Raw genomic sequence first — 60,948 nt, forward strand, 5'->3', positions numbered from 1 at the left:
TGGTTGGTGTGAACTTGATGGGCTGAATGGCCTACTCCCACAGTGTAGGAATTCTATCAAGTGAATAAAGGACTTTATGTAGACAACAAAATAGAAGGTCTATATGTAGAATACAGAGGTAGAATGAATGGAAATAATACTGAAAGCACTAAAAATTTGTCAGATCGCAGAAACCAAAAAAGGTCACCAAGAAATCAAAAACATGATTAATGTTTCCGGGCTTAGTGGCTAACTTTGCAAAACTTCATGAGAGGACAAAGCTGTGTCAATAGGTTGGAAGATGCAGAAATTGTATGTATCAGTTCCGCAAGTAGATAAAAATAATTGGCAGTTTGCCTATTTGTCAGTGGTAGGAAAATTACTGGACTACCAACTTACATTGTAATTGTCGAAACAACTCAAAGATAGTCAACACAAACTTCTAAAAACCACGCCCCTCTTGTCTACGCTGATAAGAATGCTTTGAATGAATAGCAGAAAGGACATAGTGGGGAGAGATGCAGCTGAAACTAACTTTCAAAAAGCCTATAATATTGTACCATGTTTAAAAAAATTTTTTAAATTCACATTTAGATAATGTTTTAAGACGCCTCAAAATGTTTCTTTTAAGTTAGGCAGACAGACCAATAAAGGTTAAACTCTCTCAATGTCCCCACAAACAGCGAATGGAGTAATTAACCCATTATTTTCCTTGTTTTCTGGAGCATCACTGGACAGAACACCAATGAAAGGTCCCTCCTTTGTGTGGGAACACTGCTATGGGATCTTTTACATGATGCTTTTCCTCTTTTCAAAGTGCTTGAACACTGAATGTTTTCAGAAAGGGGTTCATCGAATCCCCACAGTGTGGAAATAGGCCCAACAAGTCCACATTGACCCACCAAAGAGGAATGCACCCAGGCTCATTCCCCTACCCTATTACTCTACATTTACCCCCTGACTAATGCACCCAACCTACACATCCTTGAACACAACGGACAATTTAGCATGGCCAATTCACCCTAACCTACACACCTTTGGATTGTGGGAGCAAACTAGAGCACCTAGAGGAAACCCACACAGACACAGGGAGTTGCCCGGGGCTGGATTCAAACCAGGGCTCCTGACAATGTGAGGCAGCAGTGCTAACCACTGAGCCACCCATGCTGCTCTACAAGCTAGCTGCGGTTGTTGGGGCTAATGGGTTCAAAGAGTTTAGGGAGAAAGCAGGAATTGGATGGTCAGCCATGATCATGTTGAATGGCGAAGCAAGTTTGAGGTTTGAGTGACCTACACATGCTACGAGTTTCTATTAGTCTATATCATCACCTCCTATGTTATGCTCCAACCTGTTGCAGCTCATGCTTAGACCCTTTTGATCAAAATGCTGTCCCTGCTATTGCACAGAAATAGTCCTTTTATATGTCAGAAGTGAGAAATTTGTTGACTACAACAGCAATAAACAATTCCTTCTCATGTTCCTTAATTACTTTACAGCTTTTGACAAGATTGACAAGTATTGAATCACGTTTGCAAATGGTGATTTCCAGTCCATAGGTATGACTCCTCAAGTGCCAGAGCCTTGACTTGTCCCAAATTCCTTCACAGTAAGTAAAGTAATCATTTCTGATATACAAACAATTAGCATGATGTCAAACACTGCATTTAATATGCACACAATGAACTCCTGAACAGCAAATGAGATGAATGGCCAGTGAACTTGGGGGTCTGAAGAAGGGTCATAATTGACTCAAAATGTTAACTCTGCTTTCTCTCCACACATGCTGCCAGAACTGTTGAGTTTCACCAGCAGTTTCTGTTTTTGTTTCACATTGCCAGTATCTGCAGTATTTTGCTATTATTAGCCAGTTTTCTTTTCTTGCTGATGGTTGTGAGGAGAATAAAATAAAGAACTATGGAGAATGGTCCATTTTAAAAAGTTTCATTTTAAAAAACACAAGGAATAAGTTTGTGAGCAGACCATTCGGCCCCTCGAGTCTGCTTCATCATTTAATATGGTTGATCTGTTGCTTCAGTGCCTCTGTCTCACCCATTCTCCAAATCCCATTAAATAATGGAAAGAAGGATAGATGCTAATCTGCTTATCAAAACCTGAGTCACATTTGAGACCCTCATTTTAATTCGTGATATGAATCTTCTAATTACATTCCTTGTCAACCTGTATTCAAAAATGATACATCTAAAGATATAAAATGGAACAAGTCAAGCACAATTGAATTACTCTTTGACTTCTATTGGTAAGTTTCACTAGATTGGTCCCTGGCCTGCCCTCTGATGTAAGGCTGGGTACATTGGAACTCTCTTCTCCAGAGTTTATAAGGATGAAATGGCATCTCATTGAAGGTTTAAAAAGGGTTTGGTCCCATTGACACTCATTGGTTCCCCTAGACAGGAATCTTAAAGACAGCGCACAGTATTAGGTTAAAGGCACAATCATTTAGGATTGAAATAGGGAGAAATTTCTTCACTCAAAGGGTTGTGAGTCTTTGGAAGTCCCCACAGTAAATATGCTTTTGCTGAATAAATTTCAGGCTGGGGTAAGCAGTTTCTTAGTTTCTTGTTCTCTCAGGGAATCAAGGGATCTGGGAGTAGTCATGAAAGTGGAGTTGAAGCTCACGATCAGCCAAGACTGTTACTGAACAGCACAGCAGACTGAATGGGCTGAATGGTGTACTCCTGTTCCTATACTGTGCACGTGTGTCTCATTCTACCAGATTGTTATTTGTTCAGCAGTTTCTGGGACCTCTGCTGAGCACGTGGGACAAAGTGGCGAGATGGGTCTGTGTAAAGTAACACAGCTACCTGATGAAGGAGCGACGCTCCAGAAGCTAGTGCTTCCCAATAAACCTGTTGTTTGTGTGATTTTTAACTTTGTCCACCCCAGTCCAACACCGGCACCTCCAAATCATGTGTAAAGCAAAACATTCAAGTCACCAGAATCCTACTGGACCATAGAGCAGTGCTCTCACCAGACAGAGAGAGAGAGAGAGAACTGGTGGTGCTTTAACCTGAGGGTTACCACACCTCAGGACAGGGGAGGGAAGGAGTGTGTGGGAATTGTTCTCACGCTGCTGGCATTGCAAACCAGCCTTGCAGCTAATTGCCCTTTTATCTGGGTAAAGCCAACAAATCAAAAGTCAAGAAATGAACCAAGAGTCAATTTTAAAAATATGCAGAAATATATTTTTGAAGACCTAAGATTTGAGTGCATTTCATAACTACAAATAAATTAACAGTATCGTTGTGCTGTTGTATGCCTATAGCAACTTAGTATATGCAATGTCTGTATCACTCATGCAGGGCAATTGTGGCTAGGACAATGTGTACATTGAAGTGACTAAAGGCTTGGTAATGAGGTGCTATGGAAACACGAGTTCGAGACCTTTTCAGTTTTCAATTTGTACTTTTTTGGGGGCGGGGGGGGGGGCAAAAAACATCTCAAAATGTGAATTCATCTTGCTATCAGTCTGGTTCATATAATTGTTCACAGGGGTAATGGTTTGCACTTTGAGGATGTTTCAGTGGAAGTTTTACGTAAGATTATCTTCAATCGTGGGGCTTTGTCCTAGTACTGCAGTAAGCAGATGTAATAAACACGTAGAATTACTGCCCTAATTCCGAACGAATAGGACCAGCACAATTGCCAGGGGATTAAATCTCCTTCAATGAAGCTTTTTTTTGTCAGACCAAGGTCGCAAAATCGGAACCAAATTCCATAAAACCATAAGGACTACAGTTCATCGAAGCGTCTGTCTTCCTATACAATACACTGTCCCAACTGAATAAATTCATTGGCAATACAGTTACATCAAATGTTGGCAGAATCCTTATTGGGTCAGCACCATTTTGTGACGCATTAGCTAATGTAAGTGCACGCTTCTACCACTATATTCAGTTGCCTCAGCTCAGAACCTGCCTCCCCCTTCCCCAGCTCCATTCTGACCAAGAGGCACCTTCGGGGAAATATTGCTTTGTCCTCACTGTCCCTGACCCACTGGGGGGTGGGGGGAAGAGAACGAGAGAGAGAAACACCCTGTTTCCCCCCCCTGAATTTCTTTTTCACCCAACAGTGCACTGTTGTCGTGGTTAATAAGATTAAAGATTAAACAGCTGATTTATTTTTTTTCTGGCCTGTGATAAATTCCTAGAGATTGTTCTTTTACAACTTTGCACGGACTCAGCGGTGTTTAAGACAGCTGACGGAGAGCAGACAGCGTCACAGTGCAGTGCAGCCATGGAGGAGGTGAGACCATCGTGGGACAATCCTTTACAGTTTGTATTTGCCTGCATCTCCTTTGCAGTGGGACTAGGCAATGTGTGGCGCTTTCCTTACTTGTGTCAAATGCATGGAGGAGGTGAGTTGGGAATATTTTATTTTATTTTATCTCCGGATAAAGCTCCAGTTGGATTTGGAAGGAATTAGCCTTCCCAACGCTCATTCATTCCAGACTGTGAGACAACGCCTCACATCTGAAACCGAAATCCTCTTTACCTTTAGTAAAATTCACCCCATCGTGTGACTGTTTATGTCCATCTGTAAAAATATTTGATCCTCAGTCACATTCCAAGTAAAGGGTTTTTTTTCTAAAAAAAAGAGTGCTATTCATTGTCTGATTCATTCGATCAGAGAAAGAAATTTCAAAATAAGCAATAGCGTTTTGTTTAATGTTTGTATATTAAAAATGCGTGGGAGTATTAAAGTATCCAAAATGAAAACCCAAACGCTGGGAATCTGGTTACTGTGTTTTTCTTTTTAAATAACCCCACTGTTTAACTTGCTTTAACTGAATGCTTTGTACTGTACGTGTCTGTCAGACTTGCTTGGCAGCTCGTTTAGTTAAAGATGATATTGACACAGTTCATGGTTTTCAGCAGTATTTTCAGTGAGAGGAATTATTTCATGTTTACAGGAATGTTTGTAACGTTTTTTTTGGGGAGGGGGGGGGGGAGGTGTGTGGGGATGCTGGGTAGGGGAGAAGAATATATGGCCTTTTATATCTAATTCCATCCTGGTTCAGTGGCTTCCACGTGCTGTAATACAATGAATGGAAACTGTGGCCTCAGACATGTACTGCTGATCTCACGGAGCAAGCCGTACACATTCACAACGCGTTTATCTCTTCCAAATGATAGAAAGAGATTGGTGCAAAAATTTCTAGCAGACTCTCAGAAAGACCTAAACCTAATTCCAAAACGTAGTTTGAGATAAAATGGCGAATATTAGGGTTTTCTACAATTTTCCTTATCCCGTGTTAATATTAAAATATATCGTCAAATAGGTATCTTTTTCTTCCTACCCGCCCCCTCACATGTGTTGAAATGCGTATTTTAAATACCTGCAGATTTGGCTGTAATTTTTAAAAAAACATGTTGCTGGTACTCCTCTGACCTTCAGACAAAGGCTGCCTTTTTCCCCTTATATAATCTATCCGTTGTCTGCTAAGCTTTCAATGTGAGACTTGAGTCGAGGGGATGTAGACAGAAGGTCTCACGATCATTCTCGAGATTTAAAAAGGATGTGTCTGCAGGGGGGGGGTTTCCTGCCTCTTGGTATTTCCAGTATTTGACTCGTCTGTAATAAAGGAGCTTCAATATTCTGCATTAATATTTACAAAGCTGGTCTCAGCCTAACCTCCAGTGTAACCTGGTATGGTGGAATAAGCAGCTTGGCTTGCAATCAAAGAAAAAAGTTAACAAAGAGAAAACAAATTATCAATAAGAGCTAGTACACAGGGTTCGGTTCTATTTGGAGATGCTGGCAGCTGGAAAATGAAGGAAAAATGCCCAGATACTGAGTACAACAAAAATGTCCTAATGGACTTGAAACCAGAAAGTCAATGTAACTGCAAGACAGTTATGGCATTTTAGACAAATGGGATCTTACTTTGCATCAATGGTTATATTGCAAAGAAATTTGGAATTCAAATTTGGACATTACTCTTTTTGTCCAGCCCCACATGACCCCTTGCTGGTGGGTGTTAATGGGAGTGGTATGGGTGCATGCGCCCCACCAGTTGTGAGATAATTCCATGTGAACACAGAGGCGGTGGCCCCAGTTTGATCCAGAGGCCCAGGCAATGTTCTGGGGAGCCTGTGTTCCGAATCCTGCCATGGTGGATCCAATAACAGTCTGGAATTAATGAAGGGTGTGGATAGGGCAATTAGACACGGTCTTTCCCCGGGCTGGGGGAGTCCAAAACTAGAGAGCATAGGTTTAGGGTGAGAGGGGAAAGCTATAAAAGGGACCTAAGAAAAAACTTTTTCACACAGAGCATGGTACGTGTATGGAATGAGCTGCCAGAGGAAGCAGTGGAGGGTGCTACAATTACAACATTTAAAAGGCGTCTGGATAGGTAAATGAATAGGAAGGGTTTGGAGGGAAAAGGACCAAGTGCTGGCAAATGGGACTAGATTTATTTAGGATATCTGGTTGGCATGGACGAGTTGGACTGAAGGGCCTGTTTCCGTGCTGTACTATGACTCTGAGAGTCTAATGATGTCCATGAATCAAATGTCAAGGGAAAATCCCACCTGGTTCCCTCGTGTCCCTTTAGAGAAAGAAACCCCTTACCCAGTCTAGTTTACATGTGTTAGAGCAACGTGATTGACTCTTAACTGCGCCCTTGGGCAATTACGGATTGGCAGTAAATGCTGGTTAAAAAAATCACTGTGAATGAATAAAAAAAAACTCAGTTGGGAACAGGTGTGACAATTCCTCAGCAATTTGCCTTGGCTCTGACCTTCAAAGAATAGACCACAGCTTGCCCTGTGCATTGCTTTCTCAGACAGCCCTCTCTGTGTTGCCTCTGAACTTAGTTGGTGATGAGTGACAACTCAGAAACAATAGGTTCTGACTGTTGGTGAATATTTTGATGCCACTAATTTTGCAGTGTACCCCGGCCACCAGAAGCACTGGGCCCAACTTGTGCGACCAAAGGGAAACGACAAGTTAAGAGTTACATAGCAGTTTTTCAACAACACCTTGAAAAGCTGGAAAATGGTAGTCTGTCCAGGAAATGTGGCAGTACCCTTTGCGCACAATGAGCTCCCACAGACAGGAGGACAACAGCGGCCGAGTAATCTGCCACTGCAAGTTTGATTAGGTTAGATTCCCAACGGTGTTGAAGCAGGTCCTACGGCCCAACCAGTCCACACCAACCCTCCGAAGAGTAACCCACCCAGACCCATTTCCCTCTGACTAACACTGTGGGCAATTTATCATGGCCAATTCACCTGACCTGCACATCTTTGGACTCTGGGAGGAAACCAGAGGAAAGACATGGGGAGAATGTCTTTGTGCAGTTTGCACAGTCACCTGAGGCTAGAATCAAACCTGGGACGCCAGTGCTGTGAGGCAGCACTGCTAACCGCTGAGCCACTGTGTGTATTATCAGCCAATACACCAGGTTCTGCTCCTCTTTGAAATAGTGCCATTGGCATTTTTTACACCTACCTTGAAAGAACAGAGAGAGCCTCCATTGACTGCGTCTCAGAAGGCAACACCTTTCTGCGTATTGTCTTGAGGGCACTGGAGTGAGACATGAACTAACAACACCTCGTGACTCAGACTGGCGCGTGACACATAGTAACAGCAATACAGCTTCATAACAAGAGGCTTCCACCCTTTGTTTGGATCTTTGACCTAAAGTCCACTTCCTGAAGTCAGTGCACGCACTGTGGAATGAGCAGATTAGATTTGAGTTAATTGGATTCTAAGAGATATGAACAAGATCAAAGACATTTCTTTGGATTGATAGTTATTGATTGATTGATTTTTATGACAATAAGATTCAGGAGCAGAAGTAGGGCATTTGACCCATCAAATCTGTTCCATCATTAGTTGAGACTATGGCTGATCTCATAATCCTTATCTCCACTTTCCTGCCCTTTCCCATTACCCCTCATTCCCTTACTGATTTAAAAAGCTGAAGAAAGTGAGAACTGCAGGTGCTGGAGTACCAGAGTTTAAAAATGTGGTGCTGGAAAAACACAGCAGGCCAGGCAGCATCCGAGGAGCAGGAGAATCAACGTTTTGGGCTGAAGAAGGGCTTATGCCCAAAACGTCGATCCTCCTGCTCCTCGGATGCTGCCTGACCTGCTGAGTGTTTCCAGCACCACATTTTTCAACTCTGATTTAAAAAGCTGTCTGTCTCCACCTTGAATACATTCAATCATCCAGCCTCTGGAGCCCACTATGGTAAAGGATTCCAAAAATTTTGAGAGAAGAAATGCCTTCATGTCTCTTAAATGGGTGACCCCTTATTCTGAGGTGGTGCCCTCTGGCCCGAGACTCTCTCACAAGGAGAAACCAATCTCTCCACAGATACTCTGTCAAACCCCCTAATGTTACAATAGAGTTACCTCTCATTCTTCCAAGCTCCATTGAGTATGGGCCCAAACTGCAGTTTTGCTATTAAAAGTATCATCTTAAGATTATAGTCCTCATTCAGGCCTTTTTATTAATGTTGGACAACACAAGCAATGCTGGGCCCAGACTGAGAGGTAAGACACTATGACATCGGTATGTTGGCAACTATGTGAATGGTCACATACAGCACTCACATAGAAGGGATTGAGAGCAGAGGGTGTGGCTGTGTGATTGTACAGTTTCAACCAAAGTTGTTAAAACTTGAAATGTGTTTACTGCACAGTCATTTTTCAAAAGCAGTCCATGAGTTGGACTCTTTAAGAGCTGCAGTATAAATGCATCCTTTCAGCTCATGAAGCCTAAATTGAAAATGAGCTCATCAGAAGTGAAAGGTTGACTAAATGTTTAGAATATACAATGTATTACATATTACCAATTTGGCATCTGATTGAGATCCTCTGCCAGTTGATTGAACTGGATACACAAGCTCAAATACCTCTGCAGTAACAAGGGGATTTAAATTCCAATTACATTTCTGGGACTGAATATAGTGGTATTTGTTTTTTTTTTCATTCCCAGAGTGTGGGTATTTCAGGCTAGGTCAGTTTCCTTCCATAAAGGGCATTTGTGAACCAGATGGGCTTTTCTGATAATGATTTTGTGACCAGCTGTTTATTCCAGATTTTATTTAATTCAAATTTTACCGTCTGCCATGGCAGGATTTGATCCCCTGGAGTCTAGAACAATGGTTTTGGATTGTTCATCCCGTGGCATTATCACTGGCTGCCTCAGTATCCGTAATAATGACCACAGAGTTACTGGATTAACCTTTGGTCACTAATGTAATTTAGGGATGACACAGGAGCAGATGTAGGCCATTCAGCCCATCAAGCTTGCTCCATCACTTGCTGAGATAATGGCTGATCTGATAACCCTCAATTCCACTGTCCTGCCTTTTCCTCCCATAACCTTTAATACTCTTACATCTGCCGTCCTCACCTGATCTGGGCTCTGTGTGATTCCCAACCCCACAGCAATGTGGTTGAGTCTTTATTGCCTTCTGAAATGGCCCAGAGAGTCACTTGTTTATGAACGAAGAGGGCAGTTAGGGTTTGGCTATAAATTCTGGCCAGTGACAACCACAACCCAAAATAAATATTTTAAAATACATTCTTGACTGGCCTAACATTTAATCACCTCCCTAAGGCTTTGGAGTTTTTCAGTATTTATACTGCAGAGTATCCTGGGGTATTCTTCTGGTTGAGAATTACTTTATAAATGTAAGTTATTGGTAAGCTGGCAGGTAATATACATTCAGCCTAGGATCGGAGGATTATCTGATGAGGGAAAAGCTGGGCCTATATCCACTGGAGCTTAGATAAGTGAGAGATGATCCTTTGAGACTTAAGCAATTCAGAGGGGGGGCTTGGCAGGGTGGACATTGAGAGGCTGTTTCCCTTATGGAAGAGACTGGACTCCTTTTCAAACAAGTTTCACGTTTGACTTGGAGATAAACAGATGTTTTTTTTGAAAGTCAGAAGTTTGTAGAACACTTGTCTTTTTCAGAGAACAGTAAGGGATAGGTCATTTGGGTGGAGTGAAATTGATTCTTGTGTAACCATTAAGTCAAACAGTTATTGAGAAGAGATAGGAGTGGGGAGTTGAAGTTGCAAACAGATTAGCCAGGGCCAAATAACAGCTGCTTCTTCTAAGCTGACAGGGTCATGTGTATCTTACATTCATGAATCTTCCATGGAAGTTCTCCAATCTGAGCGAAGTCAAACAGTATGTAGCTCGAAACAGAAAGAGATGGTTTTTCTTTTAAAAGGAGAAAGCAAAGTGTGTACAACCAGCCATTCAACACTGTTGCGAGATTTTCACGACAGCTCCAGAGGAATATGGTGAAGACCGGAGAAATATGGGAACATTGTGGGAGTTCACCAAGCAAGCGACAGTTAACGTGCAAAAGAAAAAGTGTGAAATTCCAGCCAACAAACCTTATTTTCCCATTGTCATGACTTCTGGTTCTATTTTTGTCCACAGCATTGTGAATTGCATTGTCAACCTTTCCAATACAGTTTTGTTCTGCTCATTGTCACATTGTAACTGTGCACTTGATTAGATTGCACTATAAAGTGGGATACTTTGTTGTCTTTCCTCCCAATCCCTTGTATTTTATATATTTAAAACTAATCTATTAATCGACTGCCTGTGAGTAACATTATAAATAAGAATGTTTTAAACAGTTCATGGAAAAAGGCTTGAAGAATTGTGGTGTCATCAGGCAAAAGAGGTCGGGGAGAGGAGGGTGGTCACTTTGAATTCTGTAACCGAGATATATAATTGACAGTTCTCAGAACTAGACGGGAGCAGTAATGTGTGGGTCACATCAGGGGTCTGTTATCTTTCCATTATGACAGCACTGCTATTTTAATAGGAATGATATCATACACTGACAGGGCAGTGAAGGACAAAAGTTGGCCCATTATGCCCTCTGCAAGAGAAGCTCTGCGAACCTCCCTCTCCTGCTCTTAAACCTGTACAATCGGCATGTTACTACTTCTCAAAAAAGTATCGTTTTCTTTTGAAAGCCCCAATTGAAGCTGCCCCCACTACTCCCTTAGACACTGCATTTCAAATTACAAGTGTAAACACACGCAACCATTTTCCTTGTAGAAATGCAAACTAGAAACAGGAGTAGGCAGTTCGATCCATCAGCCCTTCTGTGCTATTCAGTGTGATCATGGCTGAACGTCTGTCTCAATGACACATTTCTGCTTTCTGCCATTCACTTTTGATGCCTTTTAAACCTTAAGACTTATCTATCGCTTCTGAAATGTATTAAATAACTTGGCCTCTGCAGCTTTCTGTGGCAGAGAATTTGACTGGTTCACTACTCTGTGATTAAAGAAATCTTGCTTGTCTCCATCCTAAGTGGTCTACCCCATATCCCGGCCTACGTTCTTACGTCTAGGCTGCTGCCCCCAAACTGGAGGGAGCATTCTACATCCTCCCTGCATCTTGTCTGTCCCGATTTGTTTGAAGGTTATGGTTTCAGTCAGATCCCCCCCTCGTCCTTGTCAACTATAGCCCATTGGACAGGCTTGCCATTCCCATTATCAGCTCTGTGTGAATCATCTCATGTCACCTCCAGTCTCGTTCTTTTTAAATCAATCCTCTGTGTTACTCAACCCCTTTGCCAATAGAAACACTTTTTCTTCCTATCCATTCTATACCCGTCACTCCATAATTTTACATTCCTCTATCAAATCTCATCTCAACCTCATGCTTTCTCAGATCAGGAGAAAATGGGGCCCTTCCCTTCTTCAATGTATACTTACAACTGAACACTCTCACCCTGGGGACAACTTTCAAAAGTCTTTTCTGCACTCTGTCCAGTGCCTTTAAATCTTTCCTATAGCCCTGAGGTGGACATAAATAAGGCTGAACTTGTATTATAAAGGTTCCCCATAATATCTTTGCTCGATTTCTGTTTTTATGAAATGCAGGTTCTGTATGTCTTTTTTTAACTATTTTCTAGATCTGCTGTTCCCCTTCAACAAATTCTGCTCACATACTCTTGGCTCCTGCACCTCCTGAGAATCGTATCCTTTTCTCTTCCCTCACCTCATTCTTCTGACTTGCATCTCTGCATGAGATATCATCTGTCATATGTCCGCCCTCTCACCAGACTATGCATGTCCCCTTGAGTCTATTACTGTTGTCCTCACCAACATTATCAGGGTAACCATACAGTTTGTTAATGCCTTTTTATTTAAGATTTGAGAAGAAATGGGTGATGGTTATGAGTTGTCTCAGTACATATATGTAGGGAGCACCTGTAACATGAGGGAAATAGAAGGAGCTGTAAGACTGAGTGGTCAATAAACTCTTTCCAATAAATGAAAGTGTTGGTTTGTGCTTCACTGACTTGCTTCAATCCAGACTGGCACTCGAAGTTCACATTTGTTTTTGCCATTTGCTGATTTTGAAATGTGTCCTGCATACTCAAGTCTAGGACATGAATATCAATAAGTAATGGTTCATGAACTGACCCCTAGGGAACTGTGTACCTTTTCCCAAATGGGAAAGGCAATTCCTCACTACTGTTATTTTCGGTCTCTCCGTCGGCTTTTGGACTTGTGCTGTTCTTTTTATTCCATGAGCTTTAACTTGGCTAACAAATATAGAGCACTTCAGAAGGCGTTTGATAAGGTCCACGGGCACCACATCAACCACAATGCCTTCATCAATTGTCTGAGAACGTAGAACATTACAGCACAGTACAGGCTCTTCAGCCCTCAATGTTGCACCGACCTGTGAAACCAATCTAAGCCCATCTTACCCACACTATTCCATTATTGTCCATATGTTTATCCAATGACCATTTAAATGCCCTTAGAGTTGGCGAGTCTACTACTGTTGCAGGCAGGGCGTTCCACACCCTTACCACTCTGAGTAATGAACCTACCTCTGACATCTGTCCTATATCTATCACCCCTCAGTTTCAAACTATGTCCCCTCATGCTCACCATCACCATCTGAGGAAAAGGGTTCTCAGTGTCCACCCTCTCTAATCATCTGATTATCTTATGTCTCTAGAAGGTGGTTGAGAGGTGACTTAATAATGAAAACAGCCTCAAGTCCCTTAGCCTTTCCTCATAAGACCTTCCCTCCATAACAGGCAACATTCTGGTAACTATAGAACAGAGGTTGTACTGGGCAGAAAATCCGATACATTCTCTCAACTCCACTGATCCATCCTATAGCCCTCAATATACATCATTACAAGTTCTTCAAAAATGCTGATTCATGGGATGTGGGTATCGTTGCCTGGGTCAGCATTTATTGCCCATCCCTAATTGCCCTCGAAGGTGGTAGTGAGCTACCTTCTTGAACAGCTGCAGTCCATTTGGTGTAGGTAGACCCAGAATGGATTTCTGGAGGGAATTTCAGGACATTGACCCAGTGACACTGAAGGAACAGTGATACATTTCCAAGTCAGGCTGGTGAGTGGCTCGGAGGAGAACCTGCAGGGGTGGTGTTCCCATGTATCTGCTACTATTGTCCTTCCAGATGATAGTCATTGTGAGTCTGGAAGGTGTTGTCGAAGGAGCTTTGGTGATGCATTTTGTACATGATGCGCATTACTGCTGTTACTGGAGGGAGTGGAAATTTTTGGATGTGGTGCCAATCAAGCGGGCTGCTTTATCCTGGATGGTGTCAAGCTTCTTGAGTGGTGTTGGAGCTGCACCCATTCAGGCAAGTGGGAAGTATTCCATCACATTCCTGACTTGTAGGTGGTGGACAGGCTTTGGGATTCCGAGCTTCTGACTTGCACTGGAAGCCGCTGTGTTTATATGACTGACCAGAAACTGAACTGGTCTAATAGTAATCCCCAGGATGTTAATGGTGGGGGGAATTCAGCAATGACCATTCCAAGAGGTAACTGTTAAAATGACCATCTCAATGAGAGAGATTGTCTTGCATTTGTATGCTGTGGATGATACTCATCCCAAGCCTGGATGTTGTCCAGATCCTGCTGTATTTGGTCATGAACTGTTTCATTATCTGAGGAATCACAAAGAGTGCTGAACCTCATGCAATCTTCTATAAACGTACTTATTTCTGGCCATAAGATCAAAGGTAGGTCATTGAAATAGCTGACATTGTTTGAGCCTGGGACCCCACCATGAGGAACTCTTGCTGAGATTACTCTCGAGCCCTCTAGAGGTGACTGACCTAGCACTACCACAATCTCCTCCTTCTGTACCAGGTATGACTGCAACCAATTACTAAATATGGTAAAGTCCCAACAATAATTCATTTAAAAATAGGCAGGACATGTCCTTGATTAAATAATGAATGAAGCGTCTAAGAATATGACCACATTGTATGTGCAATCAATTGTGCAGCTCCATTTTAGATGTTCAGCTTATAACAACATGGTGCCTTTTTTACAAGGTTGAATTTACTCTGCTCTTGAACATTATTCCTGTTTATGACTTTCCTTCTGACCACAAACAAATTAGTTCATGCAATTTGTATAAATGGTGTTTTTGGCTCCTTAATTCACAATTTATTGTTGTTGATATTAATTTGTTCATGTGAGATCTTGTACAGTGAATACCTTGAGAGCTCCTTTCCTTGATTGACAGTCCTTAAAAACTAGAGCTTTTTTTGTGTGCTTTATTCAATGGAGCCCCAAAATTAAAATGTTATACCACTTAATAATATATTCCCTATCCCTCCCTCTCTCTGCCCTTTTTTTTTAACTGGAAATGCTCACTGTCACTAACTCAGTTTGCAAGTGATTTGATACAGTTGCTGCTGAGGGAAAGTTGTTATTTAATGTAGGATCACAATCAAAACTTTTTTTTTAATTTTCATTTGACTGTTGCAGCACTATACAAGTCTAATTAGCTGATGAGGAAATTCTTTCGGCAGTAGGCCACATCAAAGACTGTCCACTGTTCTCTGAAATAGCCTTGTAGCAATTCCTCAATTTATGATGTTCCTGAACTCAGAAGTTGCCAATGATTTTTGGAAAGAAAATCCATTTGCATGTTCCTTTTTCTCATTCTGTGGAACGGGTGTGCCTCAGGCCAGCATTCTCCCATTTTCTATTTGCCCTCTAACCAAGTGCCTTGCTAGGGTCATTTCAGAGGGCCAGTTCCCACCCTGAGAAAACTTGCCTTGGAGGTGAGATCTTATCTCTGATATGCAACTTTCTGTATGTCCCTGTCTCCACAGGGGCTGCAAACATTGTGCCCTGTCTCTTTCTGGACTTCCTCTCATAACTAGCACCCAGCCAGCTCCAACCCCATGAAATTCATCAGATCCCTAGCCCCTCCTGCGGTCAACTCTCATACACCTCTCTGTTCTTCCTGATCTTGCCCCTCGTCAGCTGGCTCTCTGTCATGTTCCATTCCCATTTCATTGAGGGGACGTTTTTCTTTAAAAAAAAACAAGGGTCCATGAATAAAAGTTGGTCATTAATAAATCCCACACAAACTTCACATGAATTCCTCCTTCAGCCAGTACTGGGAATGTGCAGTTGCAATCCCAGTGACTGGTCATGGTGGACAATGAGATCCTTCAAACAGGACACTGAGTAAGTATAAGATGGTGAAGGGGTTGGTGGGATACAGGAGGCATCTTGTTTCCCAATGCTGTGTTGTAGTTTCAGTTTGCACAGTCACGTTTTAAAGACATTTTAGGCCACTTGACCCAAGCATTGACCTTTGTGAATGTCTTCTGCTATGCATGATCCCTTCTCATACCCGACTGTCCACTCACTCCCTGACTCCCCTTTTCTTGTCTGTCCTTCCTCTCGCTGACCCTATTCTGAAACACCCACTTCCCTCACCTTAAACTTCAATGAGAATATCGTCTCTGGCAATGAGCGACCAGATACAGGAGTAACAACTTTAACTTGATTTTACTGGCAATAACTGGCTTGTTTAAAGTAATTTCACACATCATTGAAATTTTCAGAAATATAGCTTATTACTATTTACTTTTCCACATGCGATTAATAGAACAGTCACATCAGAGAGGAGGCTATTTGGCCCTTCATATCTGTGCCAGCCCTCTACAAGCTGTCCTTGCTATCAATATCTTGGGAATTATCACTGACCAGAAAGTGAACTGAACTAGCCATATAAATACAGTGGCACAAGGACAGGTCAGAGGCTAGGAATACTGTGGTGAAAAACTCACCTCCTGACTCCCCAAAGCCTGTCCACCATCTGCAAGGCCCAAGTCAGGAATGTGATGGAATGCTCCCCACTTGCCTGGCAGGGTGCAGCTCCAACAACATTCAACACACCAGCCAGGACAAAGCAACCCACTTAATTAACACCACATCCTCAAGCATCCATTCCTATCACTACTGACTCTTAGTAACAGCCGCCTGGACTATTTGCCAGATGCACTGTAGAAATTCACCAAAGAGTCTGAGACAGCACCTTCTGAATCCATCCCCATTTCCATCTAGAAGGACAAGGGCAGTAGATACATAGGAACACCACCCCTTCCAAGCCACTTGCCGTCCTGACTTGGAAATATATCACCATTCCTTCACTGTCGCTGGGACAACATCCTGGAATTCCCTCCCTAAGGGCATTGTGGGTTTATTTACATCACATAGACTGCGGCAGTTCAAGGGAGGCAGCTCACCACCACCTTCCCAAGGGGTAACAGGGGATAAGGAACAAGTTCTGACCCACACAGTGGCATCCGCATCCCATGAATGATTTATTTTTAAAAAGCTGTGGAAATGTTCTCTCATCGGATAATGAACCAATTAACTCCAGAAAGCCACAACTGCATTCCCTCCACCGCAATCTCAGCGAATGCCTTTCAGATCTTAACCACTTGTTATGTAAAAGCCCTTTTCCTCATGTTTTTAGTTCTTTGGAAAAATAGACTGGGAGGCAATTTCTTTAAGTGTGTAATTTCTGTCTGAATCAGGAGGACACTTACCTCAAAAATGCCACTTCACAGCTTGTTTCCCACATTATAGCAATGACTAGATTGCAAAATAAAAATTAGTTCACTGACTGAAGAGCTTCAGGATGTTCTGTGGTAGTGATCAGTGCTATGGTGATGCAAGTCTTTGTTAGGATTAAGGAGTCAATGTTTTAACTGTTGTAGGTTGAGAAAGTTTATCCATATTAAAAGTTGTGAACATTTCTGTTTTGCAAGTTTGGCTTTGCAAGTTGTATCACTTTTGGTTTTCTCAGTCTCGAACCGGCTGGTTTGTGGGCAGCATGGTGGCTAGCATTGCTGCCTGACTGATTTGGGGGAAAAGTGACATTGACAGGTTTTTCTCCTGAAAGAGAAGTCACAGTTGGTTGCTGTTGACCTGGGTGAGCTGACCTTGTTTTTTTAACATCTCCTGAGCAACAAGGTGGGCGACAGCACTGGAAAAGGCCGGGTTGGATTAGGTGGAAGGGGCACGTGGTAGGGTCAATCGATGAGGAAATCCAAATTTGTCGAAGATGGTTCCCCTTTCACTGGAGATGAACTTAGATTTGTTGCACTTCAACATTTGAAGATGATTGTTCATTTCATTTCCAGAGTTAATCCTTCACATATGTGTTTTTCATTGGTCTGTAAACATTAGCCAACAGTTCTACAGTATATACCAATCACTTCAGGGCTCCCTAAGTCCTTTCAGGCATCACTAATAAGATATAAATCTCTCCTGGTTTTAAGGTAATGTGCATTTTGCTGCATCTGAACTGTAATTATCTGACTAAATGAGTTCTTATAGCTTTTTAAGCAAAACCTTTTTTGGAATGTCCAAATGATTGCATTAAGTGCATGACCCCTTTAAATTTTTTAGTGTAACTACACTTGCACAGTCTTTCAAAACTGTATTGTGGCCTGTGTGGGACGGCTTTTGGATTTCTCGACTGCCCCTTCATAAGACCATAAGACTTAGGAGCAGGAGAAGACCATTCAGCCCTTCATGCCCGATGTACTATTCGATAGGCTTGTGGCTGATCTGACATTGCCCGCATCCCGTTTCCTGCTTATTCTCCAAAATCCTTGATTCCCCAACTGATCAAGAATCTGTCTCCGCCTCATATGTACACAAGGACTCTTCCCCCCCCCCCCCCCACAGCTCGTTATGGCAAGGAGTTCCAAAAACATTCAACACTCTCTGAGAGAAGAAATTCCTTAACTCAGTCTTAAATTGATGCCCCTTTATTCTGAGTCTATATCCTCTGGTCTTGGACTCTCCCACGAGGGGAAACATTGTCTCAACATTGACCCTGTCAAACCTCTTCAGAATCTGATATGTTTCAATGAGATCAACCCTCATTCTTCAAAACTCCAGGGAGTAGAGTCCCAACCTGCTTAGCCTTGCCATTCCTAATGAGGGGCTTATGCCCGAAACATTGACTCTCCTGCTCCTCGGATGCTGCCTGACCGGCTGTGCTTTTCCAGCGCCACACGTTTTGACTCAAGATTAATCCGGCCACACCAGGGACCATTCGGGTGAATCTTCTCTGAACTGCCTCCAATGAAATAATGTTGTTTCTTAAATAAGGGGACCAAAACTGCTCATGGTACTCCAGATGTGTCTCATGAGCATCTTGAACAGTTACAGTAAGACTTCCCTACTCTTACACTCCAACATAAGGGTCAACACTCCATTAGCCTTCCTGAATACCTGCTGCACCCTGTGTGCTGGCTTACAGTGTTTCATGAAACATTCTCTCCATTTCATTGGAGCTTCTCTCCATTTAACCAATATTCTCTTCTTTTGTTCTCCTTTCCAGAATGACCAACTTCACATTTTTCCACATTCCATTTTCCAAATTAATGCTCACTTACTTGACCAATCAATATCTCTCTGTAAATTGTTTGTATCATCCTTGCAGCCTGCCTCTCCACCTATTTTAGTGTCATCTCTAAATTTGGCTCCAGTGCGTTCATTTCTTCCCTCCAAGTCAGCCATGTGTAGTGTAAACAGTTGTAGTCCCAGCTCTGATCCCTCTGGAGCCCCACTGGTAAAAGGCTGCCAACCTGAAAACGAAGCACTTTATCCCGACTTCCTGCCATGAGCCAATTCTCTACCCATGCCAATCTGCTACCTCCCAACACCTTCCAGGGCTGTAGGACAACTTTGGGCATAACATTGGACTTGGGACCACATTGCAGTTGCTGCTTGGGGACTGGTCTCGTGACTGATTCATGTCGTCTGTGACTCTCCTGCTGTGAAACAGAACAGTCGCTCTGTTGTCAAAGGCATCTGGGTGCGAGTGCACCTCCTACCTTCTGGAAATATATAGAGCAGGCAGATTGTAGCATCATTTGTTGTATTAGGCTGAACTTGATGCTGGAGATTGACACCCTAGACCACGCCCTGCCTTTAACCTCATACACTTCAATATGCATTAAGTAGCAGAAAGGACCAACCCTCCAGCCTGTTTTATTTGGACAGGTCATCAACTATTGCAGGTCTGTTACTGGAATTGATTTCAAGCAGGTTGTGATGGATCTGTTGCTAATCGTGGAGCCGGGATTCCTGAAGAAGAGCTTATGCCCAAAATGTCGATTCTCCTGCTTCTCGGATGCTGCCTGACCTGCTGAGATTTTCCAGCACCACATTCTTGACTCCCAGTCGTGGGTGGTTTGGAATGCATCAGAGAATGAACAGCATCTATGCAAAATGGAGCAAGAGGGAGGAGCAAGGGGGCAAAACAATCAAGGGCCAACCTTAGTGTCCAGGGCAAGGAACGGTGCATGGGTGGCCTGCCTTTCTGTTGCCCATCGCCACCTCCTCAATGATTCATCCACAGAACCGACTGAGGGTGGGCGTTGTCAGTGGCAATGAACCTTGGGTACATCTGAGTCATTTTCAGCTGAAACTGGGGAGCTTTTGAAAGTTTTTTTGTTTTGAATGAACGGCGTTGAGGAAGATTATCCGTTCAGTGAGAGCCGAGCACATCTCGTGCCTCTCCTGTCAAACTCCTGCAAATGACATTGGCTGAGGTGGGTCAAGCAGTTGATGGCACATAGCATTTCAAAAGACATTCACTGAGTTTCACCACTTACGGGCAATCATTAAAAATCTTGCGGTGGCTTCCTGACCTTTGACCTTGATGGCTCCTACTGCCTTTTGGAACATGCATCTGAAAAGCATCTACTTTGGTAGGAAGAATAGAGGCATGGACTATTTTCGAAATGGGGAGAAAATTCCGAAGTTTGAAGTGCGTAGAGACTTGAGAGTTCTAGTCCAGGCTTCTCTCAGTGTAAACTTGCAGGTTGAGTCAGTATTTAGGAAGGCAAATGCAATGATGGCATTTATTTTGAGAGGATTTGAATATAAAAGCAGGAATGTACTTCTGAGGCTCTATAAGACTCCAGTCTGACCACATTTGGAGTTTTGTACACACTTTTAGGCCCTGTATCTCAGGAAGGATGCACTGCTCCTGGAGCATGTTCAAAGGAGGTTCACGAGAATGGTCCCAGGAATGAAAAGCTTAACACATGAGGAATGTTTGTGGACTTTGGGTTTATACTCGATTGTGTTTAGAAGGATGAGGGGTGATCTAATTGGAACACACATAATACTGAATGACCTAACTTAATCTAGTCCCATTTGCCAGCATTTGGCCCATATTCCTCTAAATCCTTCTTATCCATATACCTATCCAGGTGCCTTTTAATTATGGTGATGGTACCAGCCTCCACTATTTCCTCTGGCTCTTAACTAATAAAATTTAAGATGGATATACAGAGGGGAAATTGTAAATTCTGCAAAGCGGTGGAGGGGAGGGAAATGTAAGAAACCCAGAAATGTGCTAAGTAGCTAAGCAGAGGAGGGGAAACTTGGAGGCAAATGGAGGTTAGCCAGAACAGGTGATACCATTACTGTTGGAGCTGTGGTTAATAAGCCATATCAGTGCACAGTGGGATTGAAATACATTCACATTAGATAGTTGATGGTTTCGTTTTGACACTCTTACTACTTTCATGGGACATGGGCGTCACTGCCAGGGAGAGCATCTGTTGCTCGTCTCTCATTGTCCTGCAGGAGGTAGTGGTGAGCTGCCTCCTTGAACTGCTCTAGTCCTCGGGGTGTAGGGAGCTGCAGAATTTTAACTCGATGACAGTGAAGGAGCGGTGACCCAGTTCCAAGTCAGGATGGTCAGTGACCCGGCGGGGAAACAGTTCAAATCCCACCCCTGACAGCTCTGACATTTGTAAATTATGCAAATAAGGTCTGGAATTGAAACCTAGTCTCAGGAACGTTGACCATGAACCTATCAATTAGGAGAAAGTGAGGGCTGCAGATGTTGGAGATCAGAGTGGAGAGTGTGGTGCTGGAAAAGCACAGCAGGTCGGGCAGTATCCGAGGGGCAGGAGAATCAGTGTTTCGGGTGGCTTATGCCAGAAACATTGATTCTCCTGCTCCTCGGATACTGCCTGACCTGCTGTGCTTTTCCAGCACCACACTCTCGACCGTGAACCTACCAATAATTGTTTTTTTAAAAAAAACACTTGGTTCTCTTTAAGGGGGAAGAAATCTGTCATCCTGAATTGCCCTCTAGAAGACACTCAGTTCATGGGCAATGAGGGGGTGGGTGTGCTGCATGCATAGTCCCTCTCAGTGTTGTTCACATTACATGAAAGAATTTTTAAAAACAATTATCTTTTGATCGCATGTCAAGAGAAAACAAGAACAAGTGTGTGCAGCAATGCAGTGGCAAGGGGTGAAAAGGATTATTTTAAATTATTATTTATTTATTCCCCGATCAGTGACTTTATTCTCTGAAGGGAGCTTGCCCACAAGACCAGAAGGCGGAAATTCTGAATTGTTCTAACATTTTGTTTCAAGAATTGGAGAGTGGGTCTTTTAAAATATTTTTTTTTAAGAGCTGCTGTAATTTATTCAGGGTAAGGGCACATTGCAAGTAATTCAATCTAATCTTGGCAGCACATTGTGTTCAATGAGTCAGTACAATTACCTCTACGGTAGAGAACTTGGCCAGTGTTGGTTAACAATATAATGGCATCCTGTGACCAGACGTCTGGGCAGGGATCGAAGGTTAATTCCTGTGATAAGGTGGCTGCCCTGTAAGAGGGACTGAAAAGAAAGGGATGTGCTTTCTCAGGAGTTTACTGGATGAGGAGAAAGTGAGGACTGCAGATGCTGGAGATCAGAGTCGAGAGTGTGGTACTGGAAAAGCACAGCAGGTCAGGCAGCATCCGAGGGGCAGGAGAATCGACGTTTCGGGCATAAGCCCTTCATCAGGATGATGGGTTTTTGCCCGAAATGTCGATTTTCCTGCTCCTCGGATGCTGCCTGACCTGCTGTGCTTTTCCAGCACCACTCTAATCTAGACTCTGATTTCCAGCATCTGCAGTCCTCACTTTTTTGCCTATTTCGAGCATAAGCCCATCATCAGGAATGACATCATCACGTTCTTGTTATGCCTCGTCTATCAATATCACATTAGGGCCTGAGAGAAGTGGGCGAGAACTGTGGAATCCTCCTTAGTGAATGGATGTTGTTCATGTTTTCAACTTGTGTGCCCACGAGGAAGTCATTTATGTTCCATCATTGCAGAGCATTATATTATCCCCCATCATCTGTTTGAGAGAACAACACGCTCACAGTTTCATGCTGACATGGGCGAAGCAAAAAGAGACACAAGATGTTGATTGTGTTTTAGTGGACTGGCTTTGTGTGGTGAAGTGGGAAGTGTTTATGCTGTACCGGAGAGTTCTGTGGTATGCTCCATTTTTGATTGCCACTCCTGCCATTGAATGAAGTGTTGAGCCTTCCCTACTCTCTGTGAAGAAGGATATTCTCAAGAATGAGTATCTCCATGAGTCTTCAACACAACTGCAGTGGAGAAACACCAGGAGCTGGTTTCCAATCTTTCCTCTCAACAGGGAGTACACGCAATACTGGAATGTAATCTGTGTATCCCCCAACCCCCGATACTATCTCACCCTGGTTAGTCATCACCTCTATGCTCTCAGGCCCACGGCAACTCTCAGTCTGAGTGTGTCTCGATTTTTCACATGTTCATCCTTTTTATTTTTGGACTTACAATTAAGACTTCTCTCCTCTTCCTCTCTTTTCCCCTTTTAACCTTTTTTTTCCTCTTTTCCTTCTCCTGCCTCTTCTCCTTTTTAAAATGCTCTGTAAAGGTTTTGCCAAAGAGGTAGGATTTGAGTATCTGTTTCTTCTCTCCTCTGTGGCTCTGATTGATGGTACTTTTGTAAGGCAACCTTTTGTTAATGTCTTCTAACCTTCAAGGCACCATATAAATTCAGGTTGTTGTTGATGGACATAAAGCCTTGAAGGGAAAATGGAGGAAGAATATTGAAGCACGGGAGCGTATGTTTTGCTGCTGGGAGTGTGATGGTGAAGTGTAGGATCTTTACACACTTTCCTGAGCATTTATTTGTAGAGTTGCATTTTTACAAGTATGCACCAACAACCACCTGTTCCTGTTTAGAGGCTCAGGGTAGCCACTCGGATACAGCTAACATACAACAAATATCTGATGGAAGAGATGTGGACCAAATGTTAATGAATGACCCTCATTTCTCTGTATTTGTTTCTTTGTCTCCCTTTCTAGGTGGATTTTTAATTCCTTACATGATAATGTTAGTTGTGGAAGGGCTGCCTTTGTTTTACCTGGAACTGACTTTGGGCCAATTGATGAGGCAAGGAAGTATAGGAGCATGGAAAACAGTTAATCCATATTTGGTTGGTGTTGGTATGTGACTACACATTTTACATTCTCTCTGCCGCAAGCTTTAGTCCTGTCCCACTGACTATATTGAATTACAATGTGTTTTTTTTTTGCCCCTCTGAATACAGGAATAGGAAGTCTGGTGATATCATTTCTGGTGTGTGTCTACTACAATGCAATTGTGTCCTGGAGTCTTTGGTATCTGTTCCATTCGTTTGAGGTAGGCATAACCAAGAATTGATTTATATTCTTCCTAAAATTCATAAAAGCTTAACGTCTGCTCTTTCCTCGCTATGCCACACAGTAGGCAAAAGTCTTGCTTTCTCTGTCAAAGGTCTTGAGACTTGAGCTCGAGTCTCCACCCTTTTTTGCAGTGGATCTGAAGGGACTGTCAAAGGTGCAGAAAGGATCTGGGGATTATGGTGCCAATGTCGCTGAGTTCGTCATAGAGATGTACAGCGTGGAAACAGACCCTTCGGTCCATGCCGACCAGATATCCCAACCCAATCCAGTCCCACCTGCCACCACCTGGCCCATATCCCTCCAAACCCTTCCTATTCATATACCCATCCAAATGCCTTTTAAATGTTGCAATTGTACCAGCTTCCAACACTTCCTCTGGCAGCTCATTCCATACACATACCACCCTCTACGTGAAAAAGTTGCCCCTTAGGTCTCTTTTATATCTTTCCCCTCTCACCCTAAACCTATGCACTCTAGTTCTGGACTCCCCCTTCCCAGGGAAAAGACTTTGTCTATTTATCCTATCCATGCCCTTCATAATTTTGTAAACTTCTATAAGGTCACCCCTCAACCTCCGATGCTCCAGGGAAAACAACTCCAGCCTGTTCAGCCTCTCCCTGTAGCTCAGATCCTCCAACCCTGGCAACATCCTTGTAAATCTTTTCTGAACCCTTTCATGTTTCACAACATCTATCCGATAGGAAGGAGACCAGAATTGCACGCAATATTCCAACAGTGGCCTAACCAATGTCCTGTACAGCCGCAACATGACCTCCCACCTCCTGTACTCAATTCTCTGACCAGTAAAGGAAAGCATACCAAACACCTTCTTCACTATCCTATCTATCTGTGACTCCACTTTCAAGGAGCTATGAACCTGCACTCCAAGGTCTCTTTGTTCAGCAACACTCCCTAGGACCTTACCATTAAGTGTATAAGTCCTGCTAAGATTTGCTTTCCCAAAATGCAGCACCTCGCATTTTTCTGAATTAAACTCCACCTGCCACTTCTCAGCCCATTGGACCCATCTGATCAAGATCCGTAATCAGAGCCTGAAGGTAATGGCCCAGGAACACACTCCCACCAGAGCACATTGAAGTCCAATTCACGAAATCTGGAAATGAAAGCTGGTAATGGTGACAATGAACCAATCAGCAATTGTTTGTAGAAGTCCTTCAGGTTCATTCCTTTCCTGGCCACCTATTACAACGCCGATCTTCCCCCCAGCCACACTCTGTTTGGCCTGTCCCTGACATTCGATAAGATCATGGCTAGTCTGATTATGGCTTTGACACCACTTTCTCCCTTCCCTTGGTGACTGCCTTGTCAGTCAAGGGCCCATTTGTCACTGCCTTTAAAATATTAATTATGCTCGAAGCTCCAAAGACTCAAAGCCCTCAGAGACAGAATTTCTCTCCATCTCTATCTTCAACTTCTTATTTTTAAATTTTCCCCTCATTCAGGTCAGTCACTCGGGTAAACATCCTTTCAGCATACATCCTGTCAAGTCCTCTCAGGGTCTTATACATTTTAATAAGAGCCAAGTTTTAAATGTACTGTGTAGTAATCCATTGTAGCTTATCTACCATCTGTGAGTTGGATTGATATTTCGTACTTCCATAGCAATGAAGAAATGTTGCATAACGTTTTTTTTTCAATGTAAAAGCACAAAAGGAGGTTTTCATAAGTGAGATTTTTTATTGATGTCTGTAAGTTCTATCACTGTTAATAATTTGCTGTTTGTTTCTCTGTGAAACAGAACCCTCTGCCGTGGGCACACTGTCCATTAAATGCAAACAACACTGCAATCCTGGAAGAATGTGCAAAGAGTTCACCCACTGAATTCTTCTGGTACAGAAAGACATTAAATATTTCTCCCACCATCGATGACACAGGGACATTGCACTGGGGGCTTTTGCTGTGTCTGATCCTCTCCTGGCTTATAGTTTACCTCTGTATCATTAGAGGAACAGAATCAACTGGCAAGGTACTGTCACGATTGTTAACCTTCACAGACTTTAGAAGTCTGTCTAGTGTGTGTTCTTCTAAAAGGAAAAAAATGTCCCTAGTTGCTCAGAGAAGGGCTGTGCTGTTCATCTCACTCTCTGTGTCCTTTCCCCTCTGTGTCCCTCCTGCTTGCACTCTCTCTCTCTCTCTCTCTCTCTCTCTCTCTCCTGTGCACTCTTTCTTTGTCCTGTGCACTCTCTCTCTCCCGTGTGTACTCTCTCTCTCTCCTGTGCGTGCGTACTCCCTCTCCCTCTCTCTCTGTCTCTCATATGCTCTATGTCACACACGCACTCTCTCTCTCACACATGCCTTCTCTCTCTCATGCTCTCTTTCTCTGTCTCTCCTTCCTGTGCTCTCTCTCTTGCATGTTCTCTGTCTGTGTCTCCAGCTTCCCTCCCACTGTGTTTCCCTCTCCATTAGCACAAAGCTAATGTATTAATCATTTGAGCAGTAGCTGTCTTTCCACTCCAGTGGCCCTGAAGCTGACTGTGAGCAGTATTGGCTCCATTAGCTTCACCTGTACATCAGCACATTCCCAATACAGAAGGCAGAGTCAGCGAGATGGGTTTCCTTTGGGGGTGGAGGTTAGTGGAGAAGGAGTGGACTTTGAGCAAGATCAGCATCAGCAGCTTCCCTTTCAGAGTCTGTCTTCCACTGGAGGTATTTAACTCTCCAGAGCCTTTGGGCATAAGCTCGCAAAGCTGTTCTCATCAGCTAATTGTACAAGAACCAGCGGACAGCGATTTTTCCCCCCCCCCCCCCCCCCCATGTCTCGGGCAGGAGATGCCAGTGGGATGTGAGGAGCAACTTCTTGGAGTGAGCAGGAGGGTGTAGGGACCAGTCTCATCCCTGGTTAATCTTTGATTCCTGGAGGTTACCCAGCAGTCAGAGAGTCCTACAGCACAGAGACAGGCCCTTTGGCCCAAACTGGTCCATGCTGACCAAAATGTCCATCCACGCTAACCCCATTTCCCTGCACTTGGCCCATAACCCTCTAAACCTTTCCTATCCTTGTATTTGTTTAAATGCCTTTGTTAATGTACACGCCTCAACCACTTCCACTGGCAGCTCATTGCAAATGCGAACCACACTCTGTGTAAAAATGTTGCCCCTCAGGTTCCCTTTTATTCTTTCCCCTGTAACCTTAAACTGATGTCCTCAATTCCTGAAACCTGGGGAAAAGACTGAGTGCATTCACTACATCCATGCCTCTCATGATTTTATGCACCTCTATAAGGTCTCCCCTCAGTCTCCTATGCTCAAAAGACAAAAGTTCTTGCTTGTCCAATCTCGCCCTAAAACTCAGACCTTTCTGAATGGAATAGAATCCCTACAGTGTGGAAACAGGCCCTTCAGCCCAACAAGTCCACGCCGACCCCTCCAAAGAGCAACCCACCCAGACATATTCCCCAACCCTATTACTGTACATTTCCCCCTGACTAATGTACCAAGCCTACACATGTTTGAACACTGCGGGCAATTTCCCGTGGCCAATTCACCTAACCTGCTATGAGAGGAAATGTGACCGTTCAATGGTTACCAAGAGAAACCGGGAAAATGGGGTTGAAAAACTTATCCGTCATGATCAAATGGCAGTGCAGATTCCATGGGCCGAATGGCCTAATGGCTACTTCTATAATCTTATGGTCTTGAAAGCACTAAAACTCAACAGAATTATTTTGGGTAAAAGTGGTAAGTGTAAAGCTGGTTTGAACCGTCTCTTTCTCTCTCTTTGGCAATAGGTGGTCTATGTAACAGCTTGCTTTCCATATTTCGTGTTGATAATTTTTCTCATTCGAGGGGTAACACTACATGGAGCAGGAAATGGCCTCGTTTACATGTTCACTCCAAAGGTAATGTATCATGTGATTTGATTGTAACCCAAACTGATTATCAAAGTCAATATTCTGATGATTGAAGTCTTACTCTTCAATCTGCCTTCAATCAAATGAACTTAGGAATTATTGCAAATATGAGCCGTGTGTTTTCTAAATTTGGCACTCTTGTGATTTGTCCTGATGAATGAAAGATAAAAAGCTTCCTTTAACAACAGCATGTTTCTCTCTTGTTTCTACAAAATTCCAGTTCTGCATCACTCAGGGACTGTTAGTCGTATTCTTCAATAAAAGTAATGATGTACATTTATATAGCACCTTTCACTACCCCAGGATACTCCAATCCCTATTTCATCTTCAATGAAATACATTTTTGATGTCCAGGTACTGTTGGTGCTGTAGGAAATGTGGCACTTATGTACTGTACACACAGCAAGTTCATAGAAATCGTAATGTGATAATGACCAGATAATCTCTTTAATATCAATTTGTTGTCTGAGGGATAAATACTGACCAGGACACCGGGGTGAAGTCACCTTGCTTTTCAAAATGGATGTTGCCCGACCTGCTGTACTTTTCCAGCACCATTCTAATCTTGACTCTAATCTCCAGCATCTGCAGTACCCTCTTCCATCATCATGTCCCTTTTGCCAGTCGAGCCGAATTTCCTCTGTGTAGTGTATGTTTGTACTGCGACTCACTCCTGAATCTTTAGGGCAGCACTATGGCTCAGTGGTCAGCACTACTGCCTCACAGCACCAGGGACTTGGGTTCGATTACAGCCTTGGGTGGCTGTCTGTGTGGAGTTTGCACATTCTCCCCGTGTCTGCGTGCGTTTCCTCTGGGTGCTCCGGTTTCCTCCCACAATCCAAAGATGTGCGGGTTAGGTGAATTGGCCATGCTAAATTGCCTGTAGTGTTAGGCGCATTAGTCAGAGGGAGATGGGTCTGGGTGGGTTGCTGTTCGGAGGGTTGGTGTGGACTGGTTGGGCAGAAGGGCCTGTTTCCACACTGTAGGGAATCTAATCTAAAAAAAACTTTTGCTCTTCACACCCGTCTAGGTGGAGCAGCTGATGAACCCGAAATCTTGGATTGATGCGGCTACCCAGATTTTCTTCTCGCTCGGCCTGGGCTTTGGGAGTCTGATTGCGTTTGCCAGTTACAACCAGAAAAACAACAACTGTGAGAAACAAGCAGTTATCATTGCTTTAATTAACAGTCTGACATCCGTGTTTGCCAGCGTTGTCACTTTTGCCATATATGGTTTCAAAGCTACATATAATTATGAAAGCTGTCTTGAAAGGTAAGAGTATGTTATAGGGAGAATCTCAACCTCGCACGCTCACTCTCTTTCTCCTTCCTGCTTTCTGTCTCTCGCTCTTGCATCTATTTTTGCTCTTTACTTGTGCTGTCTCTCGTTCACTTTTTCTCTTCGCTTCCATACTGCCTCCCAATTCAGTCTTCCCCACTTTACCAGAGTCAATCTCAAAAATAAAAGCATTTGCACCAGTGTAAGTAGCAGCAATATTTAACCTATCACACCCAACCAGAAGTGCATACAAAACTATGGCAAATGGTTTTTGATTGTAGTCAAACCTTAGATTGAGAAAGTTTTTAAGATCCTGTGATTTCTGAAAAGCAAAAACTGGAAACAGTAAAGGTCTAAAGAGACCAAGGTGGAGCCCAGGCATCACTAAGCTATCATTAACAAGCTTAGAAAATACTCGACAGGATTAATGGGACACTGGCTTTTATATCCAGAGGATTCAAGTAGAAGGGGATTGAAGACAGTTGGCTGTAGAAAACCCTGGTTAGGCCAATACCTAGAGTTGTGCTCTGATCTGAGTGCTTCACTTCAGGAAGGCTACATCAGCCTTGGAGAGTGTGCTGTGTAGATTTATCAGAGGGGACTCCAGTCATTAGATTTTAAAGAGAAATTAAATTGTATTTCCTTGAGTTCAGAAGGTTAGCTAAAGGGTGATATCGTCAAAGTTGTTTTTCAAGGCATTGAGTAGGTCAGAAAGGATTAATGGAAATAATGTTCACTTCGTTTGTAGGTGTCTAAGAATGTGGGGTGTGGTCAAAAATCTAGAATGGAATCTATCAGAAGTGAAATAAAGCAGCACAAACTGAGATGGAGTTTGGAGCTCTCTTCTGCAAATAGGAACTGATTATAGACCAACAATTAATTTTAAAACAGTAGTATTAATAGATTTTATTTAATCAAAAGTATTCAAGGCAGTGGGATATTGTGGAATTACGTCAGTGTTTGGCTTCGATCTCATTGAATGGTGTGCCCAAGGGGCTGAATGGACACCTCTCTGTGTCTTTGTGTTCCAGTCTCCTGTATTCATTGTCAACTCAGAGTCCAGGCTGTGGCATTGCTCTGACTCATCCCATCAGAGCTGGTGCCTTGGAATGACCTTGGTTTTTATCATTTGACAGTTCAACAAGAAGTCAGGCTCTGGCAGCTACCCTGGAGCTGTGACTATCCACTGCTTTGGATCCTCAGTTGGACAGCCTGTGGCTGAGTGTGGAGAGAGTTTGAGGAGACCAACATACAGAAGTCCATAAATAATATAATTGGCAGCATGATACAACGATGTTTGCACAAGTGACTGAACACATGACGACAAATATAAGTAACAATTTCTATGAATAACAGCAAGTAACTTAATACAGGCACGATACAAATAACATATGAAAGTTCCTTCATTGTCACTGGGAGGGGTGACATTATGGTAATGTCTCTGAGCTAGTAATCAAGAACTGGGGACACGGCTTCAATTTCCACATTGGCAGATGGTAAAATTTAAATGCAATAAAATTTTAGAATTAAAAGCTAGCCTTATGACAACCATATAACCATTGTCAGTTATTGTAAAAACCGATGTGGAAATCTGCCATTTTACCCAGTCTGGCCTCCATGTGACTCCAGACCCACAGAAATGTGGTTGACTCTTAACTGCCCTCTGAAATGGCCCTAGCAAACCATTTAGTTCAATGGGCAGTGAGGGATGAGTGATAACTATTGACCCAGATAGTGAGGTCAACATCCTATGAATGGATTTTTAAAAAATCAATTGTTCAAGTGCGTGAAGAAAGACCTCCTGTGTTTTAGTGGTATTCTAAAGGCCAGAGCAGACTGCTGTTGCTGGCAGACCCTGTGTCTCTAACACAAGGCACCTTGCATGGGACAGTCATCTTATATTGCATTGCTGTTGTTGGGGGTTATGCCGGAGAGCAGCGTAGGTTTCCTGAGCGTACTCCTTGTGTAGTGGAAGGACATGGGAGTCTCTGATTCTGTTTTGTGTCCCACAGCTGAAAACCTTCACACTGATCCCATTAAACCCCCAATGCACTGTCCTGACTAGGTGACACCCATCATTCCTTTGAAACTATTGGCTCCATGCCACTGGATGTGTCACCTGTACAGGAACTGGGATTGTTCAAAGGGGACTGGGAGACACCTACTTTCTGAGAGCACCTAAAGATCAGGAATAAATGCCATCTCCTTCAAGTCCCAAGATAGATAATGTTGAGGGCACCCTTTCAATGTGATCGTATTAAGACATCATTGATGCTTGAGGGTTAAACTATAGGAAAAGATTTTGAAATCCTGGCTGAAGTTTATGAAATTGTTGGGGAGGTGCAGGGAGCATAATTTGATGAACGATCTCGAGACACGAGGGGACGCCAATAAGGGTAGTTTGGGCGCAATCTTTTTTCTACGCAATGAAGAATATAGGCTTAGGGGGCCATAGACAAAAAAAAGAGGCAGATCTTGTAATCATGCAATGACAAAATGTTGCAAAGGATGGCAGATATGTTTATGGTAAACCTCTGGAATAGATAGAATTTAAATCCAACCTCTGACCCAGTGCACCACAAGAAGGGCATAGAAGTTTGTAACTCTCAATGGAACTCCACCAATGGCTATTGATGATCCACTAACCTTTAATTTAAAAATGGAGACTGAGGGATCTATGTTCTTCAAAGATAAAGCCACATTGGCAATCTCACTCAGTGCCTTGCTGTTGCTTATTTGCAAAATAAACTGCTGATGTCTTAAAGTGTGTTTCAGACAATTAAACTGACATTGAAATTCTGTCGACCTGAGTTAAAAATAATCGTAAAGCACATGATGAGTAGAATTGAGCTGGTTAGAATGAGAGTTGCAACAATTTAATTGTGAGATGGGAATGAGAAATATAATGATGAATCAGCGATATGGATTTCGAAAGGGGAAGTCAGACCTGGTTCAGTCTTAAATTTCTGAAGAAGAGGAGGCAGTTAACGTAAACTGTCTGGATTTTCATTGAATTAAAAGCAGGTTCTAAATTTGCAAAAGGCATCAAATGGTGAGAGAGGGATTTAATCAATACAGCAAATTACTGGAGGATGTCAGAAAATTTGCGGAAAGGGCAAGAAAATCGGCAAATGAAGTTCAATGCCAATTAAATGCATCGTGGTAGGAAAAATAAGGAGTCTCTTAGTTCTTGGAAGGTGCATATCTGGGTGGTATAGTTACATCAGTTACTAGAGGTTTCTCCACACATTAGTAAGACCACTGGGAAGGCAAAACAAGGTTTTGGAGCTGGAGGAGTAGAATTGAAAATGAAGGAAATTATGCTAAACCTCGATTGAACCTTGGCTAGAATTCACTTTAAGAGAGCAGTTCTGGTTGTCCTGCTGTAAAAGAGGTATAAGGACACCGGAGAGGGTGGATGCAGGGAAGTTTGGCCAGGAGAATTCCAGAGGTGCATGTGGGGCTGTACCCCAAGATGTTCGGGTGGGTCTGTTCCTCTTGAAGTAGAAGGAGGCCAAGGGGTGACCTAACAGATTTTTAAAACTCCTGAAAGGTTTAGGTTGAGTGAATACACAGAGAATGTTTCCTCTGGGGTGGAAGAGCAGATCTAGAGGCCATCGATACAAGGCAGTCACCAAGAAATCCATCATAAGGATAGTCAGAATGTGGAACTCACTATCACTGGGAGCAGCTAAAGCAAGTATATCGATACAATTAAGATGTACAAATAGAGAAGAGAGGATTACAGTGGTAGATTTGGAAGTAATCTCGAATGGAACAGAAACACCAGTATGATCTGGTTGGGCTGAAAGGCCTGTTTTGGTGCTATGTATCTGATTTAATGGTGTGAAGGTGGTTAAGTTTGAATGCATTCTGTGATCCTGTCTGAAATTCTGCACCTCTTGATGAAGCATTAGATGCTTGACGATAGTGCTATTGAATGTCGTCTCATGATGTACATAACGTGTCGAGCAAGGTGACCCGGGGAAGAACTGGAAGATTAAGGCCTAGATTTTCTTCTGGCTTCCTGCTCAAGTCCAGCAGCTTCAGTGTGTGCCATCCAGAAGATGCACTTGCTGTGGGGGTACCTTCCAAACCCATGACCTCTGCCATCCAGAAGGACAAGGGCAGCTGATGCAATGGTATTGCCATCACCTTGTGGGAGTTGCCCTCCCAAAACAGAGACACCCTGACTCGCCACTACCTATGGCTGCCCTGAGACTGTTGCTCGGGTCAAAATCCCAAAGCTCCCTCACAGCACTGAGGGTGTTCCTACAACTCAGGAACTTCAGTGATTTGGAGACAGTGGCTCCCTGATATCTTTTCCCAGGACATTTGAGATGGGCAATAGGGCTTGGGGCGGTAAGGAACAGCCCCCATTCTGTGAGGGGGGAGGGGTGTAGAAGCACAATGAAGTGGGTTCTTGCAAGACCAGATCCAATCTTGCCAATTCTAGACTGGCACTGGAAAAATGCCAGCTCTTGTTCCTTGGCTGAGAGAATCTGTGAAACAATTGCAGACTTCTCACTCCGTGATGTCTTCCACAGCAACTAGGATTGGGCAGTAGAATACAACTGTGGCCGCATCCCCACAATATTTCACCAAAACTGTCCCCTGCCCCATCCACCACTCCATCAAATGATAGTTGCCTCCATCTTGCTCTGCGAGTGAGGTCTGAGGTGAAACGTGCTTGTGGCCTGTAGTGCCAATAACCTCATAACCAATTGAAATGTTGCTGTGGCAACGGTCTCCCAGTTTCCCTTATGCTTGGCCAAAAACTCAAAGTCATGCTCTCCTTCGTTAGACACAAGCCCCTGAGAGAGGTTCTTCAGTGAAGCTCCAAATGTCAGCAATGACCAAAGAAATGCACTGAGTCAGCTGGATATAACTTGATTCTGTTCAGTCAGGGACTGGTGTTGTTTGGAGAAAAGAGCACCGATCCCGAAACTCTTCAAAGGGGCTTGCATTTTTTGTGTCGGTCCACCCAAATGGCAGATCATTCCTGACTTAACTCTGAATAACAATACGTCATTCTACATCTCCGGGAGAACGAAATAGAGGTATGAGCTAGCTCTATGGAGCGTAATAGCTAGTACAGTCCCTGAGGATCGAATGGCCTGTGCCGTTCATTGAAGAATGACGTATCCACATGAAGGACTTTAGAACAAATTCATTCTGATGCATGAGTTGAATGTAAACCCTTTCCATTTTAAATACTTTGGTTAAATTTTTAAAATAGCAATTGTAGAGCTTTTGAAACTGTATAATCTAAGCAAGAGAACAATTTTGCAAGAGGACTTTATCTTGTCTTGTCTTTAACTTGGGGTTAATGTTTACTCATAGTTTTGAGTTATTGGTTCACTATTGTTCTAATCTTGTGAAGTTGATTGCTTCCTGTGGGAACTAACAAGCAGTTTCTGTCTAACTGCAGAATGCTGTTACTTCTAACAAACACTTTTGACCTGGAAGAAACAGCAGTACAAACGGACACTCTTGATGACTGGATAATTTTCCTGAATTCAACACAGCCGAACAAATTTGCAACAATTGCATCACAGATTGAAAAATGTGACCTTCAGTCCCACTTGGACACGGTGAATAGCTTTTGTTTTAAAGAGTGTGATTCCCTTTGATAGTGGTCATCGAGTCATCGAGCACAGAAACAGGCCCTTCGGTCCAACTCACCCATGCTAACCAGGTTTCCAGAACTAAAGTCACCCCACTAGTCTGTGTTTGGCCCATATCCCTTTAAACCTTTCCTATCCGTGTACCTTGCATCTACCACTTCCTCTGGCAGTTCATTCCATATACTAACCACCCTCTCTGTGTGAAAAAGTTGTCCCTCAGGTCCCTTTTAAATCTTTCCCATCTCACCTTTGTGGGCGGCACGGTGGCACAGTGGTTAGCACTGCTGCCTCACAGCATCAGGGACCCGGGTACAATTCCCGCCTCTGGCAACTGTCTGTGTGGAGTTTGCACATTCGCCCCATATCTGCGTGGGTTTCCTCCGGGTGCTCCGGTTTCCTCCCACAGTCCAAAAACATGCAGGTTAGGTGAATTGGCCAGGCTAAATTGCCCGCAGTGTTAGGTGAATGGGTCTGGGTGGGTTGCGCTTCGGAGGGTCGGTGTGGACTTGTTGGGCTGAAGGGCCTGTTTCCACACTGTAAGTAATCTAAATCTTAAACCTATGCCCTCTAGTTTTGAACTCCCTAACCCTCGGGGGGGAAAAATTTGCCATTCACCTTATCCATGCCTCTCATGACTTTATAAACCTCTATAAGCTCACCCCTCAGTCTCCTATGCTCCAGGGAAAAAAAGTCCTAACCTTTCCAGACCCACTTTATCATTCAAATACTCCAGTGTAACATCCTTGTAAATCTTTTCTGCACCCTTTCCAATTTTATAGCATCCTCCTTTTAGCAGGGAGACTGGAACCCTATGCAGTACTGCAAAAGTGGCCTCACCAATTCTCCACATGCCACTCAGTTTGATGTTAAAAAGCCCAAACCATTTTTCAAAGGGAGGTTTCCTGGCTGTACTTTGTCACTATTTCTGATATGCAGAAAACACGTAATCTGGTCACTGATCTCATGCTGTCTGCAGAACTTGCTGTGTACAATCTGACCAAGTTCTATCCCCATCTTTTTAAAGTACCTACTTTAACTCTTTGGAGTGCTCAGTGGTCAGGAAAGGGACAATATCAGTGTAAGTCCTTCCTTTTCTCTCTCCCTCTGTGATCGTGGTCAAGAGACGTAATGGAAACTTGTGAGGACAGGTTAGATCAGTGCTGACCTGCCACCCAATTGGCCGACCTACACCCCTGTGCACCCTGTAGTTTAATTTGGCATTCTTACAATTGTTCCAACGAGTGCAGCACTCAGCACATTGGGCCCTGTGTCAGCAGGAATTAGACGACAATGGTGTATAAGGAGGCTGCTACTCACATTGTCCATTTAGTGGAGTGAACAGTTTATAGCAAATGTTATTACCTCAAGATTATTGAGGTGCTGTGGCCAATATCCCAAACTCTGGGCCAGATGCTCTCCTGTTGGACCTGTTGGGCTTTGGAATGTGGTGACACCGGTTGCCTGTTAGCAGATAAGTTGTCTCACTGGCGGGCAGTAAAAGCAGGAATATCTCCTGGGTCAGCCATCATACAGCACCCAATCACAGCACCTCACTCAGAAGCAGAATCCAATCCATTGGGAGACCATAATCCCAGTCTCCAAAAGAGGAAGGGAGAGTCAGCCATTTTCTTATTGAATGGCAGAGTGGGCTAGATGGGCCGCATGGCCTACTCTCTGCCTACGTGAGACAATTGGAGCTGTACTTGGAACCAGCCAGATTCCAAGGGGGTGAGGAAAGCAAGCAAGTGGTAGTACCAGGAGCTGGTACTCCCCAGTGCTGTACTGTGCTGTGATTCTGTAAGGCTATCCTTCCTTCCACTGTTTTTGTGAGTTTATTTACCGAGTTTGCCTTCTCTGTTTTTGCAGGCTGCAGAAGGAACCGGGCTCTCATTTATAGTCTTCACTGAAGCAATTGTGAACATGCCTGGCCCATCTCAGATCTGGTCGATATTGTATTTTCTGATGCTCCTGATGTTGGGCATTGGTAGTATGCTGGGGAACGCCGCTGGTGTCATCACTCCGCTCAGCGACATGAAGATCATTTCCAAATATCTGCCAAGAGAGGTCATGATAGGTGAGGTGCCCCCAATGGGAGCTTTCTTCTTTACTGGTTCCTACCAAGGTTAGAATGCTACCCTTCCCTGCTGGAACTGGCACTCCTCTCTGGGTAGAGACAGACTCTTCACAGGCTAGCGGTCCTGTACTGGAGTATTATGCTTCTGATTTCAAGCTGCACAAACCCAACCGTGACCAGTATTCCCCATCTTCCTTCCAATCCAGCCTGTCAGTCCCTGGTAAAAAGGGGCGTGCTGTCAGAGAGATACTGAGTAATAATAGTCTGAAGAACCTTGGAGCTGTCTTTGCTGTGCCCACCGTAGGATTATACATTCCCCACCGCCTGTTCAGGGCTGGGTGTGAAGGTTTAAGTCAGGCCACTGTTCTTGGTTTTAGTTTTAAATCATTCTCAGTGATTGCTCAACATTTTTGGGTGGGGGAAGAAAAATGGTAATTATTGCACCAGTCAAGTCAGGGTGAGGGAGCAGTGTTTGAAGGACAAACACCATTTTTTACCCTCTGCACCAATTCACTTTTTGCTTCACCATTCCATTTTTCTTCACGCAGCCACCACTCTGTGTAAAATGCACTGGTAGTAGTGGTAGTAGTGTCAGAGACATTAGGCCTTCATTCCTGATGAAGGGCTCATGCCCGAAACTAGATGTTCCTGCTCCTCTGATGCTGCCTGACCTGCTGTGCTTTTCCAGCATCACTCTAATGCAGACTCTGATTTATAGAACATAGAAAAATACAGAGCAGTACAGGCCCTTCGGCCCTCGATGTTGTGCCGACCAAAGCCTACCTAACCTACACTAGCCCAATAACCTCCATATGCTTGTCCAATGCCCGCTTGAATGACCATAAAGAGGGAGAGTCCACCACTGCTACTGGCAGGGCATTCCATGAACTCTCAACCCGCTGAGTAAAGAATCTACCCCTAACATCTGTCCTATACCAACCTCCCCTTAATTTAAAGCTGTGTCCCCTAGTAACAGCTAACTCCATACGCGGAAAAAGGTTCTCACTGTCAACCCTATCTAAACTCCTAATTATCTTGTACACCTCTATCAAATCTCCCCTAAACCTTCTTTTCTCCAATGAGAACAGCCCCAAGTGCCTCAGCCTTTCCTCATACGATCTTCCTACCATACCAGGCAACATCCTGGTAAACCTCCTCTGCACCCATTCCAGTGCCTCCACATCCTTCCTATAGTATGGCGACCAAAACTGCACACAATACTCCAGATAAGGCCGCACCAGAGTCTTATACAACTGCAACATGACCTCAGGACTCCGGAACTCAATTCCTCTACCAATAAAAGCCAGTATGCCATATGCCTTCTTCACAGCACTATTTACCTGGGTGGCAACTTTCAGAGATCTGTGTACATGGACACCAAGATCCCTCTGCTCTTCCACACTACCAAGTAGTCTACCATTAGCCCAATAATCCATCTTCTTGTTACTCCTACCAAAGTGAATGACTTCACACTTAGCTACATTGAACTCCATTTGCCACCTTTCTGCCCAGCTCTACAACTTATCTATATCCCGCTGTAACCTGCCACATCCTTCTTCGCTGTCCACCACTCCACTGACTTTCGTATCATCCACAAACTTGCTCACCCAGCCGTCAAGCCCCTCCTCCAGGTCATTTATAAAAATGACAAACAGCAATGGTCCCAAAACAGATCCTTGTGGAACACCGCTAGTAACTGCACTCCAAGATGAACCTATACCATCAACTACTACCCTCTGTCTCCTTCCAGCCAGCCAATTCCTAATCCAAACCTCTAAAGCACCCTCAATGCCATACCTCCGTAATTTTTGTAGTAGCCTACCATGGGGTACCTTATCGAACGCCTTGCTAAAATAAATTTCCAGCATCTGCAGTGCTCACTTTTGCCTCAGAAACATTAGGGACACTTAAGCGACTGCTGGACAGGCACATGTATGGCAGTAAATTGAGGGGTGTGTAGGTTAGGTTGATCTTAGATTAAGGTAAATGCTCAGCACAACATTGTGGGCCGAAGGGCCTGTACAGTTCTATGTTCTTCGAACCTCTTCTCCCCCATATTACTTTGCATTAAAACACAACAGTGGTTGCATTTTGAAATCCTTCTGGAAAGTTCATGAAGATTTTTTTTTAAATTAATGCCTGGGATGAGGATGTCACTGGCGAGGCAGCATTTATTGCCCATCCCAGGAGCAGTTCAGAGTCAACCACGTTGCTATGTGGTCTGGAGTCACATGTAGGCCAGACCAGGTAAGGATGATGGTTTCCTTCCCTAAAGGGCATTAGTGAACCAGGTGGGTTTCTCCTCGACAATCGGCATTGGATTCATGGTCATCATTAAACATTTAATTCCAGATTTTTATTGAATTCAAATTTCACCATCTGCTCAGGATGAGATTTGAACCCAGGTTCCACCAGCATTACCTGGGTCTCTGGATTAACCGTCCAGTGATAATTACCACCAGACTTTTGCCTCCCCTGTGTTAATCCTGATCATGAGTCTTAGCCAGTGTTTCGGAGGGCTATCCTTGTCAGATCACTACCCTTTCCCTAAACACTGCCTGTCCTGAACATGCTGCAGACTCTGTGTTGGTAACCCCTCGGCCATTTGCTCACCTCAAACCCTGGTTATAGCTGGCCTTTCCTTTGTAGGGAAATGGACACCATGTTAATGGACTATAAGTAGCACAGACACATTCTCTCATCGTTTCCAGTGAGACTCCCAGCAGCGTAGATTCTCTCCACAGTGAGAGTAGCAGACAGAATACATTGTGGCCGGTTTATAGAGTGACTGTGCTATTCTGGTAGGAGAAAATGAGGACTGCAGATGCTAGAGATCAGAGTTGAGAGTGTGGTGCTGGAAAAGCACAGCAGGTCAGGCAGCCTCTGAGGAGCAGGAGAACCAATATTTCGGGCGTAAGCCCTTCATCAGGAACGGGAAGAGCTTATGCCTGAAATGTCGATTCTCCTGCACCTTGGATGCTGTGTTTTTTCCAGCAACACACTTGCGACTGTGCTCATTTGGTGCTTGGCTCTTACTAGGAGTTTGCACTGATAATTCTAATAATCTGTCAGTGATAATCAGTGACACTGATAGAGGAAAGATAGAGGAGGCTCAAGGCTGGGGAAAGGAATTGAGCCAAACAATCTTCAGCTTCTTGGTCAGATTCTAAAGTTTTGTTTTTGTTTTGTTTTCCTCCTTGTTGTTTTGTCAGGTTGTTATAAATCTTTAAGCTGTTCTATCTGTTGATGGGTACAATATGATCAAGGCGATAAGATTATACGTTGATAACCTGTTGTATTTAATTGTCCGGCTTGATTATCTGTCAGGTTCTTCTCCGGGTACCTGATAACAATAAGCATACAGTTAATGCCAGGACCCTGAACAGCATTGACGTACAGAGGGATCTTTGGGTTCAAGTCCACAGCTCCCTGAAGGTGGCCGCATAAGTCAATAGGTTGGTAAAGAAGACATATGACACACTTGCCATTATAGGTTGGGGAATTGAGTACAAGAGACAAGAATGTCATGCTGCAGCTTCTTAAGACTTTGGTTAGGCCACACTTAGTGTATTGCGTTCAATTCTAGTCACCACATTACAGGAAGGATTTGGAGGCATGGAGAGGGTGCAGAAGAGGTTTACCAGGATGCTGCCTGGATTACAGGGTATGAGCTATAAGGAGAGGCTAGAAAATCTCAGGTCGTTTTCTCTGGAGTGACGGTGGCTGAGGGGAGACTTGATAGAAGTCTATACAATTATCAGGTGCATAGATAGCGTGGATGATCAGAATCTTTTTCCCAGAGTTAAAATGTCTAAACCTAGCGGGCATGCATTTAAGGTGAGGGGGAAAAGTTCAAAGGAGATGTGAAGGGTAAGGAGTCTGGAGCGCCCTGCTAGAGGTAGTGGTGGAGGCAGATATGATAGAGGTATTTAAGGGACTTTTAGATAAGGAATTGGAAATGCAAGGAATGGATGGATATGGACCCAGGACAGGCAGAAGGCAATAGTTTAATTTAGGGTCATGTTCAGCACAACATTGTGGGCTGAAGGGCCCATTCCTATGCCTTACTGGTCTGTGTTCTACTTAGTCTATCGTCTCTAACCAGACCATATTATTCAATAAGGAGGGAACCTACTCCTGATTCGAGACAGGCCAAAATATTACTGATATGGATCCACTTGAAAGTAACTTGTTGCTGATATTGGGCATTCTCAGCTTACTTTGTTTATTAACAGTTGATTTTATAGCCAGTTTCTAAATAACAATGATTTCCTTGAAGCTGATTTTATAATCTACTTCCCCAATACAAAAAGGAACTTGACCTTGGCCGAGTTTATTAGTTAATGAGACTTGGATAAGAAGAAGCATTTTTTTATTGCTTTGGAATATCTACAATTGTACAACAGTGAGGTTATAAGTGGGCCGGACATCTCAATGCAGTAATAGCATGGAAAAATTACAAACGCAGCACACTGAGAGAATTCCCACCTTGTTATCTGTTAACATTATGTCAGATTGTCAATAAGTCAAGTGATTAAAGGTCCTCAGAAGTGCTGAGTGTAATTAAGCCAATTGTTGCGAAATGAGCTCATTGAATTTTGTTTTGTTGTTGGTCATGAATGAGATGTTCAACACAGAAACCGATCCTTAAGTCCGACTCGCCCATGCTGACCAGATATCCTGAATTAATCTAGTCCCATTTGCCAGCATTTGTCCCATAACCCTCTAGTCCCTTCCTATTCACGTCCCCATCCAAAAGTCTTTTAAATGTTGTAATTGTACTAGCCTCCACCACTTCCTCTCGCAGCTCATTTCCATACACACACCACCCTCTGCATGTCCTGTAACATGATGGATATCAAAGGGTTAATTGATTAGCTAAGCTAAAGTCTGATCTGACAGCCACTGGGTGGATTAGGTGTTTCAGGGAATCTACAGGAATCTTGGGGAGTGGGGATACTGTCTTCTGCTTCAATTAACATTAGTATAATGTAGCCTGCATATAATTACTAAGCTGTATTGTTACCTAATGAAAGCGTCTCTTCCAATGAGACTTATTTGTGGTTCTGGATTAGTGGTGCTGGAAGAGCACAGCAGTTCAGGCAGCATCCAAGTAGCTTCGAAATCGATGTTTCGGGCAAAAACCCTTCCTTCCTGATGAAGGGCTTTTGCCCGAAACGTCGATTTCGAAGCTACTTGGATGCTGCCTGAACTGCTGTGCTCTTCCAGCACCACTAATCCAGAATCTGGTTTCCGGCATCTGCAGTCATTGTTTTTACCTTATTTGTGGTTCTGTCTGTCAGCACTAACTATTGGAATGCACAAGACTAGAATAGTTATGGGATGAACTTAATGTAGAAATAACGTCACTGTCGTAGTCATTCTGAAGGATCAGGTTAATGTCCCAGGTATAAGAGTTCAAATCCCACCATTGAATCTGGAGATTTATACATTTTTAAATCTTCTATCCTTGCTTGAGTGGTCTACATGTGACCCAGGACAAAGTGATTAATTCTTAATTGCATTCTGAAATGGCTCCACCAAGCTCTTATCCATACCCCATAACTTTAAGGCTATTTCTTTCCCCACCCCTCCCCCATGACTATCAGTTATCTTCATTAAACTGTGCCCATCTCTTATAGATAATCAACATGCTCAGGTGTATGACGCCACACCTCTGGAGTAGGTAGCTCAAGGTACAGGCACTATCACCGTGCCTCAAGAGCCCCATGCCAAATGCTTATCTGTTATGATTGTGCACCTTTGAGCACTTAGTGGGAGAGACTACCATGAGACTGGCATTGTGGGAATGAAGCAGACACCCAGAATGCTGCACTCTGTCAGAGAGCAAGTTATCAGAAGACGTCTCTCACTTCAACCCTTCCTCACTTGAGCCTGTGATTAGATTTAGCACTTTCTCTTGCCTTTCTTGAGAAGCGATTCAAAAAGTGTGGTGCTGGTAAAAGCTCAGCCAGTCAGGCAGCATCCGAGGAGCAGGAGAGTCAACATTTTGAGCATAAGGTCTTAATTGAGAATGAAGCATCTGCAGTCCTCACTTTCTCCTTGCTTAAGGAGGGATGGAGTTTTATTGGAGACAGTTCAAAGGAGGTTCAAGACTTTGATTCTGGAAATGAACAGTTTGTCTTATGAGGAGAGATTGAACAGTTTAGGCCAATACTCCCTGGAGATTAGAAGAATGAGTGGAGATCTGTCTGAGGTATACACAATGCCAAACGGGATTGACAAAGTAAACATTGAATGTTTCCTGATGTGAGGTAACCTACAATGGGAGGCCATGGTTTTACAAAAAGGGGTAGCAGATTTAAAACAGGGAGAAATTATCTCCCTGAAAGGTCATGAATCTGTGGAATTCACTGCCCCAGAGTGTGGGGAATGCTGAGACATTGAGTAGATTTGAGGAGGAGATAAGGCAGACAGATTTTTAAGTAGCAATGGGTTGAAGAGTTATGGAGAGCAAACAAGAACTCCAATTCCCAACAGCTGGGACATTGCCCCCTTCTCTTCCACCTCCTACCACCCCCCCCACCCCCCCCAAACCCCTCTCACCACCACCTCCCACCCACCGACGATAGCCTCTCAGGAGTTGGGAGATTGTGAGATTTCTGGTAGATCTTCCCATGTCTGATGATCATTTAAATGGCAGAGCAGGCTCGAGGGGCTGAATGGCCTCCTCCTGCTCCTAGTTCTCGCGTTCCACCTACTCGGGATAAAATCAAACATGGTGGGTTATGGACCAAAGCAAATTTAAGCTGTTCTCCCAATTTCCTGGTAGCCAAGCCTGGTTAAAATGGCCCAGCGGGTGCCTGAAGCTGTGATGTGTTCTGCTGCCCGGCAGCAATGACCATTGTCTTGAGGGAAGAGAAGTAAATAAAAGCTGCTAGGGCCTGTGTCTCTCTGTGTGAAACAACGCCAGTTTGTCATTTTCTTTTGTCCAAATGTTTCCTCACAGCACTGGAGCCTTGGATGGGTTGACTTTCTTCCTGTTGCTGTATGTTGGCAATTAACTGTAAATTGCAATGTGAAAAGTGGGGAACAAGTTGTTCAATTGAATCATTCATTCTTTTACAACTTGTACAATTGCAAAACTATGAGTGTTTTGTGTCATTTCGCAATGACTGAAAGCAATGCAGACTATACAAGTGATGGAAAGTAAATCCGGATTATAATAAGGTGGCTGTAGTTTATGCTTTGTAATTACCACTGTATTTAACTTCTCTTTTCCTTCTCACAGGGATTGTGTGTCTCGTAGCTTGTGTTATTGGGCTTGTGTTTAACATTGGATCAGGGAATTATTGGTTCTCCATATTCAATGACTATGCAGCGACCTTGGCCCTTCTGGTGATCGTTTTGGTGGAAGTCATTGGGATCTGCTACATCTACGGGCTAAGAAGGTAGGTCCATTAACCTTCGCGTTGTGATCTTTTACTGGCTCCTCATATGGCAGTAAAACGCAGTTGACAGTCCCACCTGGAGGCAAGCTGTGGGTGTGACTGGTGCTGTTTACAGGGGGCGTTGATGGGACTCCATTTCCCAATAGTCAGGACATTGTCCTTGTCTCTTCCTCTCTCCACCCCCCCCCCCCCCCCCCCCCCCCCCCCCCCACCCATGTGAGCCCTTTGGGATAAGTGCAAGGTTTCCAGATGGACCTTCCCGTGTTGAAGACATATAACACTTGGGAATTGCATTTTGGCATTTACAAAAGTAACTTGTGACGGAATAAAATCTTGGAATGGTTACAGCACAGGAGGAGGCTAGTCAGCCCACTGTATCACTGACAGCCCTCTGAACAGCTACTCCCACTCCCTCATAACCCCGCAAATGTTTCCCTTTGAAATACTTGAGCAATTTAACATGTCCTGTTAAGTCAACCCCTCATGGACATGATGAAACCTTTGGTTTGTATGTGGACAATTTTTTTTAAAAAGGTCATATTTTCGTATGTAATTTTTAAATTTCATAATGATGAGTCACGGTTTAACTCCTTTCCTGTTGATGAAGATCTTAATCTTTATTTGATCTATATTTGGAGTGGAAGATCACAGCCATGAGGTACTCTATTTATTTCCCAGCCCTGCCTTACAAAAGAATTTTTTTATATATCAGACGTTTAACTGTGGAAAAATACTGCCTCTGTATTGCGGGGCCTCTAACAGACATCCTTTTGGCAGTTTGTCAAATTAGAACCTCTTGCCAAGAATCCAGAAGGGTGGAGTTTAATTTTAATGCTGGTGGAATTCATACAAGTCACAGCTCCAGTACGTGTTAGGAATAGGAGGGGAACTGTTAGCAGAACTCTCACAGGCCCTGGTCAGCGGTTCTGTGGTTAAAAAGCAGATCATCCTGGAAGCGAGTGGGATGTGTCTGGAACAGAAGTAGAGTTAGTATTCCGAGTGCAATAGGCCGCCTTGTCTGAACGGAGCGCTAAAGAGCAGTCATACTGGGGTCACTGTCTCCACAGACACTAGTCTGGTTCTCCAATGCTAAACAGACACAGCCAGAATAAACTCCACATGTGAAGCTTGTGCTGTAATGTTTTATTGAAATAACTTATTCAAGGTCTCCATATTCGATTTCCTTTCCCCCCCGAGTCATTCCACTGCGATCCTATCTTTAATGCTTCCATCTGTCTGCAGACTCTGGGTGGAATGGGAAAAGACCTCAAATAAGGAAGTAAATTGACTGCTTCAGCCCTGTCTGCGTCCACTGTACACATTCCACTGAGTGGCCAGGCACTGTGGGAGGGAAGCCTCTGTTTCTGCATTCGATTTGTTTAAAGGACGTCTCTGCTGCTGAGATTGGGATCAGACTATCCCTGGGATGTGGTGGGGAGAGTTGGGGGGTGGGGGGGGGGGGTGGGGGGGGGGAGGACGGCAGGGTCACAGACAAATGCTGCACCTGCCAGGAGCTCGCAATCCCACCCACCCAAAAAAACCCCATAGACACCCACCATTCCCCCCCCCACCCCAAAATCAGCATAGGCATTCCCATTCCTCCCCCCACCCCCCCAAACTGGGACACACACCCCATAGATACCCACTGCCCCCACAGCAACACACCCCACCCTTCCCCCCCCCCCCCCCCCCACACATACACACACACACACCACACCCCCCACCCAACAACCATTCCCGTCTTCTCCCCCACCCCTCACACAACAAACCCCACGGAAACGCCCAGCCCCACAACCCACTCCAAAAACCTCATAGTCCCTCCATGGACACCCCACCCTCACCATCCCCACCATCCCACAAACTCAACAGACACACTCCCCACCCTACCCCATGGACGCACACTCCCACTCACCCTAGATACAAACAATCCCTCCCCCACCTCATGTATATACGCTCACACCCCAAACCCAGAAAACCCAAACCCAGACAAACCACCCCCCCAAGACACCTGAACCCAGACACCTCACCCCACAACAACCCACCTCCCAGATACCCCACCCTCCAGACACCTCCCCTAGTCCCCACACCCCCTGTGACACTTCACCCCACTCCCCCAGACACCTCCCCGCAAACTCCCACCCCGAGACATCTCACCCCACAGACACCCCAGTCCCCCCAGACACCTTTCCCAGCCATCTCACCCATCCCACTCCATGAACACCCCAACCACACAAACACACACCACCCTCTCCCCACCCCGGCCACCTTGCCCAACCCTGCGGACAATCCATCCCAGCCCCACATACGGACACATACTCCCCCACCCCTTTGTCAGTCCTATATTTACCCTACAAACACTGACAACCACCCCACCCCCAACCCTCCAAATGCAGCCTCACTCTGCCCTGCACCCCCTTTCACCTTGGCCTTTCCTGGTCCTCCTTTTCTGCATGCCCATCACCCCCCCCCCCCCCCCCCCCCCCCCACCATGGATGGGTTTGAGTTACAAAACCATTTGTTTTGCTCAGTGATGATCATGTGGGAGCTAGTGAGGCCCAGAGAGATATTTGTTCCCATGCTGGGGTTGGGTGTGTTGGTGGGGAGGGGGAGGGGGGGAGGGAGGGGGGGGGGGGGGGGGGGTGCAGGGGGTTGGGGGGGGGAAGTTAGCGCCTTTCACAACTGCTGGATGTCTCTAAACACTTTCTCCAAAGTTCTTCACTGCCTGTGGTGTAGCAGCTACTAAAAGGCAGCTGATAGTTTGTGCACAGCAAGCTCCCATGAGCATCCATGATCGGATCACCTGATTGTGAGTGTTTTTTACCAATACCGCCCAGGACATAGACCAGGAAACTCCTTCCCTACAACAGCTGAGAGAGCAGGCCAAGCATCCGGTAAAGATCACCCCCAGTACACTGCACCAAAGACACTGCAGCACTCCCACAGCATTGCTTCAGGCTAGCCCTGTAGTTCTGAGGAAATAGAGGGAGGGATCTCTGTGTAACTCCATACTCCTGCTTGACCATAAGACATAGGAGCAGAAATTAGGCCATTCAGCCCATTCAGTTATGGCCAATAAGTTTCTCATTCCCATTTTCTCCCCAAAACCTTAGATCCCCTTAACAATCAAGAATCTATCTCACCCTTAAGTGCACTCAAAGACCTGGCCTCCACAGCCTTCTGTGATAATGAATCCCACAGACTCACCACTCTCTGGTCTCCTTTCTTGTGAAAAAACTCCTGAAGAGAGTCCTGGTCACAGCTGGTTTGTTCCTCCCTGACCTTCAATGCCCTTTGGTTCTGGCCGGTTGGGCCAAATGGCTCCAATCTGTGTTTATAAGTACTTTGTAAGAGAAAGCGAGCTAGCATTTGGTTAATACTGAACTGAGGAGCCACTAAAATCCTTGGTGACTTAAGATGTCTTCTAAATTCCGTTAGATCAAAGAAATGGAACAGCAGAGAGAAACCACTAATACTGAGTTTGATGAGTCAGTAATGTCAGTAGTATCTAGTAATCCAGGGACCCAGGCTAACAGTCAGAGGACATGGTTCTAATCCCAGCACAGCAGCTGCTGAAATTCACAGAGGATGTTGCCAGGGTTGGAGACTTTGAGCTACAGGGAGAGGCTGAACAGGCTGGGGCTGTTTTCCCTGGAGCGTCAGAGACTGAGGGGTGACCTTATAGAGGTTTATAAAATCATCAGGGGCATGGATAGGATAAATAGACAAGGTCTTTTCCCTGGGGTGGGGGAGTCCAGAACTAGAGGGCATAGGTTTAGGGTGAGAGGGGAAAGATATAAAAGGGACCTAAGGGGCAACTTTTTCACACAGAGGGTGGTACGTGTATGGAATGAGCTGCCAGATGAAGTGTTGGAGGCTGGTACAATTACAACATTTAAAAGGCAGCTGGATGGGTATATGAATAGGAAGGGTTTGGAGGGATACGGGCCAACTGCCGGCAAATGGGACCAGATTGGGTTGGGATATCTGGTCAGCATGGATGAGTTGGACCGAAGGGTCTGTTTCGATGCTGTATATCTCAATATGAGTCTAAATAAATTTGGAACTGAAAGCTGATCACAGTTATGATGACCATGAGACTTTAATCAAGAGTCACTCAAGTTTACCTGGTTTGCAAATGCCCTCTTTAGGGAAGGGTATCTTCTTTCCTTACTCATGTGACTCCAGTAACTCTCCGCGGTTGTCTGCTGCTCCCTGAGATGGTCCAGTAGGGCACACCATTTGTGAGCTGTTAGTAATGGGTTACATGTATTGGGGTTTACAGGGATATGTGCATCTCTTGTCCCAGACAGGAGTGTGTCAGATAGTCCACAGAGTACAGAAGGATCCTGCCTTATTAAAAACAAAACAAATTACTGCAGGATCTTTAATGTGCAGAGATTTACTTCGTGTGACAATGTCAGGAGAGGGGTCAGTGATAATGGCTTAAAGACTGTGGGTAGATTTGTGACTCCCAACACGCAAATTCTAAGGTTTTGGGGAGAAAATAGTTATGGTAAAAAATAACTATTGGCAAATTGGAGGCAAAAACAGAAAATTCCAGAAAGTCTCAGCACACCTGACATGGTCAGACAATCAAAAGGATAAGTTCACAGCCAAGTTATGTAGCAACACAAAAGGGGGAGCTGGGGGTGCGTCATTCACCCCTCCGAGCCTGTTCTACCATTCAATAGGATCGTGGCTGATTGCCCACCTCAGTCCCCTGTTCCTGCTTTCTCCCCCAAATCCTTTGATCTAAGAACTTTAATCAAACTCCCATCTTGAAAACATTCGATCTTTTGGCCCCATCTGCTGTTCTGTGGCAGGGAACTTCACAGGCTGCCCACTGTCAGTTCTAAATAGTCTACCCCCCCCTACTGTAGCTTCCCTACAGAGTGGAAACAGGCCATTTGGCCCATCTAGTCCACAACCACCCTCTGAAGAGTATCCCACCTAAACCCACCACCCCCACCCTATCCCTGTAACTTTACATTTCCCATGAATAACCCATCGAGCCTGCCTATTCTGAGACACTGTGGACAATTTAGCATGGCCAGTCCACCCAACCTGCACATTTTTGGATTGTGGGTGGAAACCAGAGTGTCTGGAGAAAACCCAAGCAGACGCGTGAAGAATGTACAAACCTCACACACACAGGCCCCCGAGGCTGGAATCGAACTCAGGTCCCTGGCACTGTGAGGCAGCTCCTTTAGACTGTGATTGCTGGTTCTAGAACCTTTGAACCTTTCCCAACCGAACCTTGATTTGATTAAGGAGTTTTGACTTGAAAACAGTTGATATGCCTTCCCTTCTCCGTCTCCAGACCAATATCCATCAGCCTCTGTCCCCTCCGATCAGCATGACCAATGCAGAATCTCTGGACTCTGTTCACATTGTTGGAATCTTGCTGTGCGGCAATCCATCGCTGAGTTCCGCACATCACCACACTTTGAAAGTACATCATTGGGGCTTCAAAGCATTTTGGCATGTCCCAGGGAGGCGAGAGTTTCTATAAGAATGCAAATTTTCTCTTTCTTTTATTTTCTTTGGAGAATTAATGCCAGCTTCGTACATTAGTGATATTAACCATGTTCCATTGGCCAGTGACTAATTGCAAAAGTATTTCTTGCAGATTTCGGAAAGACATTGAAAAGATGATGGGACGCAAACCAAACTGGTACTGGGTGGTCACCTGGGTTTTCGTAAGCCCTGTTTTAATCATAGGTCTCGTGATTTTTTACATTGTTGACTACAGCATAACAGGAACACTAACGTACACTGCCTGGAATGCAGCTGAGGTATGTGCATTATCTGATTTGCTTTAGCTGTGCTCAGGTCCAAGCCTTTGATATCACTTGACTGTCGACTGCATTCAGGCGACTGAGAGTTGCAGGCACAGCAAGGGTCAGGCTGCACAGAGGTAGCACGTCGATTCTCCCCAATTCCCTGCTGCACCCACTGCATTGAGAACGGCAATCTCCGGGCTCCACAAGGGGTGGAGTGAACAATCCAGAAGGGTCCCAGTTGGTAGCCACGCCGCAGCTAAAGCTGGACAGCAAGCACAACACCGAGACCCGGGAACGTGCCACATCGCTCCGCTGTCTGGGACAAGGAATGGGAGTGCCCTACAGACTGGGACGATGCTCTAATGTGTGATGGGGTCTCCTGCGGGTGAACTGAACAAAACTCTGTTGGATGAACAACCTCAAAGTTGCAGTTGGCCACAGACATCCCAAGCATTCAGTTGTCCAGAGGGTCCGTTTGGTTGCTGCTGAGATGACCAGGGTAGGGTGGGGGGTGTGCACGGGTGGTGGGGGAACAAGAGGGGTGTCCATTTGAGAAGACTGGTGCGAGGAATCCTGCTTAGTGTGAGCACTCGTCATTTCTGAGCCTGACCTGCGGGACATTAAAGGCTGTGCACCCAGGAGTGAGAATTTAGATGATCATCCCATTTTAGTGTGAGCATTGAGGAATCCCAGCAAGAAGACCAAGTGTGCCGAATGGCCTGCGTCTGTGCTTTAAACCGTATGTGTAGCTTGAATGTGTTGGACAACATCTTAAGGAACCAGATATTTACCCTTGCCAAAGGGATATTCCGACGAAGACGTCACCAAGTAGATGTGTTTAAGGAGGGCATGTTGTGTTAAAGTGGCAGCACAGGAGCAAAGCACTTGTTTTGTGAGGATCATGGAAGATTGAGGCTTCTACTGTGCAATTCTCTCTCTGACTGATTTTGAGGACCAGACTCCACTGTTCATGGCACCCAGCACATTCCCAGGACCCAGCACGTTCCCAGGACCCAGCACATTCCCGGGACCCAGCACATTCCCAGCACCCATGGGATCTCCAAGTGTGACATGATTTGACTGGTGACTGGCACATCCTTCTGCACATTGGCAGACTCGTCAGTTTGAACGTCACAGAGCAAGGCTCCTCTGGGATGGGGCTGTGTGATTTTGTGGGACTTGCAGGGTGCCATAGATGACTGTGTTGCTTTAGCCAGAATCGACAAAGGACTGCACCCAGCTGACTCCTACCTCGATTTGTCTCCATGGGAGCATCTTCCACTGTCGCCGGGGTCAAAATCCTGGAGCTTGCTCCTGGAACAGCACTGTGAAGGCTGGGGTGGGGGGAGGTGTTGGTGTATCAGATGGACCGCAGCGGTTTTCACAAGGTGGCTCACCACCACCTTCTCAAGGGGCAATTAGGAATGGGCAATGAACGCTGGTCCAACCAGCCACACCCATGTCCTGCGGGGGAAATATAAATTCAAATGACCAAAACAAAGGGATGCCACTCCCTCTATCTACAGATTACAAACAGCAGAGTGCAAAAGATCCTGCCCCTCACCTGCAGGATTGGCTGGAGGTTATTCTGGTGCACTCGTACCTTTTGAGATTCCGATCCTTTAGAGACACCACCTTAAGTGAAGACAATTGTGTCAGCGTATTCGCTGTCAGAGTACTCCCTGCTCTCGTGCATGGTGACCATGAGAAAGAGCAGCAACAGACACACCTGCCTCTACAAAAGTGGTGACTGAGTGGACCATTGATGTCCCAAAGTGGCACTTAACGCTGTCCAGGCAAAATCTGTAACGGGCTCTTTGTCTGTCTCTCTCACATGTATGTATTGTATAACATGCTAAGCCCTGGGCATTTAGACTGGAGCTGGAATCTGGGCATCGCTGTTGATTTCCTACAGTCTCTGTAAGCATCACTCCCTGTCGGAGGATGCAGTTGTGAAATGACCCTGTAGCTTTTTTGACCAAATGGTCTTCTGTTAACTCTTATGGATTAACTAATATGTGGCTGTAAGATTGTAAATGATCTATGATACATGAATTGTATTGTACTCTGTATAATCTGGACTGTGTACATTATTTCCAGGCACTCGCTATAACATTATATCTTACAGGGGCATTCGGTGAAGTTGGAATATCCTCCTTACGCTCTGGCTGTTATTGGACTCCTGGTGTCCGTTTCCACAGTTTGCATTCCTCTGGCTGCATTAGTTACATACATAAAGAAGAAGCTCCAAAGGGAGAAATATTAGGGTTAAAACGCTAACTTGGATGCCAAAAAAAAACCAATACCCTTAAAAGTCCATCCCTTCTAAGCTCCTTGAACAAGTACCCCTATTATTGTTTTAAATACGTTTTTGATCATATTTTTATTACAAACCACACGTTCAAGAAAATGTGAAGGATACAATTTCTGAAGAAGGGTGCTTTTTGTTTTTTTTTGAAAGAAAAGGAAGATGGTATTTTAAATGTTGTTCTATCCCTAGATCAACAAAAGGGAACTTTCCCCACACCCTAGACAATTGACACTTTATGAAGCCAGGAGCAGCAACCGTTTGTTGTAATTCTTGGATTTAACCAGGTGGCAACCAAGTAAATGCACCCACCATATCAGGTAGCTCAATAAATTAGCTCCTCATTGATCCACCCTTTTTTTTTGCTGATTTTTTTTTCAAAAGATCTGATTTTTTGAGTCTTCAGCCAGCTCTTTGGTTACTTTGGTGATAGGACTCTTGCCATTGATAACAATTTGCGACTTGTACCACTCCCATCCCCTAAGATACAGAAGCATTCCTGTGTTTATGTGTAGCAACACCTAGACGTCATCTTGCAGTCAGAAATGGCATTGTGGCATCCGATCATCTCCAACCAGCGTGAATCTAACCATCTCACTTTGATCTCCAGTGGTATTACCTTTTCTGAAGTCCCCCAGCATCAACATCCAGGCTTGCTACTGATTAGAAACTCAACTGGACCAGCCATGGAACGACAGTGGTTACAAGAGCAGGTAGAGGCTAGGACTTGTGAAGTAACCCATCTCCTGATTTTCCCCAAAGCCTGTCCACCCTCGACAAGGCACAAGTCAGGAGAGTGATGGAATACTCCCCACTTCCCTGGATGGGGGCAGCTCCAACAACACTCAAGAAGCTTAACACCATCCAGGACAAAGCAGCCCGCTTGATTGGCACCACATCTACAAATGTCCACTCCTTCCACCACCAACGCTAAGTCGCAGCAGTGTGTACCATCTACAAGATGCACTGCAGAAACTCAACAAGACTCCTTAGATGGTACCTTCCAAACCCGTGACCTCAAGCATCTAGGAGGATTAGGGTAGAAGATACATGGGAGCACCACCACCTGCAAGTTCCCCTCCAGGCAATGCAACATACTGACTTGGGAATATATCGTCGTTGCTTCATTATCGCCGGGTCAGCATCCTGGAACTTGCTTCCCGAGCAACACACTGGGTGTAATCACACTACACAGCGATTCAAGAGGGTGGTTCTCCATCACTTTCACATGCTCTTCGGCAGTGGATGCTAGGTGAGCCAGTGACACCCACATTCCAAGAAAAACTTCCAAGAATTCGCTCGCAACTTTGAAACGCTTTGCGAAGCCGTTGCACGATGGAGTTTTTGGGCATTTGAATCGAGTCAGTATTTTTGTTTTTTTTTTAAAAGACTGTCTTGGTTAAGTCTGACCAAGTTTCATTATGATGTTTCAATGCTGAAACCTATGTTTAACAACACCGTTCCTGCTCTAATTGGTGGGGACTGGACTATTGTTGGAGTTCCAACTGATCCAAACAGAATTGACAGACCCAACTGTCATTGGCTACTGAGAAAAGATAGCAGAGTAATTTGAATATTGTCTTTTGGTTCCTAAGCCGACTGTAATTAGGAGGCCTTGGTGTGGAGCCCTGTGAGTCTGCATGATAATGTTTCAACACTTGTGGTTGACAGAAAGGTTGTTAAAGTAGAGAATATAATATACTGTAAATAAACTGTTCATAACTGGACGGATCTATGCATCTATTCATTGCAATTTGTAATAAATTTCTACTTGTAACATTTCAAAATTGGTTGTTTTAGAAGTGGCAATGGAATCTAATGGATGTATTGTAACATATTTTGGAAATTCTATATATCGTAAGATTTAATTGTGTACACTTATAAGTAAAACATCTTATGCATGGGGTGTTTGAAAATGTGGGTTATGGTACTGTCAAAAAATACATTCTGTTTTTGAGGGGGGGGGTGGTCTTGTAGTTTTTCCAAACGCAGGGGGGGTCTGGAGCGAGTGCTGCTATCAGCTGGAAACCAAACTGGGACCTTTTGGCACTGGAGCTGAATGTCCCTGAGCATGCTGCTGAAGCCGGGTTCCCTACCCGCTGTGCCGTGGGGAGGGGGGCAGGGGGGGGGGGGGTTCCAGGATCCAGCAGGAGGCTGAGGGAGTCCGTTTGAACAGCTGACAGACTGGGAAGAAGAACAGGTCCCCCCCGAAGCTGCAGTGACACGCGCTCCAACCTTCTCCTTGTCTGGGTGCCTTCTGCTTGAAATGCAGAGCAGCAAGGTGTCTGACCGCCTGACGGAATCGGACCCCTTGGGGGAACACGGGGTGGGTGGGGAGGAGGGGTGAGGGTGTGGGTGATGGTAAAAGGGAGATCTTGAGCACTAGAGCCCCAGTGTGCAAGCTCCGAAAACCACACGAGGAGGCTTCCAGGCTCAGCCTCCTATGGGCTGTCCAAGAAATAAGACAAATGATGGCCCTTAAATAGTCAAAGTAAGAGGCAGTCATCCACAAAAGAGCAATGGTTAGTATTGGGATTCCAGTGCTTTGAATTACTAATAAATGAGTAGTGCACTTGTGGCACAGTGATAGTGTCCCTGCCTCTAAGCTGGAAGGTCTGTATGCAAGTCTCACTTGCTCCAAATGTGCATCATAATATGCCTGAACAGTTTGAAAATATCTAAATTAGTTGAGTTTTAAACTCATGCAACAGACTACAACAAACCATAAGGCATTTCAGCACAGTGCCTGAGACACGTTGCTACTTTGAGTAGAATAGCTGAAGCTGTATTTAAAGCCTTAACTCAAGAAGAGGATGCATCTGCCTGGTATTGAAGATTGTGAATGAATAACACAAACTCTTGATACCACTGCGTTCCCCTCCTCTGTACAGCTTACTTGAGTGGTTAATATAAAACGGTATGATTAATGTTCTTTGATTCTAATGTCATATGGAGTGAATCGATGAAATGCATTGTATTTCCAGTTCCTAGTTAAAATGTTATTTTTTTCGACATTTATTTTTGTAATGTTACAAGCTGGGATAAGGCAGATTGCCCTGATTGTAGACTGTGGCTGAAACCAATGACAAACTCGCTTCCACAGCACAATCCAGTCATGTAGCTGTTAAAAATCAATCCTTTATCTGAGATGGTAACTTTTTTTAAATGTGAGCTTGTTTTCGAATCAAATGGTACATATGGCGAAACCATTTGTACTTTCTTCCGAAGAAGACTAGCGTTGAAAAATTATGGAACAAGATAATCAGTAATTCTGGACTAGCATTTAGACATGTAATTAGTGTAAGTGATTACAGCTTAGTTAAATAGTGGTGAAACTGCTTCTTCAAGTTTAGTATAAATGAATACTTCCTCAGCAACTGAAGTTATTCCGAAATGGATATCAAAATAAATTCTCAGTCGTCTGTCTATGGATTCCAAACAATTTCCTGGTAGAATGAATGGATCGTGTATTAATGGGTCCAACTCTTAATATTTAATAGTTCATCTTTCACTGGCTCATGCTATTTTGTAAAATAAAGCAGCAGATGTCACATACATATCTATGACAGGATGACCGAGCATAAGTTGGATCTAACAATGCAAGTGTTTACTGCAAACTATTTGTAGTAAGTATTGATGTTACTGGTCAAGGGTCAGCAGTTAAGATTAATATTGGACTCAGAGGAGCTGCGTCCATCTGTGTTCAGAATTTATAGAATGCTTCCAGCACCTTTTCGCTCACTGAATATGTGCTGGCTCATTTCAAGAGCAATTTAGATCCCACTTCCTTGATTTTTTAACCTGTAGCCCTGCAATTGTTTTCCCCTTTAATTATACGATTCCCTATTGCAAAGCCGTGTCGTTATAATTTGTCTCCACACTCCCAGACAATGCAGAAGCCCAAGCCCAGTGCTTTCCCACAGTTACCCTGTTTTGAGACTGAAAGTCCCCCGTCAGGGGTGAGAGCAAGGTGGGGGTGGGAACTATGAGAGCAGAGCTCTCTCGGGGCTGGGGGATGAGTGAGACCGTGATATTTGGGTCAGAACTCGCGAACCGACTTGAGAGAACCCCAGTACCACTTTGGGAACCATTTTTCCTCGTTCCCTTCGCTAAACACTGAGCTGCTCTTGGCAAAGGAAAGCAGACTCGCTGCGGCGTAACGGTGCAGAGGAGGCCATTCACCCCATCGTATCCATACCAGCTCCTTAAACGTGTATCGTTACCCAGTGCCAATCTCCTGCTTTCTCCACATGCCCTTAGCACATTATTTTTTATCCAGATAATCACCAAATTTTCACATGGTTGCAACCAGCATGTTGGGAAAAGGTCCTGACATCAAAACTCAAAAAGACTCCACTCTCCAGAGCCGTCAGAACATGGGGATACCCACATCAGCGTTTAAAACATTCAGAGGATTTCAAACTGTTAACATCTCGTTAATTTTTACAATGTTGTGTAATTCCGTGGTGGACAATGTTGTCTTTTCCTTTGTTGTCAAGTCAACATTTAATAAAAAGTTACTGTGCTACCTTTTGATGTGTCTGCCCAGTTTGTTCAACTTGTTTCCCGCCCTCCTGTATATAAATTCTTGTTTCTTATAAATTCTGTGCCCTATGTATCCTGCCCCACTAGCTACTCAATGAAGGAGCAGCGCTCCTAAAGCTTGTGATTTCAAATAAACCTGTTGGGACTATAACCTGGTGTGTGACTGCGGACTTGCTCCTGTGCAGTGGGACTCGGATCCACCTAGTGGAGATGGCAAGTAACAGGAGCAAATTTGTGCAATAACTTGCCCAGTCCCTGAGAAGGTCAGGGTGGGATGAGATGTACCCCAGTCCCTGAAGGCTTTCCCAGAGCCATTTCATGAGTGTTAGTTGGGTCAGGATGGGATTTCCACCTCCCCCCCCACTTCCCATTTAAGGGACTGGCATCTGCTGAGTGCTGTGGTGACAGCAGTGGTCACTGCTAACACTTCAACCAGTCGCACAGTGTCAGGAAGACAGGATGGAACATAAGTCTAACATAATGGGCGTGTTGGTGAAGGATACCCTGGATGTAGGCCAGACAGGGCACCAAGGGATTGAGGTAGGGGGAGGCAGAAACTTTAAAGGCCAGGTTGCAATGGCTGAGGGCATAACCATGTGGGCTGGACATTGGGATTAAATGGTCTCCTCACTACACCCTCTTTAGGAATGGAGACTGTGAGGGGCGTTGAACCTCCCAAGGGCCCGGATACACTTGCTCCCCATTACCCCCCCCCCCCCCCCCGAGCTCTTCTCCAACACCAAAACATGCAGCTGGGCAGGTGACAAGTCTTTAACTGGCGACTTGAGGACCTCATTTAGAGTGAGGGGGTACAGCCTAGGCTCAGTCTTGCCCAACTCCTTCCCCAATGCAGCTGACAGGTGGGTAGGCAGGCAATGGGGCACCCAGAGAACTTTACCGGTCAACTTCCCTTTCCCCTAGAACCCTGGACTCCCTCGTCAATCGAAAATCTGCCCTCACTCGGCGTTAAATATCCCAACCAGCTCTGGGGATGGGATTTCCAAACACCAACGATTCTCTGAGAACCTCGTCCTCATCTGAAATGAGACACCCCTTTCATTTTGAATCTTAGATTAAGATCCCCCATCACCTCCCCTTCAGGAGGGAAACATCCGCACAGAATCACAGAGTCCCTCCCGAATTTTAAACCTTCCTTATAAAGGCCTTTCTGATTACATGCTGTACCTGCAAGCCTCTTCCATGAGGGCACCCAGCTTCACTAAGGCACGAGCTAATCTCACTGTTAGGCATCAAGTCACTAACCACCCCAGAACACACTAACATCTGTATGGTCATTTTTTCCAGCCACTCTTCCCCCCGGCAGAATTAAATCTTAATGCAGTTTCATTTTCACGAGGGGAGAATCTAGTTGACATTTCCGAACGTGCAGTGTTTGAACGAGGGGCTTGCTGTTTCTGGGTGAGCATGCTCTGCGGATCCAGCTCACAGCCCAGTTTCCTCCAAAACCTCAGTCCTTTTACAGGTGGAGTGGCCTCTATCCACTGCTCAGTAATTTGTGTGAAAGCATCTGCGTAACAGCTCCAGAGATGTACGTCAGAGCTGTGTTAGATGGGCACTCTGCCTTCAGGAAAGGCAGAAATAGAAAAGACCCAGCAGCGATTTGTTTTATTATTTTTGTTTTTCTTCCTGGCTGTGAATTCCATGGTTTCCCACTTCCCACACTGTGCTGTAGGGAAGAGCTGAAGGTGTTAGTGGTTGATAGACATACAAGCCCATTAGCTCCAGATTTGTCAAATGCAACCACCTTACTCTTCTAATCTCATTTCACAGCACTTGGCCTGTAGCCTTGTATACCTTGGCATCGCAAGTGCACATCTTCGTCAATGTTGTGGGGTTTTCTGCCTCTCCCACCCTTACAAGACAGGGAGTTCCAGATTCCCACCACCCTCTTGGTTAAAACATTTTTCCTTAGATCTCTTTCAAACTTCCCGCCCCTCACCTTAAATCTATACCCGGCAAAAGTGAGGACTGCAGATGCTGGAATCCAGAGTTTAGATCAGAGTGGTGCTGGAAAAGCACAGCAGGTCAGGCAGCATCTGAAACCCTTCATTAGGAATCCATACCCCCTCATCATTGATCAAGGGGAAACATTCCTTCCTATCTCCTCGGTCTTTGCCCTTGATACATTTATACGTCATGTCCCCCTCTCAGTGTCCTCTACTCGAAGGAAAGCACCACAGTCTGTCCAATCTCTCTTCGTTACTGAAATGCTCCACCCAGGCAACATCCTGGTAAATCTCCCCTGCGCCCTCTCCAGTGACACAACATACCTCCTACAATGTGGAGTCCAGAAGTGCACACAATTCTTTAGTTGATATTAAGGCTGATTGTCCGGGAACCTGAGTTCAATTCTGTTGACAGCACCTAGGGGAATTGAAATTCGAAAAACAAATCTGAAATATAAAGCTAGTCATAGCCAGCTCCATTGTAAGTGTTCGGATTCATTAGTGTTTTATACAGGATGGAAATCTGCCATCCTTACCCAGCCTGGCCCACATGTGACTCCAGGTCCATAGCAAAGCCACTTGACTCTGAACAATGGCAAGTGATGTTAAATCCTGGAAAGGGTGATTTAGTTTTGGGAAGTCTAATAAAGCAGTGGAGAACATAATGAAGTCTAGGATCCTGGGAAATACTGAGAACCAGCAGGACTTGAGGTCAATGCACATAGATTTTTGAATGCAACAGGACAGGACAATACAAATTCACAACATATTTACAGAGCAGAAATGAGTCAATTAGAACAAGAATTAGAAATAGGTCTTTTTTTATAGATATGTTTATTGAAAATTTAACATTTTTACAGGTTTACAAATAAAAAAACAACTACCGCCGCAACATTAACCACCTCAACCTGTCCACCCCTCCCCCACTCCAACCTCTCACCCTCACAACATACAGCTCTCCACTCCCTCAGCTCCAACCCCCCAACCTCACTATCAAACCGGCAGACAAGGGAGGCACGGTGGTAGTTTGGTGCACCGACCTTTACACCACTGAGGCTAAACGCCAGCTCGCGGACACCTCCCCCTACTGCCCCTTGACCATGACCCCACCTCCCACCACAAAACCACCATCTCCCAGACCATCCATAGCCTCATCACCTTAGGGGATCTCCCATCCACCGCCTCCAACCTCATAGTCCCACAACCCCACACCGCCCGTTTCTACTTCCTGCCCAAAATCCACAAACCCGACTGACCCGGCCAACCCATTGTCTCAGCCTGCTCCTGCCCCACCTAACTCATCTCTGCATACCTCAACACGTTCCTGTTTTTCTTAGTCCAAGAACTCCCCACCTCCGTTCGGGACACCACCCACGCCCTCCACCTCCTCCATGATTTTCGCTTCCCCAGTCCCCAACGCCTTATCTTCACCATGGACATCCAGTCCGTGTACACCTCCATCACGAAGGACTCAAAGCCCTCTGCTTCTTCCTTTCCCACCGTACCAACCAGTACCCTTCCACTGACACCCTCCTTCGACTGACTGAACTGGTCCTCACTCTGAACAACTTCTCTTTCCAATCCTCCCACTTCCTCCAAACCAAAGGAGTAGCCATGGGCCCCCCCATGGGCCCCAGCTATGCCTGCCTCTTCATAGGATACGTGGAACAGTCCATCTTCCGCAGCTACACTGGCACCACCCCCCACCTTTTCCTCCGCTACATCGATGACTGTATCGGTGCTACCTCGTGCTCCCACGAGGAGGTTGAACAGTTCATCCACTTTACCAACACCTTCCACCCCAACCTCAAATTTACCTGAACCGTCTCAGACTCCTCCCTCCCCTTCCTAGACCTCTCCATTTCTATCTCGGGTGACCGACTCAACACAGACATTCACTATAAACCGACCGACTCCCACAGCTACCTAGACTACACCTCCTCCCACCCTGCCCCCTGTAAAAACGCCATCCCATATTCCCAATTCCTTCGCCTCCGCCGCATCTGCTCCCAGGAGGACCAATTCCAATACCAAACAACCCAGATGGCCTCCTTCTTCAAAGATTGCGACTTCCCCTCAGACGTGGTTGACGATGCTCTCCACCACATCTCCTCCACTTCCCGCTCCTCTGCCCTTGAACCCCCAATCGCCACCAGGACAGAACCCCATTGGTCCTCAACTACCACCCCACCAACTTCTAGAAACATCGTATCATCCTTCATAATTTCCGCCATCTCC

General features: G+C 44.7%; 1 protein-coding gene across 2 annotated transcripts; it reads left to right on the forward strand.

Moving 5' to 3' along the window:
• The first annotated feature begins 3,902 nt into the window (after nt 1–3,902).
• Nucleotides 3,903–56,728, forward strand: LOC140464845 (sodium- and chloride-dependent transporter XTRP3A-like). Of its 2 annotated transcripts, none has more exons than XM_072560366.1 (11): nt 3,903–4,355; nt 23,485–23,625; nt 23,730–23,821; nt 25,604–25,831; nt 27,594–27,704; nt 28,747–28,988; nt 34,426–34,588; nt 36,488–36,695; nt 43,948–44,107; nt 49,737–49,902; nt 52,019–56,728. In XM_072560366.1, exons 1-11 carry the CDS (start codon nt 4,235–4,237, stop codon nt 52,154–52,156), a joined length of 1,770 nt encoding a protein of 589 aa, XP_072416467.1. In that variant the 5' UTR covers nt 3,903–4,234; the 3' UTR covers nt 52,157–56,728. The 2 variants fall into 2 exon arrangements, with proteins under 2 accessions (XP_072416467.1, XP_072416468.1); XM_072560367.1 differs by having other exon boundaries at nt 3,903–4,243.
• The last annotated feature ends 4,220 nt before the right edge of the window (nt 56,729–60,948 follow it).

Source organism: Chiloscyllium punctatum, chromosome 41, assembly GCF_047496795.1.
Source record: "Chiloscyllium punctatum isolate Juve2018m chromosome 41, sChiPun1.3, whole genome shotgun sequence".
NCBI classification, from domain to species: Eukaryota; Metazoa; Chordata; class Chondrichthyes; order Orectolobiformes; family Hemiscylliidae; genus Chiloscyllium; species Chiloscyllium punctatum.

Coding starts and splice junctions, on each gene's coding strand:
- LOC140464845 (XM_072560366.1), top strand. CDS start 4,235: ATGGAGGAGGTGAGACCATCGTGGGACAATCCTTTACAGTTTGTATTT. Junction 23,822..25,603: donor ATCTGTTCCATTCGTTTGAG/GTAGGCATAACC, acceptor TCTGTGAAACAG/AACCCTCTGCCGTGGGCACA. Junction 25,832..27,593: donor GAACAGAATCAACTGGCAAG/GTACTGTCACGA, acceptor CTTTGGCAATAG/GTGGTCTATGTAACAGCTTG.